Genomic DNA, 71,564 nt, shown 5'->3' with positions numbered 1-71,564 from the left:
AAAATTAAGTTTTGTTCGTTTACATTTTACAAGAGAGAAACAGTTGACTGGCAACTGTGGTAAATATAATGTGTTATTTGCAATGTTTAGCTCTTTTATTGCACAAGTTTTAGCACAATTAAAGTTGTTGCTTACTGAGCTGAGACACTACTACACCCAAACCATACCTGTTTAGTCCTGTTTCATTCTGAAACACGTTGTCACAGTACTGAATCTTGTCTCGGGTCACCATATAAATTTTTGCTTTCAGATACTTGGTGGCCAGCTTCAGGAGCGCATTGAAAGTAACTCCTTTTCCGTCTTGTTTCATATTCTTCTCGGGGCCCCAAATCACGTACGTCGTGTTTGCAGATTGTTTGAAATAATACCGCTCGTTTTTAACCAGCAGGGGAACAGAGGTGTGAGACACGACCCGGACGTCGGTGCGGCTCCCGACGTCCTCCTCGAAACCTCTGGTGGGGGCGTTGTTCATACGGATCACGCATTCTGTTTGGTCGATTTCATCTCCCGTGCCGGCACCAAGCATCTGACCGGAGCTGGAGACCAAGGCACAGTGGTTACAGTGAGTTTCCAGAAACTGCAAGGACAAAACAGATTAGGCTTAAAGATGTGTTATGTCTCAGCCAGAATGAGTAAATCAAATCTAGCATTGATCTAATGCAACTGCGACTCATTTAATCATAATCTTCCTGTCTTAAATGTTCTTTTGTCTTTAACTCATATTATGACTCAGCAACCACTTTTGGGGGCAGGGGGTATGTCTGTGCTTGCTTATCGTCTCAGTGCACTTCTTTGGTCAGGCTACAGCATCACATCGCATTTTAACTCATGGAAAACAGAAAGTCAATAATATATATTTATGTAAACTACTGAATTTGAAGGAAGTTGAATCAATTATCTTTTGCATCATGCCGGAGAAAGCCTGCAATGTTCAAAAGCCATACTTCAAGAATATTCCAGCCTTCCACCTACAAAATAACAGTGGACTTGACTTTTGACCCTGTTTTAGAGCATAACTAAAGAGCATCAACAGCTAAAATATTGTTTTATTTTATCTATTTGAACCGCCTGTTTAAATTTCTTCTCATAAGTATAGCATAAATGTGAATAAATGTTATTTACTTTGATTTCCGGAAAATATCTCAACTGCACACAGCTACTGTTCTCAAGCTTTCCATAATCTAACTTGGGTTAATACTCGTACATTAACTGAAGGCGCGGAGAGGACTATGTTTTTTTTTTTTTTCTTCTTTTGCAATCTAATCCAAATACACTGTTTACAACGGCCTACTTGCAGCATTACATAAAGTAATTTTTTGTTTAAAGTAGTCCTAACTTTTAAGAGTGGCTGACTGTAGCCTTCAATTAAATAAAAGTATATTTACTTACTACACAACATCAAGATATATTGTTTCGCACTTATTTCAGCAGCAGACATGAAAAGTGAAGGAAATGTGGATTATTTAGCCTACAGCATGAATTTAAAGTTGTCAGATTGGTTTTGAGGGACGCTGCTGTCAGGACTCAGCTGGCAGGGCCAGGCAGCCTGTTGCCATCTTTGCTTCGTCCACAGGTGTTCGCGGTTGGCTGGTGGGCGGAGTAGGCGCACCTGCAGCTCGTCAGCAGCACCGGAGCTGCACTATAAGATCTGCACTCGGACAGCGGGTGGATGCCTGAGTGTTACCGTTGTGGTATGCCTACCAGCCTCGACCTCACGCCATTAGACTTTGCTCCCTCGTTAAACCGCTACCCTTTGTGTCTCCCAGGTACCTCCTCGTGCTCCTTCGTCCTCCTTCGAGCTCCTCAGTCCTACTCGTGCTGCCTCTTGGGATTTCCCCGTTCATCTTGAGTGGAGCCTTGCTTCTCGGACGAGACGCACTCCCGACGATTCCCAGGTTCCATCCGCTGTCCTGAATCCTCCGGTGCTGCTCGGACCTCTCGCCCCGCTCCCAGCCGCCCGGACACCTACGACCAACATTCAGCTGAGTCCACACTGCCGTCCTCCCCGGTCGGGTTTCTTGCATCTCGTGGTAAGCTTACGTTCCCCTGAATACTTTCCTTGGGGCTTTCCCTTCCCAGAATTAACGTTCTCCCCTTACCTCTAGATCGACCTGGTCCCCGCCGCCCGAGTTCCTGCCCGAGTATCTTCCAGCCCGCAGATTAGCTTCGCCGCCTAGCATTCTCGCCTGTGTAAACAATAAACCTTTTAAACTTACCTGTCGTTACCGAGTGTGTTTCTGCATGTGGGCCCGACATCTCAAGGCAAACATGACAGAAGAACACTCAGGCCAAAGCGACTCAGCAGGCACACTCGGTGGGGCGCTAGCGGCCCAGCAAGACCAGATCCGTGGGTTAGAATCCACTGTCGTAGGTCTGCAAGGCCAGATACAGAGTTTAGCCGGCCAAATTAACCAACTCACGGCCATGCTAAATGCTAGCCAGCAGGCAGCCGCTCCAGCCCCTCCTACTCCCGCTCCCGAGCCAGTCGTGTTTCCGGTGACGTCACCGCCCGATCCCCAAGCCTCCTCCCCTGCTCCGGAGAAATTCTCCGGAGACAGTGGTGACTGCGGAGGATTTTTGTTCCAATGTGCCCTAGTTTTTAACCGTTCCCCTCGCTTGTTCGACCAGGATGACGTGAAGATTTCTTTTATTTTACGGCTGCTTACCGGCCGAGCCCTTAAGTGGGCAGAGACCCGATTCCCTAATTGCCAGCAGTTTGGTTACTCTTTTAACGAGTTTATTTCCGAGTTTAAGACAGTTTTTGCGGCTGAAGTTGATGAGGTTCAGGACTCTCGGCGACTTTTAGCCCTCCGACAGCGGGGCAGGCGCGTCGCCGACTTCGCTATTGAGTTTCGCACGGTGGCCGCTGCGGCAGGATGGGAGCAGCGCGCGCTAAAATCCGTGTTTTTTCAAGCACTAGACGAGTCCCTCAAGGACGAGTTGATGCGTCAGGAGGAACCTGCCACTCTTAATGAGTTTATCGCTTTAGCTATCCGAATTGATAACCGTCTCCGGGTTCGGTCCAGGAACCGACCCGTGGGTCCGCTCGCTTCCCGGCCGCCTCCTCCCGAGCGAAGCTTTCCTAAACCGGTTGAGTCACCGCTTCCCCCTCCGGAGCCCATGCAGTTGGGCCGGGTTCGGTTAACCCCTGATGAAAGGGAGAAGCGGATGACTTCCAAGCTGTGTTTGTATTGTGCCTCTGCCGCTCATTTTATTAAGAACTGTCCAGAGCGGCCAAAAGAGTAGGTCCGTCGGTCATTCCGGAGGGACCGGCGGACCAGTCCAAACAAACACTAACTTCTCCTCCGCGACTTTGTTTAAGGGCTGCGATTGTCTCTTTCCGAGACACTTTTTCGTTTTCCGCTCTGGTTGATTCAGGGTGCGATTTTAATTTAATTGATCAAGCTTTTGTTCAACGGGCTGGTTTTGAGACCGTCCCACTTACCTCTCCACTCCAAGTTTCAGCACTCTATGTTGGAGTTCTGCCCAAGATTACCCATAGAACCACGCCATTAGAGTTGGTCGTTTCTGGGAACCATAGAGAACGGCTGGTCTTTTTTGTGTTCCCCGTTAAGCACGCGCCCTTGGTTTTAGGTTTCCCCTGGTTACAGCAGCATAACCCACATCTAAATTGGGCAGAGCGGCGAGTTGAGACCTGGTCGTCCAACTGTCACGCCGTCTGCTTACAGTCTGCGGTGCCTTCGTGTCAGACTCCCGCAAAACCACTTAGTCAGGTAGATCCTGAGCTCTTAAAGTTGGTACCCGAGTGTTATCATGACTTAAGGCAGGTCTTCAATAAGACCCAAGCTTGCTCCTTGCCGCCGCATCGGCCATACGACTGCGCTATAGACCTTTTACCAGGTGCCCCGCTGCCGGCTAGTCGCCTTTATAATATCTCCCAGGCCGAGCGCCAGGCCCTGGAGAAATATATTAAAGAGTCGTTAGCAGCCGGGCTGATCAGAACCTCGTCTTCCCCTTTAGGAGCAGGGTTTTTCTTCGTGTCCAAGAAGGACGGTTCCTTACGCCCCTGTATCGATTATCGAGGGTTAAACGCCATCACAGTAAAGAATAAGTATCCTCTCCCACTCCTTTCCTCAGCCCTAGAACCGGTCCAGTCAGCCACGGTCTTTACTAAGTTAGACTTACATAATGCTTACCACCTGGTGCGGATCCGCCGGGGAGATGAATGGAAGACAGCTTTCAAGACTCCACTGGGCCACTTTGAGTACCAAGTCATGCCGTTCGGCCTTTGTAACGCCCCAGCAGTATTCCAGGCTCTGGTCAACGACGTCCTCCGAGACTTCCTCAATGTGTTCGTCTTTGTTTACCTTGACGATATACTCATTTATTCCAACAATCCCACAGAACATCAGCGTCATGTTCGGCTGGTCCTGCAACGCCTGCTCGAGAACAAGCTATTCGTCAAGGCTGAAAAATGTGAGTTCCACAAACCCTCTGTGTCCTTCCTCGGCCTCATTCTGGAGGGGGGAAAAGTTCGATCTGACCCCGAGAAGATCAAGGCGGTCCTCGACTGGCCGGTCCCCGAGACCCGGAAGGAGCTTCAACGTTTCCTGGGCTTCGCCAACTTTTATCGTCGGTTCATCCGGGGTTACAGCCAGATCGCCGCCCCTCTCCACGCCCTCACGTCGGTCAAGATACCTTTCTCCTGGAACCCGCAAGCGAATACGGCATTCATAGACCTCAAGAGAAGGTTCTCCCAAGCACCAATCCTTATCCACCCCGATCCAAAGAAACAGTTTGTGGTCGAGATCGACGCCTCGGACACAGGAGTGGGCGCGGTTCTTTCCCAGAGCTCGGACCAGGATCACAAACTGCACCCCTGTGCTTTCTTCTCTCGACGGCTGTCTCCCGCTGAACGAAATTATGATGTGGGCGACAGAGAGCTGCTCGCAATCAAACTTGCCCTGGAGGAATGGCGCCATTGGCTTGAGGGGTCCGAGCAGCCCGTCCTCATCTGGACTGACCATAAAAATCTGGCTTACATTCAGACAGCTAAAAGACTAAACCCCAGACAAGCCCGTTGGTCCCTTTTTTTCTCCCGGTTTAATTTATCCATCTCCTACCGCCCCGGTTCGAAGAATCAGAAGCCAGACGCTCTGTCCCGCCTCTATTCACCTCCCGACGCAGAAAAGGAACCTGCAACAATAATCCCTCCGTCTTGTGTTTTTGGAGCCCTCCAGTGGGAGATCCAGGACGTAATCTCCCAGGCCCAGTTCACAGATCCAGACCCTGGAACCGGCCCCCCCAACCGAACCTATGTCCCCTCCTCAGCTCGTACCCGAGTACTACAGTGGGCTCATTCAGAGAAATTCTCGGCTCACCCAGGCATTCGTCGAACCCGTTCCTTTTTGTCCCGGCGGTTCTGGTGGCCCTCCATGTCCCAAGACGTCAAGGATTTTGTTCTCTCGTGTCCCGTGTGCGCTCAAAGCAAACCCTCAAACCGGCCACCTGCGGGTCTCCTTCAGCCTCTGCCTGTCCCAGAGCGCCCCTGGTCCCATATCGCCTTGGACTTTGTTACCGGGCTTCCCTCGTCTCAAGGTATGACAGTCATTTTAACAGTAATCGACCGTTTTTCCAAGGCCTGTCATCTCATACCCCTCAGAAAACTACCTTCAAACGGCCCAGCTCCTGGTCAAACATGTATTCCGCCTACACGGAATCCCACAGGAGGTTCTGTCTGACCGTGGTCCCCAATTCATATCGCGGGTATGGAAGGAGTTTGCCGTGGCCCTGGGGGCCCGGTATACCCTAACCTCGGGCTACCACCCGCAGACCAACGGTCAGACAGAACGTTTGAACCAGGAGCTGGAGACCGCCCTACGCTGCCTCACCTCACAGAACCCATCTGACTGGAGCAAATATCTACCCTGGGTAGAATATGCGCACAACAGCCATGTCTCCGCCGCAACCGGAATGTCCCCCTTCGAGGTCTCTCTGGGTTACCAGCCACCACTACTCCCCGATGACAGCAGACAGATCGCCGTACCCTCAGTAAAGGACCACATCGACCGCTGCAAACGTTACTGGTCCCAAACCATCCAGGCCTTAAAGGACACCGCCGAGAATAATCGCAGGTTCGCCGACCGTAAACGCATCCCAGCCCCGAGTTATCAACCAGGTCAACAAGTCTGGCTCTCCACCCGTGACCTCCCCTCCCGAGCAGCCTCACGCAAACTGTCCCCACGATTCACGGGCCCCTACGAGATAACCTCCATACCCAGCCCCACGACTGTCCGTCTCCGCCTCCCATCCCACTCCCGAGTTCATCCCACGTTCCATGTCTCTCAGATCAAGCCAGTCAACTCCAGCCCCTTGTGCCCTCCGGCCGAACCCCCACCACCCTCCCAGGACCATCATGGACGTCAGATCCAACGGATCGTGGCCTCCCGTCGACGAGGTAAGGGGTTCCAGTATCTCGTCGACTGGGTGGGCCGCGGTCCCGAGGATCGGTCCTGGATCCCGGGCTCCGCCATCCCGGACCGCTCATTCATTGACTCATTTCTCTCCTCTCGTCCGTCTACGTCCTCCTCTGGGCCGCCAGGTGGCGACCCTTGAGGGGGGGGTGGTGTCAGGACTCAGCTGGCAGGGCCAGGCAGCCTGTTGCCATCTTTGCTTCGTCCACAGGTGTTCGCGGTTGGCTGGTGGGCGGAGTAGGCGCACCTGCAGCTCGTCAGCAGCACCGGAGCTGCACTATAAGATCTGCACTCGGACAGCGGGTGGATGCCTGAGTGTTACCGTTGTGGTATGCCTACCAGCCTCGACCTCACGCCATTAGACTTTGCTCCCTCGTTAAACCGCTACCCTTTGTGTCTCCCAGGTACCTCCTCGTGCTCCTTCGTCCTCCTTCGAGCTCCTCAGTCCTACTCGTGCTGCCTCTTGGGATTTCCCCGTTCATCTTGAGTGGAGCCTTGCTTCTCGGACGAGACGCACTCCCGACGATTCCCAGGTTCCATCCGCTGTCCTGAATCCTCTGGTGCTGCTCGGACCTCTCGCCCCGCTCCCAGCCGCCCGGACACCTACGACCAACATTCAGCTGAGTCCACACTGCCGTCCTCCCCGGTCGGGTTTCTTGCATCTCGTGGTAAGCTTACGTTCCCCTGAATACTTTCCTTGGGGCTTTCCCTTCCCAGAATTAACGTTCTCCCCTTACCTCTAGATCGACCTGGTCCCCGCCGCCCGAGTTCCTGCCCGAGTATCTTCCAGCCCGCAGATTAGCTTCGCCGCCTAGCATTCTCGCCTGTGTAAACAATAAACCTTTTAAACTTACCTGTCGTTACCGAGTGTGTTTCTGCATGTGGGCCCGACATCTCAAGGCAAACATGACAGCTGCAAATCACAAAAACGTTTTATGTGAGCCTTGGTGTCCTGGATCCTCAGCTCCCTCACCTGACCTGTCCGGTCCGGGCTAATCCTCCTGTAGCCCCAGAGGCTTGAGCCTTTTGTAGCGGGTAAAGGACCGCGTGTGACGAAGAGTCCTAACCAGAAGAGGAACAAAAGGCTCAGGCTGAGCAAGCAGAGCCACCGGCACAACATCTGCTTCGGTGAAACATCGAGAAACAGCAGCGTATGTCTGAAAGCTGCTCCCCCAGTCCTACATCCATCTGTACACATGTCGCAATAACAGAGGGTTCTCATTTGGGATAACTTCAAAGAAGAAGTGATAAATACGTCTTCGAAATATATCGATTAGGCGTTTTATAACAAAAAAAGTTTAGCCCGTGTTGATGAAATACGGGATCCTCCTCCGTTGGTCCTGTTATCTTGCGGCAAAGAACAGATTCATTATTCTTTTCTCGGTGTATTTGTATGCCCACTATTTTGCCTACTTGAGTTGTAACTCAAGTAGGCAAAATACTTGAGTATTTTTAAAGTTGCATCTTGCAACTTTAAAAGAATCCAAATGTGTAACGGTTCAGAGTATGGACCAAATATTCAGCCAGACAAAAGGTGTGCCGATAAAAGATAATTTATTTTCTGACAGACAGGGAAACAGGAACCAGAAAACATGATACTGGCAGAGAATCAAACAAAGGGAAAAAACAAGAATCCATAATCCAAAAACAGTCCAGGGTCAAAAATGAAAAGACTTAAAGGATAAACTAGCAACAGCGAGCTCAACTAGTCCAGGCACAGAATCAGGTCCTGTAAACAGGTAGCAGGAAACAGGATGGCTCAGAACGCTGGAAACAAATCAGAAAATGATCCACAGGCAACTTGAATGCTGGATCAGACTCACCGAGAAACTAGAGCAGATGATCTGGCCCTGATGGCTGGACTGAACCGGGATTATATGGAGGTGGGACCAGGTGAAACCAGTAAGAGATAATTGCAGGCGGGATGGAGCAGAGCAGGTGTTTAAAGAGAGTAATCAAACCAGCCATCAGAGCCGAGATTTCCATGCAAAAGCTTTTTAGCCGAAAGACAGCCAGCTCATTCCAGTACTGTCAGTCACTGTCTGGACTGGCCATTCACTTCTCTCTGCAAATCACAAAAACCCTTGGTGTCCTGGACAGACCTGACCTGTCCGGGGCTAATCCTCCTGTGAGGCTTGAGCCTTTTGTAGCAGGACCGCGTGTGTCCTAACCAGAAGAGGAACAAATCTTGCGGCAAAGAACATGATTCATTAATTCTTTCCTCGGTGTATTTGTAGGCCCACTAATTTGCCTACTTGAGTTGTAACTCAAGTAAGGCAAAAATACTTGAGTATTTTAAAGTGCATCGTGCAACGTTAAAAGAAGTCCAAATGTGTAACGGTTCAGAGTATGGACCAAATATGCAGGCCAGACAAAAGGTGTGCCGATAAAGATAATTTATTTTCTGACAGACAGGGAAACAGGAACCAGAAAAACATGATACTGGCAGAGAATCAAACAAAGGGAAAAAACAAGAATCCATAATCCAAAAACAGTCCAGGGTCAAAAATGAAAAGACTTAAAGGATAAACTAGCAACAGCGAGCTCAACTAGTCCAGGCACAGAATCAGGTCCTGTAAACAGGTAGCAGGAAACAGGATGGCTCAGAACGCTGGAAACAAATCAGAAAATGATCCACAGGCAACTTGAATGCTGGATCAGACTCACCGAGAAACTAGAGCAGATGATCTGGCCCTGATGGCTGGACTGAACCGGGATTATATGGAGGTGGGACCAGGTGAAACCAGTAAGAGATAATTGCAGGCGGGATGGAGCAGAGCAGGTGTTTAAAGAGAGTAATCAAACCAGCCATCAGAGCCGAGATTTCCAAAGTGTTCATGCAAAAGCTTTTTAGCCAGTAGATAACCACTGTCAGGAGTCATATACTGGCAACTCCTCCATCACTAATTCTCTGGGCTGACCCTTTGTGAATTGCTCCAGAAAATACAGAGCATCTGCTTTATTAGCTTTGTATTCCACTCCATGTTCAAAGGCTCTGATGAAGTTTCCATACTGGAGGGGATCCCCATCAAATACTGGAATCTCACGAGTGGGTAAAGACAGTAAAAGTTGCTGTTGTACAAGGGTTGTGATTTCATTTTGTTTATGCATTTCGGTACATACATCTTCTTGTATTTGCACAGGAAGTAGATGTGATTGAACCATTGAGGCAGGCTGCTCATCTTTTTCTGACATATAAGATAAGATAAGATAAGATAAGATAAGATAAGATAGTCTTTATTGATCTCACAATGGAGAAATTCACATCGGCTCATACAAGAAGGTGCAGAGTAGGGAAGGTGCATTCAGTTATATACAGTGAATCTTCATATATACAATGGATCAAAAAGAATACCAAAAAATACAAAAAAGAAAAATAGGAATGGGCATATGATGTCTCATTTACATTCTTAGTGGTCTATATATATATATATATATATATATATATATATATATATATATATATATATATATATATATATATATATATATAAACATATCTATATACTTAAATATATACATATATCTATGCGCCTACATACATACGTACCTACGCGTATTTATGTGCATATACATTGTATACATTTGTACATACACACATACATGTGTGCTGACTTATGTTCAGCTGTTGATAGCAGCAGAAGTCACTACATCAGGATTATTGCACGGGTTGTAGGACAGTGTATTAAATAAATTATTGCACCTTGGTTATTGCACATTTATTATTACAGTTATGGTCATAGTTACAGTGCAGCATTGTAAAATCTGATAGCAGCAGGAATGAATGACCTGCGGTAGCGCTCCTTTTTACAAACAGGATGTCTAAGTCTGTCACTAAAGAAGCTGCTCAGCTCCTCTACAGTCTGGTGCAGGGGGTGGAAGGTGTTGTCCTTGATGGATGTGAACTTGGACAACACCCTCCTCTCAGCCACTTCCTCCACAGAGTCCAGAGTACAGCCCAGGACAGAAGTGGCCTTCCTCACCAGCTTGTTCAGTCTCTTTCTGTCCCGCTCTGCACTGCCAGGAGCCCAGCAGACAACAGCGTAGAGGAGGGCTGAGGCCACCACAGAGTGATAGAAAGTTTTTAGCAGAGGCCGGCTCACTCCAAAGGACCTCAGCCTCCTGAGGAGGTGGAGCCGGCTCTGGCCCTTCTTATACAGAGCGTCGGTGTTGTGAGTCCAGTCCAGCTTATTGTTGACGTGAACACCCAGGTATTTGAAACTCTCCACAGTTTCTATGTCCTGCCCCTGGATGTTCACGGGAGTGTGAGGTGGGGGTCTTCTCCTGAAGTCGATCACCATCTCCTTGGTCTTACTGGTGTTTAAGCACAGATGGTTTTTCTCACACCAGTCCACAAAGTCCATGATGACCGACCGGTACTCCAGCTCGTTCCCCTCAGACACACAGCCCACAATGGCCGAGTCGTCAGAGAACTTCTGAAGGTGGCAGCTGACCGTGTTGTAGGTGAAGTTCGAGGTGTAAAGGGTGAAGAGAAACGGAGACAGAACGGTGCCCTGGGGGGCCCCGGTGCTGCAGAGTGCCGCACGTACTGAGGGCGGTTAGTGAGGTAGTCCATGGTCCAGTCAGCTAGATGTTTGTCCACCCTAGCGTCCTCCAGCTTCCCCCTCAGCAGCACCGGTCTGATGGTGTTGAAAGCGCTGGAGAAGTCAAAGAACATGACTCTCACAGCGCTCCCGGTGGTCTCCAGGTGGGTGAGCGCCCGCTGCAGCAGGTAGATGATGGCATCCTCTTCTCCGATGTTGGGCTGGTAGGCAAACTGCAGCGGGTCCAGGGTGGGGCTCACCACGGTGCGCAGGTGTGCTAGGATGAGGCGCTCCATGGTCTTCATCAGGTGGGAGGTCAGGGTAACTGGTCTGAAGTGGGCCGGTTCCCTGGCGTGCGGCGTTTTGGGAACCGGTACCACACAGGAGGTCTGTTTACCCCATGGGCTGGAAGAGTGGGCACTGATAGGATATGACTGATGAGCACTCACACTTACATGGTTGGCCTGACTTTTGGTGTCCCGTTAATTTGTCAACGGACTTTTTCCAGTTTCTGAAGCCTGAAATAATGAAAGTAATATGAGCTCTTTGTCCAAAAGAGGCCTGGTGTGGAAATCCTTTGCTGCTGTAAAAACACAAGACTCTCCTCCTCCCTGTTGGATTGTAGTGGGAAATCATGGAATGTCAGTTCTTTTTGCAATAGCTTGTGTTATACACTGAGAATGTGGTTGGTATGGCTTTGTCCAATGAATAAGATCTGAACTAAAGTATGGTGTATCCCTTCCCTGCCTTTGGTGCTGGCAGTAAGGTCATCATGGCCTGCTCCATCCTCCTCCCCTGTGTTGGATCTATGCATAAGGAAACATTTGTGACTCCATGTCCAATCAGGCTCTGCGACTGCCTTTCTATTCTGTGCACACACTCAAGCAGTCTTAGCTCCTCCCACACAGTATAAAGACAGGGTGTGGGCTTCAAACTATGCTCTTCTTTCGGCACTGCTTTATGAGAGCACATTGTGACTGGGTTTTGAGACACTTACTGGCAAGTTCTCTCCCCTCCACTCTCCACGCCAATTTGATCCAAATATTGTTTATTTTGCATAATTTGCTGGTGCTGGTTGACAATTAATTACATGCTGGAATGAAAGTTAAGCTTTATGATGGCCTGTTCAATCGAAAAGTGCTGGTCGAAATTTATTTGATTCCCTTGCTTTCTCATACTCATTTCATTTTGTATTTTGTCTTTGATTATTAGTTAGTAAATATGTGTTTCTAGTTAAGGGGTTTGTGACTGAAATAGTTTTGATGTTTCAGGGTGATTTGGTTAATAGACTCTGTGTCTTCTCAACAGCATCGTTACTTTTCAAATATTGGAGCATGAGAACGTAGACATTTTGATATTTCTTTTAAAAAATTATGCCAAAGGAGTGCTGGTTTGATTTTTGGTTCTAACCAATGTTCCATCGAAGCTGCATGTGGAGTCAACGCACACAGCAAATGGGTGCTGCGTAGTAAATAAAATCCAAGCTGAACTGTTAACAACACAACAATAAACAAGTCATTTTGTATAATTCTGGTGAGACGGTGTTCCACGGTCTCACTCTGTGTGTGCCAGGTGCTGATAGGAGCGCACCACTGATTGATGGGTAGGGCAGACGTTTTTATATGAAAATACAGTTTAATCAGGTAAGTTAAGTTTTCTTATGTTTAATGGTACTCAACTAAAACATTAATTGCCTATATTCAACATTTGCAATTAATGATGGGATGGTGATGTCAGGGTGCAATCCTGCCTGCTGCACCCTGAACCTTTCCAGCACCTTCCATCCTCCACCCAGCTCTATCTCCACTCCACTAATCATCCACACCTGTTCAGCCTTCAATCAGCCCAGACTGTTTCCACCTGCCAGCCTCTCTATAAAAGCCTCTCTCAGTCAGTTCCTCACCGCCGGTCCGTCTTCAGTCATCTGATGCCCTCAGTCAGAGATTCTCCCACGGCTGGCTGAGCATCAATTCTCCTTAGCCTGGCAACCAGAGATTTTCCCTACGTGTGGTTACCAGAGCTTCTGGCGCCTGTCTGCACCTCCAAGGGTTCTCTCTGCTGCGTTCCTGGTCCTTCTGCAGCCATCTGTGTTCCAAGAACTCTCTCTGCTGAGCTTCTGATTCTCGGCGCTGCACCCGCAGCTCTCCAGCTCTCTCCAGTCCTCCGGCTCCTGCATTCACCTTCCTCCTGCTCCATTCTGGTATAGACTCTGGTTCTCCTCCCTCCACAATCCATCCGTCCTTCAATAAACACTCTTAAACTAAGCTCCGTGTGTGTGGCATGAGTTCGGGTTCATCAGGACAAATCATGACAGGTGAGAGTTATTGAAATAACTGATCTGTTCATCTTTTTGGCAACATTGTCCACCCATCCTTCTAAAAATGAATTGCCACAGATTTTCTTGTAGATGTATATATACTTACTAATCATATAGGCTATACGTATATTTTCAGCTGAAGTAAAGGTGCCATTATATAAGTGAAGAAATGTGCCGTAGCCTTAATGGTGTTGAGGGAAAAATATATGAATAGAAATTAAAATATATGAATGGAAAATTAGAGCTGGAAGTCTCAAAATTTGATACAGAAAAAAAATATTGCGTTCACTCTATGTAGTTCTTTTATTAATCTTGTAGGTCTCGTAACATTCCTGACAGTGCAACATACAGCTGCCTCAAAGATTTTCTGCATTTCCTACTTTATTAAAAAGCTGCTGTTGGCATAAAAATGACTCAGGGTCAAGGCTTTTGAGCTTTCCTAAATGGACAAGCCAAGGTATGCAGGAATTTACCCCAGAAATTACTCTGAATATTCACTAACCCAGCTTTCTGAAACGGGGCCGTGCTGCATGTCAGCTGTTTGTGGGGCTGTGTGGGATCTGCTTGTCTCAGGCCTTAAGTGCAGTTTTTCAACCAATTTGTACTTTGGCGCTTCATAAATTTGGTTGGTTTTTGAGCGCTACACCTGCTGTTTGTTTCTGGAGCGCTGTTGCTTCTCTGGCGTTATCAGCTGCAGTTGAAGTCCATTGCAGTGCGCGGCTTCTGCTGGTTTCTGACATGCCTTCTTGTTCTACCTCCGTTTTTGATAAGCAGCTCTGTTTATACGTTTCTATCTGAGCGAATGCCTGAGGACTACAGCAATATACTTGTACAGCGCTTTATCAAGTTTGACGACCCCAAAGCGCTTTACACTGGTCAGTTGTTCACGCATTCATGCACACATTCACACCCTGGCAATGGTGAGCTATGTTAGTAGCTACAGATGCCCTGGAGCAGACTGACAGAAGCAAGGCTGCTCTGTACCACATGCTTGTGCTAAATGTCACTGCAGAAAATGTAAATAATTTGATGGAAATAAAACTTTACTGAAAGATGTACATGTCTCTGTTTTTCCTTAGCAGGACCCCTACTCTGAAATAAAACAGAGTAGTACAGCTCTAAAAAAAATCCAAGATTCTTGTCTTTTTCATGTAATTGGGCTAAATCAGTTTTAGCCCAATTACATTTTAGCCCAATAGTTTCTAAACTAAGTCATCTAAAAGAGATGATTGCTGTAATTTGAGTCTTTTAGTAAACCATGTAACCATGATCATAAAAGGCTTTATGATAAACAAGTGTGAAAGAAGTCAAAATGATTAGTTAAGTTTCATGAATGTCTTTTAATTGTTTTGTAATTTCAGCTCTCTTACCGAACAACTACAGTTAGAACAACAAGGATAGAAATACAGATGTTTCTAACAAAGGAAACAATTTGGTCATATGAACAATTTATTTAAAGAAAAGGATAAAAAAATGACATCGGGAACCTAAAATCGTTAAATCTCTTCACATCACTCACCTGTCTAGGATAAATGTTTATATTTCTTGAACTTAAATTCTGAAGTTCGCTGTACACTAAGAACACACCTGTGCTACAGCTCTGTCTGACTTATTAAACAAATTAAACATTTTTAAATGTTTTAACACAGAGCAAAAAAAAGCAACTAGAGAAATGTCTAAACTAGCAAGTGAAGACCGTTACCTTTAATGAAAACAAACATTTGCAACAAACAACAGCTGTGCAGTTTGAGTAAATATTTATAGCAGACTAATTTTCCCTCCTGTATGAATTCCCATGTGTGTTTATAATCTTTGTCCACATAGTTCACAGCAGAAAGATTTCTCTCCTTAGTGGATTCTCATGTGTGTGTTTAAATAAGATTTTTGGCTAAATCTATGTCCACATAGATCACAGCAGAAAGGCTTCTCTTCTGTGTGGATTCTCATGTGTGTGTTTAAAGTTGATTTTCGGCTAAATCTTTGTCCACATAGATCACAGCAGAAAGATTTCTCTCCTGTGTGGATTTTCATGTGTGTGTTTAAATTGGATTTTTGGCTAAATCTATGTCCACATAGTTCACAGCAGAAAGATTTCTCTCCTGTGTGGATTCTCATGTGTGTGTTTAAAGTTGATTTATGGCTAAATCTATGTCCACATAGATCACAGCAGAAAGATTTCTCTCCTGTGTGGATTCTCATGTGTGTGTTTAAATGTGATTTTCGGCTAAATCTATGTCCACATAGATCACAGCAGAAAGGCTTCTCTCCTGTGTGGATTCTCATGTGTGTGTTTAAATGTGATTTTTGGCTAAATCTTTGTCCACATAGTTCACAGCAGAAAGGCTTCTCTCCTGTGTGGATTCTCATGTGTGTGTTTAAATGTGATTTATGGCTAAATCTTTGTCCACATATATCACAGCTGAAAGGCTTCTCTCCTGTGTGGATTCTCATGTGTGTGTTTAAATTTGATTTATGGCTAAATCTTTGTCCACATAGTTCACAGCAGAAAGGCTTCTCTCCTGTGTGGATTCTCATGTGTGTGTTTAAAGCTGATTTTCCAATCAGTATTTTATCACAGTCTTCACAGCTATGCTTCAGTCCTGTCTGGACTTTTCTTCTTGTGTCCACATTTTTGTTTACCATAGAACATTTCTTATATCCAGAGTGTTTCAGGTCAGAGAGAGAGTGCTCTACATCACTGTCCTCTTCAGTCTCTAAAGAAATGGAAGCATGTCCATGATCTGGTATCCTGATGTATTCTTCTCTATCATTCTCTTCTGGAAGCTCTTTGCCTTTAATTTGGTCTGGATAAAGCTGTGAAAGCAGCGGAGACTGTTCATCACCCAGACTCTTTATGGGAGGAGCAGTGACTGGAAATCTGATGGCATTAGTCACCTCCTTCCCATTGAGCTGCTCTCCTGGCAGACTGATGTAGACTCCCTTCTTCTCCTCCTTTATGTGGGGGTGCGTTGGGTCATGCAGGGTCAGCAGAGGTCTGTGGTCTAAAGAAGGTTCTTCTTTAACAATCAGCTTCTGCTTAACATCTGCAGGAAACATTGAAACACATTATGCACATCAGAAAGTATTTTAATTTCAGCCTAAACAGAGGCTTATTTTGATAAAGATATATTTAGGTAATTTTATTAGACTTAATTATTTGATTTAACTACTTTTTACTATTTTTTAGTTTGCATTATTATTTATGTCGTTTTTGTTTACAGTTTCTTGCAAACGTATTCACCCCCTAGCATTGTTCATGTTCTGTTTCCTCACAACCTGCAAAGTAAAATGGATCATTGGATGATTGAGATTGCACCATTTCATTTACAGTAACTGTAAAACAGTAAAACTCCATTAAACAACAGAAAACTTCCGCATTACAACTCCCCCCACCAAAAAAGTCAGTTCTTTGTATGGCTTCCTTTTTTAACCTTAAGTGCTAATGAAAAAATGTTTCATTAGGGAGATAAAAGGGAGAGAATCATAAAACGTCTTCAGTCTGCTTCATCACTTGCAAAGAGAGATGTAAAAAGAACAGCACAACCAACGGACGCAGTATTACACATACAATAAAGTAACACCTTGATAACATCACTGAAGTATATGTAGTATTATTTAATACAACATACATAATGTGGCAGCTGCAGATAAAAATAGAGGTTTTCTGTATGTACAGACAAAAGGTCAGAGCACTTGTGACCAGACTCTCAGACGACGACAACTTCTACCTGGAGCCCTCGAGGAGAAAGGGGGCTGGGTGTTGACGCTGCCATCTTTAAAGGGCTGGAAATGCCGGGTCGTGACGAAGGAAAAACAACATAGCTCTCTGTTTCGTTTGGCCTGAGAGCAGTGCTCACCAGAGCAGCCTGTGGCCCTTTATTAGCAGATTGCGCCCACCTGTGTAAATCTCCGCCCACAACAGGAAGTCAACAAGAACATCAACAATAATATTCAACACCCCCACTTGTTCTTATGTTGACATAATACATTTACATTTCAGTGCTTCACATTTACATACCAAAAACAAAACACGCAAATTTGTCCATTCTCATTTTAGTTACAGGCTTTGTTAAAATATCAGCCACCATTTCTGTTGTTGGACAGTAAGAGAGAGTTATTTTTCCATCACTTAGTGCTGACCGAATGAAGTGATATCGAATGTCAATGTGTGTTTACATCTTTGGCGATGGACCGGACTTTTAGAAAGAGCAATTGCTCCTTGATTGTCCTCATAAACAGTCACAGGTGCATATTCACATCCAAAGTCCAATCCATTCATTAGATTCACAAGATAAATACTTTCCTGTGCAGCAGCAGCCAAAGCAATGTATTCAGCTTCACATGTAGATAAAAAAAACTGTGGACTGCTTTTTAGACTTCCAGGAAATAACAGGTCCAGTTTCAGATAGGCTAAAACAGTAACCCGTCATACTTTGTCTGTCCTCCTGGGGTCCGTTCTTCGTACGTCGCTAACTCAGTTAGCTGGATTTCATTGTTGACGATTTGGCATGATCTTGGATCGTTTGGTTCTTTCGAAACTCATCCCGGACTTGCTGTCATAGCAACATGTGCGCAAAGTTGAGCCTGCTGCCGAGCAGGTTTATTTAATGTAAACAGGATTAGATCGCAGCGGAGGAGATAGGGAAGTCTGTGTCTAGCCAGCGCACTTGGACCACCTAGTGGCAGAGGAAGGGACAGAATTGTGGAACACCATTTTTTTTATGTTCAATAAAAGACGAAACAAATAATGCTTCGTTCCTGTCGTTTTATTTAAACAATTATTTACAAAGAAAAGTCAGCAAGTCATCTTTTGCCTGCAGTAAGAGATAGTTATGATAGTTATGTGTAAAATGGTGTATTAGAATTTACTCTGAAGGTCCTTTTGAAGCAACTCGATCTCTAGTGCAGTTTTTCTCTTTTTCACGTTGTGGAGTTCAATTTCGCCTCTTAATTTGTATTTTTTTTTCAGGTCAAAATACTTTTTCTTTTGTTGAAGATACCGTTAATATAGGGAACAGATGGCACCTTGAGTCATTTTGTGAAAAAAAAAAGAAAACAGAAAAAGCGTTAAACATGTAAAAGTAAAAAGAACCCGATTTTTTTCAGCCTTCTTATCGGTGGCTGTTAAAAACAGACAAACACATAATTTAACAGTGGCTTTTAAAAAAGAGGAAGAAGTTGCTTTTTAAAATACAGTATAATAATTAAAGGCTATCATTTTGTAGAATATTCTTGTACTTCACTTTTTTCCCCATGTTCTAGTGGCTCCCATGGAGGCTCTGACATAAAAGAACAAAGTACTTATGAAATTATTAAAATGCAAAAATACATACTGTAGAAAGTGATAGAAACATCTATCATGGACAATATTTACAATTTAATTTGTCTGCTGCTGTTTGCCAGCCCTCTCTCCTGGTTTTAGCAGACTTTGAGGTGTTACCTGTCCTTTTAATTGACTCAAATTCGGCATAACCTTCCATTAAAAGCTCGTGTTCTGCTGGGAGAAAAACTGTGGGCGTTCTTTGGCCATGCTGAACAGCCAATAGCAGCGTTGCTGATCATTGTTTCTACTATCGATACATTTCCCCTTTTAAACAAACGCAGGAACGCGCAGTTGTCTCAGATAACTCAATCCAGTGATACTAATCGTAAACAACAGGTGTGTTGGAAGAACCCAATTAGCAGGATCATGATTAGCCGGATGAAATCATCTTGGATGTCTCATTTGATCTTGGATGTTTTAAGCAACGTACGAAGAACGGACCCCTGGTCTCCTGCCCAGTCTGCATCACAGTATGCCACAAGTTTAAGGGTTATGTCATTTTTCTTGAAGCATAATTCTTGATTTAGTGTACATTTCAGATACCTCAATACATGCTTTGCTGCAACCCAATGTTGTTCTTTTGGTTCAGACAAATATCGTGACAACTTACTGACAATAAAACTCAAGTCTGGCCTAGTGCTCATCATTACATAGATCAAACTCCCCACTACTTCACGATACTTTTTATGATCAGCTGATTGACCTTCACTGTCAAACTTCATTTTATTTTCACATGGGGTTGACCTTGGCTTGCAGTTAGTCATGTCAAACCTCTCCAAGAGTTTCATGATGTACCTTTTCTGGTTCATTTTTACTTGACCGTGGTTCTGTGTAAAATAAATTCCTAGAAAATGGTTAAGTTTTCCAAAATCTTTAATTTTAAACTTAGCAGCCAACATTTTCTTCACACACTTGAGTATTTGATCATTACTAGCTGCAATAAGAAGATCATCAAACCAAATAATCAAGATCACTCTCTCATGTTCATTTGCTTTACTGTAAACACAATAGTCAGCAGGGTTCTGCACAAAGTCATTTTCAATAAGGAAATCATGTAACATTTTATTCCAATTTCGTCCTGACTGTTTCAGACCATAGAGCGACTTATTGAGCTTACAGACTAATTTTTCTCCTGTCTCTGTTACCACCTCAAATCCTTCAGGTTGTTCTAAAAATATCTCGCAATCGATAGGGGCGTGTAAATATGCCGTTTTCACATCCATTTGGTGCAATTCCAAATCATATTGAGCAGCAAGCTGCATTAGCCTTTTGCTACATACCTCGCCTTATAAAGAGTCTCAACAGGATTTTCGTTAATAGTAAATACCCATCTGCCCCCCACTGCTTGCTTACCCTCAGGTAATGAAGTTAGGCTGTAAGTATTATTCTTCATCAAAGAATCCATTTCATCCTTCATAGCTTTAGCCCATAGTTCTGACTGTGGTGAGTTCATAGCTTCTCCCACTGTCATAGGCACATCACATGCAATCCTTTAACAGTAGTCAATATTCATGTGTGCTTGATCATCCTCACATTTCATTTTGTAATCCTGATCTGTGTAATACTTAGGAGATTTCCTTTCTCTCTTAGGATAACGTGAACCAAGGTTACCTTCACTTTGATCTAAGTTCCCATCTATGTCACAAGTGTCAGTTTTAACCTCCTGTGAGATAATCGTTCTAAAATCTGGTTTTGATTGCTCACTTTCAATTTTTTTTCTTGAGTAAAATATTCTCATTTATGTCTTCATCAGTCGGAGTGTTACATTATTTGGTACGTTTTGTTAGAAACCTTACCAGCCTATTTCTAAGTACTCTACCTGTATCTGGATAAAAGACAAGATATGCAGGACTATTTTTGTCATAACCAACAAAAATTCCCTTTTTACAAAGTGGATCCAACTTTTTCTTGTCATACTTATATGCATAACATTCAGATCCAAAAGTTCTCATTTTTGAAAGGTCAGATTTCTTTCCAGTTAACATGTGCTCAACACGTCTGTTGTAGCATTTGTTACGGATAATAGCAGCCGTCTGAACTGCATATGTCCATAAATCTTTAGGCAGCTTACTCTCAATTTACATACATCTTGCCATTTCAAAAATAGTTCTCCATATTCTCTCAGCTGTCCCATTCTGATGGGGGGAATAAGGTGTGAAGTTTCATGTCTAATGGCATTTTGACTAAGCAGTGATTGGAACTCTTTGGATATAAATTCAGTTCCATTATCAAATCTTATACATCTGATCTTCCAATACGGTGCCACATCTGCAATAAACTTCTCTGTCCCTTTAACAGTATCACTCTTAGCTTTCAGAAAATGGGTAAAAATAGCACCTGAATAATCATCTGTAAAAGCTAAGGTATATCTAAACCCATCTTTAGCAGCTGATATTAGCTTAAGAGCTGATTATCACCAGACAATATATAACAGTTATTTATTAAACAGTGTATAATTGCACAACAGGGGCCAACACAGGAAATCTGCCCCACCCCCCACCAAGGGAAGAGGAGAGACGGCCCCAGGCATGGACTGGTAATCGGGCATACCGGACATTTGCCCGGTGGGCCGACGTGCTTTTTGGGCCGGCAGACCCGACATGTATATTAATAATATGTATTATTATTATTATTATTATTGTATCGGCCTTGTTATATTTGCATAATGCATGAAGAAAAATAAAATCAGCAGCGCAAAAGTCTGTTACGATCATCCGGCCCTTACCACAGGCTACTGCAGCCCATTGGTTATCATCCCTGACAGTCTAAAGGGCTAGGCCAATCATAAAGTAGAAAAACACCTTCACGCTGCATGTAGAACTTTGTGCAGCGGTGTTCACACTAGTAATGGATAAGAAACGCAAGGGAGGCACAGAGAAACAGCGCAAAATAAAGAAACAAGTTCTTCAAACGGACACTGCGAAATATGTCAAACTGACTGACATGTTCCCAACAGCAGGCCCTTCATATGCTCCTGTGTCTGATGTAAAATATGGTGGTGGTGGTGGTTGTAGTGGAGGCGACAGCGAACCGAGCAGTGAACATGTCAGTGCGGCTGCTGCAGTATCAGAACCTGCGGTAAGCCGGACAGTTTTCAGAGCCCCAAACTATGTAATGACGATAGGATAAACCAATCGACCCCTTGATGAATATGGTAAAATAACATAACCCCCCCAAAAAAATTGGGGTTATGTTGAAAAATTGCCCACTGTGCTGCTACCACATTCTACAGTGGCTTACCATGTTCTCAGATGCTTATCATCTCCTTAGGCTTGCTTCTAAGTTCTTGCTGAAACTTTCCCTTACCTTACCCTAGTGGCCTGTGAAAGAACCTTCTCTACGCTCAAGTTCATCAAGTTCAGACTTAGGAGCAAGCTGTCTGTAAGCAAGCTGGAGGCATTTATGTTGATGGCCACTGAAAAAGACATCCTCATTGCACTGGACACAGATACAGTGATAGATAAGGTGGCTGAGAAGAGTGGGTTGCTGACAAAGCTGCTCTTGTAAATTAGTAAGGTGAAAGGAACTTCTTAAATGTATTATGAATGCTAATAATACTATTCTGTGCAACATTTGTCTAATCTTTATTCCTTCTCATCCTCTCTGACAGGATTTCTACACATTTCAAATGGTTCATTTTGTCAATGGCATCCTTTTTTACACAGTGAGTGCACAGTAGTCCAATGTTACCCTACATTATCTGGAAGACTGAATAGATCTGATGAGCAACTTACAATAACTTCTTATGATGATGTAACATGATAATATGTGTGATTGACCGTGACTTTTCTCTCTCTCTCTCTCTCTCTCTCTCTCTCTCTCTCTCTCTCTCTCTCTCTCTCTCTCTCTCTCTCTCTCTCTCTCTCTCTCTCCCTCTCTCTCTCTCTCTCTCTCTCTCTCTCTCTATGATCTAAGAATTGTTGCTGTGCTGTGGTGTTTACATTTTACAGTTTTAATAAATTAAGATTTTGGAAATATTTTAAGTGTCCGCTCTCACTAATTTCCATTAACCTGGCCTCAAGGTATTGCACATTTGGTATTGCACAGTTGGTATACACATTCAGTACACAAAAAAAAAAATGTGGTGGGCCAGTGTAGTCCAAAATGCCAGGGACGATTTTTTTGTCCCAGTCCACCCCTGGACGGCCCCAAGGAAACCCTCCAGCCGGCGCAATGCCCGTGGGCTCCGCCGGCAGGCAGCTGCGCTGAAATGGAATAGGCCATGGGCCCCAGGGTATACAAGTACAAGCTATACAAGTACAAGCCATATACCATTCAATCTAGGTTGCATTGATTTTGGATATAAAATCTAATAGATCAATAATTATTCACCTTTTACAACATACAAAGTGACCTAAGTGCTGTACATGCAATAAAGGATGTCATTGATGAAAACTAGCCCTGACCACACTGTCAGTTTGCTTGTTAAATCTCAAACTGCTGTCAAAGATCACTCTAAGGTTTTTTACAGCAGCTTTAGATTAAGGAGGTAGAACATGAAAATCAGAATGGGCACAACCACCAATTAAAACATATGCTGCTTTATCTTCATTCAAGTGAAGAACATTTTGTCCTAACCGCATCTTCATGTCTGAAATGCAGTCATTTAGGGTTTGGAGAGATCCACTCCTATCCGGAAACACAGGGAGATACATCTGGGGATCATCTGCATAGCAGTGGAAGGCTAGGTTGCACCTGGCTATAATAGATCCCAGTGGCAGCAAGTAAAGTCAGAACAACAATGGACCCGGGATGGAGCAAAGAAAGAGAAACAACAGTAGAGAATAGCACACCCATCATTATTGAAAATCTCCTATTTGACAGGTACGATTCAACTCATTTCAATGCAATACTCCAAAAACCAGCATACTGATTAAGCCGAGACAGAAGAATTGAATGATCCACTGTATAAAATGCAGCAGTTAAGTCAAGCAATACTAAGACGACAGGGCACTTAGCATCAACAGACGGCAATGTCATTGTGAACTTCTAGCAGTGCAGACTTAGTGCTTGGCCTAGACCAGCACCAGAATCAAATTTCTAAAGGACAGGGTTACTCTCTAAGAAAGATTGTAATTGTATAAAAACAATTTTCTCAAGGACATTGGAAATAAAAATAAATCAGAAATAGGTGTCAACAGTTTAGTAGGCAAAATGTCCAAAGGAAAGCTTGTCATTCTCATATGCTTAACAATGTCCGCAAGGGACGAAAGGGAGACCGATTCGCAACAGTCAAACACTGCAGTGGGTCAAACAGAACAGTCTGGTCTGGATTAATCCATCATTCTTCATCTGTGTGTTCACCGCAACGTCAAAAATAAAAGTCATTCTCGTCAATGGGGCACTTACCAAAAGCACGGTGGCGCTACGGTATGACAGAGAACCCTCCTCCGTTGTTCGCCAGAAATACGGATCGAGTCTATTTGTGACAGATGATGGAGCGAAATGCATCAATTTCTGAAAACCAGATGAGCCAGGCAGGTGGCGTAAAGCGGATCCAGTAATATTTCAAAATAAAAGGGGGGAGGGGGCGGGGCTGTATGGACGCATGAACGGCTCCGTTTGGATTGAGCGGACAGAGCGCAAAAAAGGAATGTAGTAAGTGTGAAGCGGCCTTAATACTGCAGCTGTTCAGTGCTCTCACAGACGCCACTTTGTTAATAAAAAGAAAACTTCACAGGTGAAAATGGTGGACTCAGTCAGAGATGGAGAAGTGGGGGTTCACAACAGTGTTAATTGCATCGAATAACACATGAAGGCAGTGACCTTGTTTTCCTGTTCCTGGTTGGCAGTAAGGCGTATTGAGTCACTTCCTGTTTTCTGTTGCTGCAGTGTGGACTATGGTTTGGTGTTCTAGACTCTCTTGTTTTTATCTTTAATCTCTTTGCTGTGACATCTGTTTCTAACACATAAGCACATTTAAAACACATTCTCTGTTGGTGCACTTCACGTTTGGGAACTCCTCGTGTTTCACACGGTTTGCTTTTCTCCGCATGGTAAGAGGTCGCTAGCCTAGCTTTAGCCGAGCAATGACTTCCTCCCCTATCCCTCCATCAGCTTCTCCATCTCTGTCTAAGTCTCCCCCTCTCTCCTGCTCTCAGTGTCTGATGTTTAGTTATTTCTCTGCCTCCACTAGTGAATGTGTGACATTTAATAAATGTGGTGTTTTTGTAGCTTTGGAGGTGAGGGTGTCAGAATTGGAGACCCGGCTCCGTGCTGTTGAAAAACCCTGCTCCATAGCTTGCGCGGAACCACAGAGATTAGCTTCACATAGCGATCCTCCAGTAGCACCCGAGCAGCCGGGTAACCAGGCCGGCTGGGTGACACTTTTTCCGCACTTTTACAGTTTTCTGGAAGTTTGTTCCAGATAAGCGGAGCATAGGAACTAAATGCTGCTTCTCCGTTTTTGGTTCTGGTTCTAGGTATGCAGAGTAGGCTGGAGCCAGAAGACCTGAGTGGTCTGGAGGGTTGATACACTGATAACAAGTCTGTGATGTATTTAGGTGCTAAGCCATTCAGGGATTTATAGACTAACAGAAGTATTTTAAAGTCTATTCTCTGAGATACAGGGAGCCAGTGTAAGGACTTTAGAACTGGGGTTATGTGCTCTACTTTCTTAGTCTTAGTGAGGACGCGGGCAGCAGCGTTCTGGATCAGCTGCAGCTGTCTGATCCACTTTTTAGGAAGACCTGTGAAAACACTGTTGCAGTAATCAATTCGACTAAAAATAAAGGCATGGATTAGTTTTTCCAGATCCTGCTGAGACATCAATCCTTTAATCCTGGAAATGTTCCTCAGGTGATAGAAAGCTGACCTTGTAATTGTCTTTAGATGCTTTTGAAGGTTCAGGTCTGAGTCCATCACTATTCAATTCAATTCAATTCAATTTTATTTATATAGCGCCAAATCATGAAACATGTCATCTCAAGGCACTTTACAAAGTCAAGTTCAATCATATTATACAGATTGGGTCAGATTATACAGATTGGTCAAAAATTTCCTATATAAGGAAACCAGTTGATTGCATCAAAGTCCCGACAAGCAGCATTCACTCCTGGGGAACCGTAGAGCCACAGGAAGAGTCATCTGCATTGTACATGGCTTTGCTGCAATCCCTCATACTGAGCAAGCATGAAGCGACAGTGGGAAGAAAAACCACCCATTAACGGGAAAAAAAACCTCCGGCAGAACCGGGCTCAGTATGAACGGTCATCTGCCTCGACCGACTGGGGTTACAGAAGACAGAACAGAGACACAACAAGAGAAACAAAAAAGCACAGAAGCACACATTGATCTAGTAATCTGTTCTACATTAGATGGTAGTAGCAGGTGAGCCGTCTTCTCTGGATGATGTCACAGTTAACAGAACGCCAGACCAGGTGTACCTACTATGAAGAGAAAAGAGAGAGAACAGAAAGTTAAAGCAGAAATGACAACACATAATGCATAATTGAAGAACAGTAGAACTCAATATAGTGAGAAAATTAGATCCTGATATACTCCAGTAACCTAAGCCTATAGCAGTAAAACTATAAAGGTAGCTGAGAGTAACATGAGTCACTAGTTATAATTTTTGTCAAAAAGAAAAGTTTTAAGCCTAGTCTTAAAAGTAGACAGGGTGTCTGCCTCACGGACCAAAACTGGGAGTTGGTTCCACAGGAGAGGAGCCTGATAGCTAAAGGATCTGCCTCCCATTCTACTTTTAGAGACTCTAGGAACCACCAGCAGACCTGCAGTCTGAGAGCGAAGTGCTCTGTTAGGAACATACGGGGTAATCAGAGCTCTGATATATGATGGAGCTTGATTATTAAGGGCTTTATACGTTAGAAGAAGAATTTTAAATTCTATTCTTGATTTAACAGGAAGCCAATGAAGGGAAGCTAAAATTGGAGAAATATGATCCCTCTTGTTGATTTTCATCAGAACTCTTGCTGCAGCATTTTGGATCAGCTGAAGGCTTTGAACTGCATTTTGTGGACTTCCTGATAGTAAAGAATTACAATAGTCCAGCCTTGAAGTAACAAATGCATGGACCAGTTTTTCAGCATCACTCCTGGACAGAATGTTTCTAATTTTGGCGATATTCCGGAGGTGAAAAAAGGAAACTCTGGAAACCTGTTTAATATGGGATTTAAATGACATGTCTTGGTCAAAAATAACACCAAGATTTTTTACTTTATTACCAGAGGCCAGGTTAATGCCACCCAGATTAAGTGATTGGTTAAGAAGTTTATTTTTTGAGGACTCTGGCCCAAAGATTACAACTTCGGTCTTGTCAGAATTTAGATGCAGGAAATTTAAAGTCATCCAGCTTTTGATGTCATCAAGACATGACTGCAGTCGAAGTAATTGATTGGATTCATCAGGATTTATGGATAAATATAGCTGAGTATCATCAGCATAACAGTGGAAATTAATCCCATGCTGTCTGATAATTTTGCCTATCGGAAGCATATATATAGTAAAGAGAATTGGTCCAAGGACTGAACCCTGTGGTACTCCACAGGTGACCCTAGAGTTTGAGGAAGATTTATTATTAACATGAACAAATTGGAATCTGTCTGACAGATAAGATTTAAACCAGCCTAATGCTTTCCCCTTAATCCCTACAGTATGTTCAAGTCTTTGTAGGAGAATATTGTGATCAACTGTATCAAATGCAGCACTGAGATCTAACAGGACAAGTATAGACACAAGTCCATTATCTGAGGCCATGAGAATATCATTAGTGACCTTCACCAGAGCTGTTTCAGTGCTATGATGAGCTCTGAAGCCTGACTGAAACTCCTCAAGTAGGTCATTACTTTGTAAATGTTCACAAAGTTGATTAGCAACTACTTTCTCAAGAATTTTAGATAAGAAAAGAAGATTAGATATAGGTCTGTAATTTACTAACTCATCTTGATCAAGAGAAGGTTTCTTAAGTAAAGGTTTAATAACAGCTACTTTCAAAACCTGTGGTACATATCCATTTACTAAGGATAGATTAATCATGTCTAAAATAGTGCCACTGATCAAAGGGAATATGTCCTTAAACAACTTGGTTGGGATTGGGTCTAACATACAGGTAGAAGGTTTAGATGAAGCTAAAATTTTAGATAGCTCAGAAAGCTCTACTGCTTCTAAACAGTTCAAACACTGCGCAGATTCTAAAGATTCCTCCAATGCTGCCTCACTTACTGAGGACGAGGTAATCATGTTTGGGAGGATGCCAATTATTTTATTTTTAATGGCATCAATTTTATTTATGAAGAATCCCATAAAATCATTACTACTAAGAGCTAAGGGAATGGATGGATCAACAGAGCTGTGGCTCTGGGTAAGTTTGGCAACTGTACTAAAGAGAAATCTAGGATTATTTTTATTCTCTTCAATTAATGATGAAAAATATGCTACTCTAACTCTGCGGAGGGTCTTGTTATACAACAATAGTCTGTCCCTCCAGATTAAGTAGGATTCCTCTTGGTGTGTAGAGCGCCATTTTCTCTCCAATTTCCTAACATTGTGCTTCAAGGAACGCAGCTCTGAATTAAACCAAGGAGCCAGCTTCCTGTGAATAATCACCTTCTTTTTCAAGGGAGCTACATTGTCTAATGCAGAACGCAATGAGGAAGTCACATTGTTAGCAAAGGTATCGATTTGTGAATGGGAAGAAACAGCAATGCTGCCATCTACAGGGCATTTCTGCAATACTGAGGATATTAAGAAGGGGACAGACTCTTTAAGTTTTGATACAGCATTATCCGATAAAAATCTACTATAATGGAACCCTCTTTTGGGGGTGGAGAATTCAGTTAGATTAAACTCAAATGTTATTAAAAAATGATCAGACAGGACAGGGTTGTGAGAGAATACTGTTAATTCTTCACAATCAATGCCATATGTCAGAACAAGGTCTAAAGTATGGAGCCGAGAGTGCGTCGGTTTATGCACTACACCCAGGTTTCGGGCCAGATTAGTGGTTTTTAGCTGAAGCAGCTGGAGCTGTGTGCTAACTTTTGATCTTTCCTCTATTGGTCCAAATATTATTACTTCAGTTTTGTTTTTATTCAGTTGAAGAAAATTTTGGCACATCCACGTATTGATTTCTTCTAGGCATTTAGAAGCATTGCGTGATACAACTCAAAGAAGAGGCACAGCCCATTATCTAGGTACCGTAGTGTCGGTCAAGCTAATAACAGCTAGCGGCTAGCTTATGTGGACCGGGAGGTTTTCTCCACAGACATATACACGTAGACGCGTCATAGGGCGCAGGTTCGCACGTCAACGTCACCGCCATATTGTATGTGGCAGAAAAAAGTTGAGTTCTGTTATTGTGAACGTGGATCAGAGAAAATGCCTCATTCCTGTGCTGCAATAAATACACACACACACACACACACATATATATATATATATATATATATATATATATATATATATATACACACAGGGTGCGATTTGCTGGGGTGGTTGGGGGGGATTTTCCCCCCCTCTGCTTGTGACGTCCCCCCCTCTGGTCATTCATGTTTTATCCCTGGGGGGGATACATTCCTCCCCCTTCTGATCTGAATAAGTAATATTATCAGGGGTTAATGTTCTCCGTCGCTGTGAGGGACTTTCGTCATTTGGAAGATGAGCGCAAAATGTTCCGGTTAGACTTTTTATTCAAGATTTTAAACAGAAGCTGCGCTTAACCAATGAAATCTGGCAGAGCTAGGACATTAGCCAATCAGAAGGAGAGTAGGGCGGGTCTTTGCAAAGCGGAAATCTACCAGTCTGAGGTTTATCGTGTTCAATCATTTTAACTTTTAAAAGAAAATCTCAAACTGACCACAGATGCATGAATGAAAGTAGCGGTAGTCAAAGGTTTTCTTTGGATTTATGTAAACCAGCAGGTCAGAAAGTTCAGTGGATAAAACAGCTGACAACAACTTCCCTCGGTAAGTGTGTCTGTTGCTGTTATGTTTTATTTAAAACTGAAAGAGTAACGCTGTAGCTCGGCTAATTTAGCATGACGCGCTTTTTTAAGAAGAAGAAGAAGGAGGGTCGGAATGTGAAACAATGTCCCGTTTGACTGGGTCTGATTCGGAAAAAGTAAAAAAAAATCCTAATATTATTCCACCTGCGCTTTTCTGTAACAAAGAAGGTCGTGGAGGGGCTGTTGACCATCTCCAGCAGTCAATGAGTGAGAGGTGGGGACACAGAGTATATAGGATTGATTTATATTGAATGTGACAGTAGAGTTAAGGTACAGGTGTGAAGAAGATGATGTAATGATGCAAGCTGCTGTCTTTTGAATTAGCTGCAGTTTATGGAGGGTTTTGAAATTGTAAAGTGGAAAGGTGAGTGGACTGTGGACCAGTTTGGCAAAAGTGTGAAGAAAGAACTTGCTTGATGCTGCAAATATGAAAGTTAACCAGGTGATGTTATGGATGTGGAAAGTGAAGGAGATTATGCAGAGGGCTGTCCTTGATGGTGCAAAGGCTCTGAAGCTGGAAGGTGGGAGAGATACAGGAATTGTCAATGGAACTGTCAGATTTGGTTAAAGTGGACTTGTTACAATAAGCAAATGAGGTTATTAAGGTGGCATGACGTCCACGGCCCGGGAATATATGGGCTGACTAGAAAATGTTTTCAGTCAAATTGATTGTTTTTGCTTTAACCCCTGAATGATGGATTTTTCAAAATTTATATTAATACATGTCTTGTGTCCTTCACATTTGTAAATTACTTTTGTTGTTTGTATTTAAAGAGTATTATTACATTTTCTGCTCAAAGCGGTTAAAGTAAATTAATACCCACTCCTGAGTCCCGACAGTAGATGGAGCAAGTTTAAAAACAAAAGTCTAACCTACTGGATCTAGCTAGCTACCTGAAAGAGCACCTGCTAGCTAACCATTATTAATAAAACTTTGATTCATTAATACAACTTTTGAAATTATCCCCCCCCCCTCTGGTTTTTTTGCTAATCGCACACTGTATATACACACAATATATACACACTATATATATATCTATATATCTATATATATATATATATATATATCTATATATATATATATATATATATATATATATATATATATATATATATATATATATATATATATATATAGTGTGTGTGTATGTGTTATGAATATAAGGATCAATTTGTTAAATCTAAACATTGTGGTCTTCATTATTTTAGAAAAACCGTGTCACATGTGAACCTTTAGGAGCAGACTTTTTGGGTGAGTATTAAAGAGGTAAAATTAATAATATGAGGGGAAAAAAAGTCCTAGGTCAAACAAGTACAAATAAACAAACAAACACAAAAGTGATAATGTTATGATAAAAACATCATATTATGAGAATTAAGGGGAAACATTTCCAGAATAATCACAGTTTGCAGAATTATTTCACTCCTGGAGTAATAGGGCCAGGTTAGATTATTTTAAATATTTTTATTCTTTAGGAGAATAAATTCAGGAGAATGAAGCTAAAGGGATACGAAAATAAACTTGTAATATTACAAACAAAACACTACGAATACAAAGCATATTCAGAGATTAAAGTCCCTTTGGTACTGTTTAAGTGACTGAGTAACCGCAGATTTGCCACATTTATGATGGCGGACGCTCTGACGTATCGCAGCATAGGCAGAACCCGCCCAATGACGCGTCTACTCTTATATTATATCTATGGTTTTCTCCCAGACGGGAACTTTACTGACCGTCTTATGTTGATCTCAAACATCGAATTTAAAATAAACAAAAACGCTAATCCTGGCGGGGGGTCGAGTAAAGCCTGGTGGCCGGCCAGGCTTGTAACATGGTGAGGGAACCATGCTTGTGTTAGGTGGGCACATGCTTAAAGTTTAGCACTAAGAGCCAAGGAAGATGCTAGTCTCTCTCTGCGCAGAGAGAGAGAGAGCAAAGTATAATGCAAAGCTGCCGGTGATTCCACCCTGGATAACAAAGCAGGATATAAATATAATGTAAATATAGTTTTTAATCGTCTGTTTTTTTCTGAAAAAGGTTGCCTTAAGATAATAACTAGATTATCACACTGTTTAAATCACTTATTCACCTTGTACAATGAGTGAGACTCTGATTACTATCCTTTTGGTAAAATCAGATGTTTGTGGATTCAGGCATAGCATAAAAATGTACATTGTTTCATAAAGTAATCTTAACTTATGTTGCATCTCAATAGTTGCCAATAAATCCAGTGAGTTTTGGCCTTTAGCTGCAACACAGGACACACAAACAAACTAAACAAGTCCTTACTGTTGATAGGAGCTGCAGTTAATGGAAAGCTAGCATCAGTCTCCTCCTTCATAAAGAACTGCTCTCCTTCCTGACAGGCCTGTTCCTCCTGTTCCTCCTTTATTTGGAGGGGCTCTGACTCCTGCTGCTCCACCTCAGGACTCTGTTCTTCAGGAGCCTCTTCTTTAACATCTGATGCCAACGCTGAAACACATTACATGCACTATGAACAACTAGTTTTTCACAATGTAACAAAGATGGGAAAGATTCAATTTGGAGAAAAAGAATTGATCAGCGGTGTACAGAAAACTGAACCTCAGGAACAGTTTAAACCTAAAGATGATCACTGGTATCTTTAGTGTCATTCTGTTGTGGAAATGTAATGTGATTATTCTGTTTAAAACATTTAATATGCGTTTTCATGACTTAACAGGATCTAAGGCAAACACCTCTATGCACTCATTAGGCTACATGCTCTTAACATGCAGCCACCCTAATGGGAACGTTGTGACCAACACAGGGATTTACAGCTGGGATCTTGTGACAGCCCAGGATTTCTGTGGAATGATATTAGATTGATTAATGGAATATGGATGCAAGTAGAGTGGGTTATTGTGGAATAATTGCCGATGATTATTTTTCCTAAGACATGCTGGTAACGAAAAGCTAGCGTCCAGTTCTGTTAAAACTGTTTATGCAACCATGCAATCTTCGTTTTTTTCTGATACACTTAAATGTGAACTGAACGGACGTGAGTAGAGTAGCAGTGTTTCCTCTACCATTCAACAAGGGGGGGGCGCACCACCAACAAAATCGCCAGCCCTCCCTAGAAGGACGGCGGACATGTAGGTGCAGAGCTTAGTTTCACGAGGACGTACGTGAAGCGACTTGCAAGCTCCTGCAGCCTCTCCTCACCACGGACTGACAGGTGTGCGGTGGTTGCTGCAGTCGGAAATGTAGGAATTTGTCTCAAGAAATAGCCAATAAGGGCGTTCAACTATGAAGTTTAAAATGTCTGCGGGGTCGCGGTGCACAGTACGACATGGTGTGCAGGGGCCTATAACGTTTCTCCTAAGCAAGTCATCCCTCCATTACTTTCAGCTCAGAGTCACCTGCGTTCGCACGCAGGTAAACTCACACTCTCGCCCGGGGAGAGAGTGTTCAGAGTCACGATTTTACCTGCCTTGGGAAACGTATCTGTATTTTGTAAATTGACCCAGTTGCTGAAGATGGCTGCACTAAAAACTCCCACCAAGTCAGGAGCACTGAGCGTCTAGCTACTAGCCTTGAAGACGTCGTTGTGGGCCAGAGGTCACGGATTAGCGATCCAGGGTCCGGATCCAGACCCACCTGCTGGCTAATCTCGACCCAACCTGATTTAAAACATTTATAAATTACTGCATGTTGTCCGACGACAGTGTCTAACTTCCCTTGCGCCGCTTCTCCTGTTAATATAGTAAAGCCCTCCGGAGTGCCCGGCTGCATGTGATGCAAATTAGCCAATGAGCTGTGTCAGTCAGGGATGCTGCTGTTATCTAGTTTTAGACACAGCAGGCAAACCTGCGGCAAGCCGAGCGGCGGGAAAGAAGGAAAAGACGAAAAGAAAGAGAGAGCAGAGAAAGGATGGACTGGTGGAAGAAGCGCGGCGAACTGGTGAGAGAAAAGTGAAATGGCGTGCTCAAAGATTAGGAAAGTAGACACAGAAAACAGGTCTTTTAAGGAGAATGGACTGACGTGTACCTGTTCATCTTGCCAGGTGGGAGCACAAAACCTGTCTGTCTCATTTGTTCCGAGACAGTCGCTCTCATCAAAAGCAGCAACATTAAGCGGCACTAAGAAATGAAGCACAGCTCATTTTCCTAAACATATCTGCTTGCTTCAGCCATACGTACGGAGAAAATAGACGATTTAATGGCACAGTATGATCGGTCCTGCAGAATTATGGTTCAGACAGTCACTCCTCAGCAACGTGCTAATGAGTGCTCTCTGAGAATTGCGTGGATATTGGGACAGCATGAAAAGTCATTCAGCGATGCAATGGTTGTCAAAGAAAATTAAAATCCCTGCTGATCAGGAGTTGATCATACTTAAGAACCATCAAAACTCCTAGATGAAATATACTGCTAAAAAAAATAAAGGCAAGACTTTAACAACACAATGTAACTCCAAGTCAATCACACTTCTGTGAAAACAAACTGTCCACTTAAGAAGCAACACTGTTTGAGCATCAATTTCACCTGCTGTTGTTGTGTGGTTCTGCAGGGGGTGACCACAGACCACTTCTCAGTTCCTATGTTGTGGCTGATGTTTTGGTAACTTTTGAATATTGGTGGTGCTTTTACTCTAGTAATAACATGAAACAGAGTCTGCAACCTACACAAGTGGCTTAGGTAGTGAAGCTCATCCAAGATGGTGCATTAATGCCAGCTGTGGCTAGACGGTTTGCTGTGTCTGTCTGTGTAGCGTCCAGAGCATGGAGGCGCTACCAGGAGACAGGCCAGTACATCAGGAGAAGTGGAGGAGGCTGTAGGAGGGCAACAACCCTACAGCAGGACCGCTACCTCCGCCTTTGTGCAAGTAGGAACAGGAGGAGCTCTGTCAGAGCCCTGCAAAACGACCTCCAGGCAAATTCACCACTGGAGTCCTGTGCTCTTCACAGATGAAAGCAGGTTCACACTGAGCACATGTGACAGACGTGACTGAGTGTGGAGACGCCGTGAAGAACGTTCTGCTGCCTGCAACGTCCTCCAGCATGACAGGTTTGGTAGTGGGTCAGTAATGGTGTTGGGTGGCATTTCTTTGGGGGAAATGAGATCCTCAGACCAATTGTGAGACCATATGCTGGTGCGGTTGGCCCTGGGTTCCTCCTAATGCAAGACAATGTGGCTGGAGTGTGTCAGCAGTTCCTGCAAGATGAAGGCATTGATGCTATGGACCGGCTTACCCGTTCCTCAGGCCTGAATACGATTGAGCACACTGGGACATCATGTGGCGCTCCATCCACCAATACCTCGTTGGACCACAGACTGTCCACATCATCAGAAGCGTGCCCAGGAGTTGTAGGGAGGTCATACAGGCACATGGAGGCCACTATTTTGTTATCAGTGTATCAGTATTAAACAAATTTAATAATCATTTTTCATTCATTCAGATCTAGGATGTGTTATTTTAGTGTTCCCTTTATTTTTTTGAGCAGTGAATTTGTTATATTTTGGTCGGGAGTAGACAACAGCACACAGCATTTATCAAGCAAGTTGAATTGTAAACACTTCAAAACTAGAATACTTATTTAAAAATAAAGGTTTGCAGATAAAACTGTCCTTGAAGACCGCTGTGACTCCGCCTCCTCGACCAGATGCTCGTGGTGAACTAAGGTGTAGAGGACAACAGATACAGGTTTTTTAAGACCGATGCCGATTATTTTGTCATCAGGCAAACTGATACCCGATACGTGGCGCAGATTTCTTGGGGCCGATTCTTAAAGCCAATATTGCTTTTTCGTCTTCCATTTACATGATAAAAATGACACAATGGTAACAAATGTTACACTAGTGTTAGTGTTAAACAAAAAAGAAACATTCATTAAAGGAGCATAGCACCAGGCCTGTCGCAATAAGCAATAAATCATTTAATTGCACAATCAATTTTATTCACGAGACTGGATAAAAAAAAAAGGTTTGGGCTCAGTGCATCGCTGTCTACTCACCCATCGCTTCTTGTTTCCTCAATGTAGGAGGAGTTAAATCTTTCCAGAGTTTCCCACAGACAATAGGGTTATCCTGACAGAAGTCGTCTGGTGGGTGCGTGCGGAACGGGGAATTGGAAGTGCAAGAAGCGTTGCGTGATACAACTCAAAGGAGAGGCACAGCCCATTATCTAGGTACCGTAGTGTGGGTCAAGCTAATAACAGCTAGCGGCTAGCTTATGTGGACCGGGAGGTTTTCTCCCAGACGGGAACTTTACTGACCATCCTATGTTGATCTCAAACATCGAATTTAAAATAAACAAAAAACGCTAAGCCTGGCGGGGGGTCGAGTAAAGCCTGGTGGCCGGCCAGGCTTGTAACATGGTGAGGGAACCATGCTTGTGTTAGGTGGGCACATGCTTAAAGTTTAGCACTCAGAGCCAAGGAAGATGCTAGTCTCTCTCTGCGCAGAGAGAGAGAGAGCAAAGTATAATGCAAAGCTGCCGGTGATTCCACCCTGGATAACAAAGCAGGATATAAATATAATGTAAATATAGTTTTTAATCGTCTGTTTTTTTCTGAAAAAGGTTGCATTAAGATAATTACCAGATTATAACACAGCTTAAATCACTTATTCACCTTGTACAATGAGTGAAACTCTGATTACTATCCTTTTGGTAAAATCAGATGTTTGTGAATTCAGGCATAGCATAAAAAATTACATTGTTTCATAAAGTAAGCTTAACTTATGTTGCATCTCAATAGTTGCCAAAAAATCCAGTGAGTTTTGGCCTTTAGCTGCAACACAGGACACACAAACAAACTAAACAAGTCCTTACTGTTGATAGGAGCTGCAGTTAATGGAAAGCTAGCATCAGTCTCCTCCTTCATAAAGAACTGCTCTCCTTCCTGACAGGCCTGTTCCTCCTGTTCCTCCTTTATTTGGAGGGGCTCTGACTCCTGCTGCTCCACCTCAGGACTCTGTTCTTCAGGAGCCTCTTCTTTAACATCTGATGCCAACGCTGAAACACATTACATGCACTATGAACAACTAGTTTTTCACAATGTAACGAAGATGGGAAAGATTCAATTTGGAGAAAAAGATTTGATCAGCGGTGTACAGAAAACTGAATCTCAGGAACAGTTTAAACCTAAAGATGATCACTGGTATCTTTAGTGTCATTCTGTTGTGGAAATGTAATGTGATTATTCTGTTTAAAACATTTAATATGCGTTTTCATGACTTAACAGAATCTAAGGCAAACACCTCTATGCACTCATTAGGCTACATGCTCTTAAGATGCAGCCACCTTAATGGGAACTTTGTGACCAACACAGGGAAGAAGTGCGGCGAACTGGTGAGAGAAAAGTGAAATGGCGTGCTCAAAGATTAGGAAAGTAGACACAGAAAACAGGTCTTTTAAGGAAGAATGGACTGACGTGTACCTGTTCATCTTACCAGGTGGGAGCACAAAACCTGTCTGTCTCATTTATTCCGAGACAGTCGCTCTCATCAAAAGCAGCAACATTAAGCGGCACTAAGAAATGAAGCACAGCTCATTTTCCCAAACATATCCACTTGCTTCAGCCATACGTACGGAGAAAATAGACGATTTAAAGGCACAGTATGATCGGTCCTGCAGAATTATGGTTCAGACATTCACTCCTCAGCAACGTGCTAATGAGTGCTCTCTGAGAATTGCGTGGATATTGGGACAGCATGAAAAGTCATTCAGCGATGCAATGGTTGTCACAGAATGCACGAATGCAGTTGCTGTGACACTGCTCGATGGAAAGCAAAAAGAAGAGCTTTGCCAAAAAATACAGGAAATCCCGTTGTCAGCGACATCAACCATAAGCAAAACAGAAATTGTGACACGTGACGTACTGACACAGCTTGATGAGGCGATTCAAAAGGAAGAGTGCATAGGTTTGGCCACAGATGAGTCCACTGATATAACTGACAATGCCCAGCTTGTAGTTTTTGTGAGATTATTTAACAAAGAGGAAAATCAAATGTTTGAAGACCTGTTAGGTGTAGCACCTCTGGAGAGCAAAACAAGAGGGGAGGATATCTACCAAGCATCAAAGAAGATGCTAACAGAAAGGGGAATAGATGTGAGAAAAGTTGTTTCAGTCACTATAGATGGAGCCCCAGCCATGTTAGGGCGAGAAAAGGGAGCAGTGGCAAGAATGAAAGAGGACCACCCTGACCTAATCTCCTACCATTGTATAATAAACCAATCGGTCCTGTGTTCCATTCTCTCGGATCAGAATGCTGATGTGATGAACACAACGATGAGAATCATTAACTTTCTCTGGGCATCTTCTTCCCTGCAACATTTCCTACTCAGAGAGTTCCTCAAAGAAGTTGAAGCAAATGCAGATGACCTCTTGCTGCACAACAATGTTAGGCGGCTGAGTAAGGGCAGAGTTTTGGAGCGCTTTTGGTCCATTTGAAAAGAAATTAAAATTTCCTTGGGACAGCTGAAGAGCCAAAAGGCAACACAATTTCTTTCATTTCTGACTGATACAGAGAAGTTAGATTATGTAGCATTCTTGGTTGACATGACATCCCACTTAAATCGACTGAATTTAAAGCTACAAGGCAAGGACAATTCAGTCTGTGATCTGATGACATCTGTCCAGGCATTTCAACGCAAACTGGAGATACTCAAAGACCTTCAGGTCATTTTGAGTATGTTTGGCTCAACCTACTGCTGTTGCATTAAGATAATTACCAGATTATAACACAGCTTAAATCACTTATTCACCTTGTACAATGAGTGAAACTCTGATTACTATCCTTTTGGTAAAAGCAGATGTTTGTGAATTCAGGCATAGCATAAAAATGTACATTGTTTCATAAAGTAAGCTTAACTTATGTTGCATCTCAATAGTTGCCAAAAAATCCAGTGAGTTTTGGCCTTTAGCTGCAACACAGGACACACAAACAAACTAAACAAGTCCTTACTGTTGATAGGAGCTGCAGTTAATGGAAAGCTAGCATCAGTCTCCTCCTTCATAAAGAACTGCTCTCCTTCCTGACAGGCCTGTTCCTCCTGTTCCTCCTTTATTTGGAGGGGCTCTGACTCCTGCTGCTCCACCTCAGGACTCTGTTCTTCAGGAGCCTCTTCTTTAACATCTGATGCCAACGCTGAAACACATTACATGCACTATGAACAACTAGTTTTTCACAATGTAACAAAGATGGGAAAGATTCAATTTGGAGAAAAAGATTTGATCAGCGGTGTAGAGAAAACTGAACCTCAGGAACAGTTTAGACCTAAAGATGATCACTGGTATCTTTAGTGTCATTCTGTTGTGGAAATGTAATGTGATTATTCTGTTTAAAACATTTAATATGCGTTTTCATGACTTAACAGGATCTAAGGCAAACACCTCTTTGCACTCATTAGGCTACATGCTCTTAACATGCAGCCACCTTAATGGGAACTTTGTGACCAACACAGGGAAGAAGTGCGGCGAACTGGTGAGAGAAAAGTGAAATGGCGTGCTCAAAGATTAGGAAAGTAGACACAGAAAACAGGTCTTTTAAGGAAGAATGGACTGACGTGTACCTGTTCATCTTGCCAGGTGGGAGCACAAAACCTGTCTGTCTCATTTGTTCCGAGACAGTCGCTCTCATCAAAAGCAGCAACATTAAGCGGCACTAAGAAATGAAGCACAGCTCATTTTCCCAAACATATCCACTTGCTTCAGCCATACGTACGGAGAAAATAGACGATTTAATGGCACAGTATGATCGGTCCTGCAGAATTATGGTCCAGACATTCACTCCTCAGCAACGTGCTAATGAGTGCTCTCTGAGAATTGCGTGGATATTGGGACAGCATGAAAAGTCATTCAGCGATGCAATGGTCGTCAAAGAATGTGCGAATGCAGTTGCTGTGACACTGCTCGATGGAAAGCAAAAAGAAGAGCTTTGCCAAAAAATACAGGAAATCCCGTTGTCAGCGACATCAACCATAAGCAAAACAGAAATTGTGACACGTGACGTACTGACACAGCTTGATGAGGCGATTCAAAAGGAAGAGTGCATAGGTTTGGCCATAGATGAGTCCACTGATATAACTGACAATGCCCAGCTTGTAGTTTTTGTGAGATTCTCTAACAAAGAGGAAAATCAAATGTTTGAAGACCTGTTAGGTGTAGCACCTCTGGAGAGCAAAACAAGAGGGGAGGATATCTACCAAGCATCAAAGAAGATGCTAACAGAAAGGGGAATAGATGTGAGAAAAGTTGTTTCAGTCACTACTGATGGAGCCCCAGCCATGTTAGGGCGAGAAAAGGGAGCAGTGGCAAGAATGAAACAGGACCACCCTGACCTAATCTCCTACCATTGTATAATAAACCAATCGGTCCTGTGTTCCATTCTCTCGGATCAGAATGCTGATGTGATGAACACAACGATGAGAATCATTAACTTTCTCTGGGCATCTTCTTCCCTGCAACATTTCCTACTCAGAGAGTTCCTCAAAGAAGTTGAAGCAAATGCAGATGACCTCTTGCTGCACAACAATGTTAGGTGACTGAGTAAGGGCAGAGTTTTGGAGCGCTTTTGGTCCATTTGAAAAGAAATTAAAATTTCCTTGGGACAGCTGAAGAGCCAAAAGGCAACACAATTTCTTTCATTTCTGACTGATACAGAGAAGTTAGATTATGTAGCGTTCTTGGTTGACATGACATCCCACTTAAATCGACTGAATTTAAAGCTACAAGGCAAGGACAATTCAGTCTGTGATCTGATGACATCTGTCCAGGCATTTCAACGCAAACTGGAGATATTCAAAGACCTTCAGGTCATTTTGAGTATGTTTGGCTCAACCTACTGCTGTGTTGCAGCATTCTCCACTATGAACATAACAAAAATAAATATCCATCCAGGCTCACGAATGAGCATGTCGATATGTGCTTGAGAATGACTTTGTTGCCATTCAAACCTAGGTTTAAAATCCTTGCAGGGCAGCCTAAAGCCCACTTCTCTCATTAAGCCATAAAAAAAGAAAGAAAGAAAAAAACAGTCAGTTCAGGTGTTTTATAAAAGATGTGAAAGTCAGGAAATTGTCTTTATACCAAACTGTGAAAGATTGTTGTTCTCTATTTCAAAAAGCACTTTAGAATTTAAAATGGAAAAACATTCTATTTTTGTTATTGTTTTTATTTAAAAAGTCAGTGTATAACATGGATGCATAAACACCTGACCTGCTTCAGTGTTCAGTGTTAAATGCTGTTTAAGGTAACAGATTATAATTAAAAACAACCTTTACTTGTTGTTGATTTTCTTTATTCGGACCCCGCTGATTTTTAATTAGTGACCTCTGGTGTAGGCTGATCTGATGGGGGGAACGGGGCGTTCATTACAGAGAAATGCATATAAATGATCAAGAATTACCCCGAGTATTAGTTTACTTCAGGTGGTGCCGTGATTATTTCTATACTGAGAACGTTTGCCTCATACAAATATGAGGATGATCACTTCTGTTTAAACTCGATTTACCATTTTATTTCTCTACAGGGCACATCTGCGCTTTAAGCTAATCCACTAGTCACCAAAAATGTCTCTAAAAGTGTAACTGACATGAAAGCAGACAAACCTAATCTGTGCAGCAGAACTTTGGGGTTGAAATCAGCCTGCAGGATGTTGAGATCTTCATCATTTTTAGTTGTTTCTAAGGTCTCGCCCTCTGCTCCTCCTAGCCAGCGCTTAAGCTGCTGTCTCCACATCTCGAGCCGTTGCTGTCTCCACAGGAGCCGTTATTCTGTGAAACCACCCGGTGGCAACGGAAGCTAACGGTGGCACTTTAACTGGCAACGCCAACTGCCACGGCAGTTGCTGCTCTCCCGTAGCTGTTTATGGGCAAAACATTTGTTATAGACGCCTTGTTAGTCTACAACTGCTTCCAAATAATCATGTTTTATTGATATTATTTCCGATAAAAGCCAGTCCAGCTGGCGCAACTAGTGTGGCAGCAGGTCCTCTGGCACCTTGTGACACCTGCAGTGGCATGCAGCCGCCACAAGGTGTCACTAAGCCGGCAGGCCACCTGCCGCTGCCGCACTTCTATTGCTGTTTATGGACAAACGGTTTGTCAATGGAGTTATTTAATGCCCTTTCTATATTTACTTTCAATTAATGATGTGCTAAATTGACATCATTTGATAAAAAAGTGTAAACAATGTAATAAAAACAGTTATAAGGTGACTGTTTTGTGAGTGTGTGAGTGGTTTGACTTGTGATGATAAAAACAAATGTGGTGATAACATCACGTGAAAACACGCTGGCACACTTTGGAAGTCAGTGGCTGTTGGGTGCCATGAAGATGCCACGAGAGTGCCAGAGGATGCCAGGATGCTACCAAGATGTCAGAGCAGCTGTAAAATCTTCCACAGAACAAGAGAGACAGACACTCTTGTTCAGCACCAGTAACCTTCTGAGTACCATCAATAGTAAATGAAAACTCCAAAACGGGAAGAGTCTCAATTTCTTCTGCGATGCTTCGACTTATAATACTGGCCATGATGTTTAGAATTTCATTCGACAATTTGGGGCTTGTGTACCTTGTTTTACGCTGTTAACCACTTCAGCAAAATGGGATCATTCTCTTCTGCCCTAAGTTTCAAGAGCTGGTACAGAACACTTTTGTCACTGTGGCCTCTTACAGCTTGTCATTGTCTTACCACATGCTGCACAGAGCTAACAATTTTCCTAATGCAATGCCTTGCTACCTCCTGCTGTTTACCCCATGGGCTGGAAGAGCCCATCGGGTAAAAGCCTTTAACATGCCATGGCGGCTGCCGCTGCTTTCGTGGAAGTAATGCTGATTATTGACCAACGGAATGTCAGGATAGTTATGAGCTAGTGACTGTTAGTTAATGTCCGATATTTTGAATTATCATTCTGACTGGTCAAAGCTTGCCATTTACGTAGCATTTTTGGCGGAAAGTTTAAGCCGTCTTTCAACCCCTAGTTACTGACAACATATTAAATCAATTTCGTATGATTATATAGGATGGCACAGAAACTGTATCTGAACTTCATGTTTTACCTTTACAGTTTTATTTTAACAATGATTCAATAATTAAGGTGTTGCACTTTTAGCTTCAGCCCTATGAGATAAGATCACAGTTTTCATCTGCTAGATCAGGGGTCTGCAGTCTGCAATCTGCGGTTCCATTGGCTCTGTGAAAACAGAAAATTCAGTTTTGGTTTCACAGGAGCAGAGCAACTTCTTCCACAGGTTGGCTCTGTCCCCTAAATTGTTTGTGAAAATCTTTAAACGGGATTTCTTATGTATTCTTTTTAACTTGATCTTTTATCAACATTAAACTCAAAGTGTACATTGAAGTTTTTACTTTGCATCGTGTATGAAAGAAATAGCAACTGTTAATATTACATGATAAATAAGACACTACCATTAAAATAATTCACAGCACAGGTATATCTTGAAGTGAACTGCATAGACTGCAAACACTGTAACGGCCTTTGGATTTGATCACAAGCAATCTGTGTTAAACTGAGATTTCAGTATCAAAGGTTTTGCTTATTAAACCTCTAAAAAGAAACATTTGAAGAAAAACTAACAGTCTTCTTTTCTTGTAACTTGGATTGTAGTCTGGACTAAATCAGATGGATGAGTTTCATGCTTTTCAGTCTTCTGCAAAAACCTTTCAAAAGTAATTGGACAAAAAAAAATGCAAGATGTATTCCAGCTGCTGCTTTATAGACATTGTTATCCTTGGGTGATAGAGTTGGAGGACCAGCTAGTTGATTCAGGATTTACTGGTACTGGTTGTTCTGAGAGGAACACTTTACAGATTACCTGCCACTCCTGTGTGCTCAGATCAATACTCCCTGTTGTGGTCATCATCTCTGTCTTTGGGGGGATGATGTGGGCCACGATTTTCATTTTCACAACAACCGCTAGAGACGTTCCTTTAGAGAAATGTGATAATTTGTTACTTTCAGAAATTAAAACTGTAGCACAATGTACATATAAGGTGTTTATAGAAGCACCGTGGTGAATGTAAAAATGCATGTCTTTTTTTAAATATAAAAGGAAGATTTGCGTGTCGTCTCCACAGTAATAATAATAATAATAATAATAATAATAATAATAATAATAAGCTTCTCATTGCAAGCACACAACCTGTGGATTTGTTCATGTGATGTCACGTTGACATAAAAATTAATGACCACCAGGAATCAGCTCGATGAACAAGAAGGGGTTGTTTATTTTTCAAAATCCCCAGCCGAACCAGTTTATCGGAACCCGTATGGTGCATTCAAAGACCAACAAGTGTGGGAAATTACACCTACCATTCATTACAGTTCGCTTACTCATAAAACGATCAGAAACATTGCAACCTTGCCCACTCTGTTGCACACATTCAACATGTCATCCAGCATCATCAAAGGCTTCAGTAACAGGCATGTCTATTGCATTTACAGGCTGCAACCAGGCATTTAGATAAATAGATACAATCAGAGCAAAATACCTCAAACAAAAAAAGAAAATTCCTTTCAATGCATCCAACTTTACAAAATAATCTGTTTGAGCATCTATTCTTTTATGTTGTTGTTTTTTAGTAAGAAAAAAATTAACCACAGAGACATTAAAAAAGGCAAGCAATAGACAGAAAATATTTTACATAAACGCTAGTTTATGGAAGCTTTCATTTTCACTAGTCGTATTCTGTAAAACTTTTGAGGCCCATTTTGTTACCTTACAACTTCTAATGACAGTGTATTTTATTAGTATTTTAAGTGACAGACCAACTCAATGCGGTGAATAGATAAAAATGGAATTAAAAAGCATATGTGGGGTTTCAAATTCCTTTTTTTACATATAGAAATCTGAAAGTGTGTTTAGGATTTTTGCTCAACTCGGAGTCCAAGGATTGAGCCAGGCAAGTCTTTTAGGATATGTCTCTACTAGATTTGCACATCAATAAAGTAAGATTTCAGCCTGTTTTTCATTTCAAAACAATTTCAACCTGCAATTTAACTTTTACTTACTATGAACTTTAATTCTATTTTATGAAACTGTTTAAGATGGCAAAGTGAAATGAGAAAAAAATAAATCAACCCCTTTTGCTATGAAGTCTTTAAAAAGTTATGGTGCAAACAATTACCTTAAAAGTCACATATTTATGGAAAGGAAGTCCACCTATGTTCAGTCTATGTGTCACATGACCTGCCAGCATAGACACTTAATCTGAAAGACCCCTGAGGCTGTATTAATATTTTTTCTCTACATACCTCATTTTGTATGTTTTGTATGTTACTTTTCTGGTTGGTATTTGGCAGAATGTGAAACAGATTTATTGGTATGAACACGACGTAAGCCAACGAACATAATCAAGCCTTTTAAATTGCATATTTGTAACATTGATGTCTTGAATATTTATACCTAATATATTCTATCTAACATTGTACAGAAATGTTATTTACAATTGCAGGTTCATGTCTTTAAAAGTACATGTTGTATTTGTCTAAAGAATAAACAGGTAAAAAAAAAATGGGCAGAATAGGTCTTAAAATTTAGACACAAGATGGAAATGAATGAATGATTGGTAGCCAACTGTGACATAAACTGTTTCAGTTTTGTGCTTTGTTGGGCTTTACTGGAATCCATTTAAATATGGGTAAACACAACCTAAATAATCAATGACAGACACTGAACGCTGCCAGTTAAATGCCCTTCATCACATAAAAATAATAAAAAGTAAAAACTGTTTGGTTGAAACAAGAACATAAAGCTTGAGTACAGTAACTTCCACCTGCTTTTGTAACACCATCACCTGTTGACAGGATATTTAGTATATAAGATGCCATTCCTCAGAGCCTCCATGCAGGATGTTTAAACTGTATCTTGTGGCGTGTTGCCCATTTGGCATAGATAGCCTTCTCAGTGATGTAGCGGTGTCCTGCGAGCTTTTTGTTCTGGTGGAACGTGTACATCTTGCATTCACTGATCTTCTTCTGCTCGTAGTAATGGTAAGGAACTACTCTGTGATGTGCTCGGCTGTCAGGATGCAAAAAGCACAAGAATTAGGACAGGGTTTACAGTAGTAACCTCATTTAAAATTGAAAAAAGTACAAGTCCAACCTCAAATTTGAGCACATTTATTCAATAGAAAGAAAGGTAGGGAAATAATTGTTTTTATTTTTTAACATATTCCGTGGAAAAAACCCTAACAGCTCCAGTAAAATAAATGCAGCTACAGAATTTTTAACATCCTTGATCAGAATGGTTAAGAGATTGTCATGAGTAATTAATAAGATTGGGTTTTTCTGGGGTGAAACAACAGAAAAGCCTATTTTTTTCCCTATTCACTCTTCAAACTAGAAAAGGTCATTTGTGTGTTGATCTTTACATATCAGGAAATGGCAACAAGAAAACATCTAGTTTTCTACCGATGAAGGTGTTCATGGACAGAGCATAGTTAAATGGTTCAAAACAACTGTAACAGACACAATCAAGGCTAGATGAGGACAGGTTTAACTTTTCGCTATGATTCGTGAGGAGACTAGTGAAAGAGCTGAAAAAATCTCTGAAGTACAGTTTTAGAGAGGTTCACCAAGGTTGAATACAATTTCGTCATTTCTTAGTTTGAATTGCTCCAAAACATCATTTTGGTCTTGCTATTAATAATGGGCAAAAATATACAACACAAATGCTTTTCCTTAACCACAACCACTGGAATGTGCAGTCTGACAACCCAATATATATTTTAGATTTTATTTTCACCATGCCAAGAACAAAAGGGGTAAAAGAAAAGCATATTATTTATATATTTATTTTGATGTCTGTGTGATGTATTACCTTAGGGAATAATGCAATAACAACTCTAGTCAATTTAAAGATATTTAAGTATAGTCATAGTCAAACTTATTACAAGTACACCTCAAGTAAAGATTAGAATAATTTTAGTTTCCTATTTTAAATGACTGTAAATAGCATATTTTAACTGTATTTTGGCAGAAAATTATAAAACCTGAAAATGCATTTCAATACTTTAAATTGTGTTTATTTTTCACTCTGTTATATTTTCTATGTTTTTACTGTCTTAGGTGTAAAACATTACTATACAGTATATGGCGGTGATGTTGTCAAGCATGTTTACTTAGAAAACAGAGAGAACTCAAAATGAAACACCTTTTTGATGTGGGTTCCCATTGCTCAGAAGGGAATTTTAGTATATGCAATATGACATGAGTGCCCCCGTACAGGGCTAAAATGAGAAGTAACCCAATAATAGGTGATTAAACCCTAGTCTCCATATAACAAAAACATTTTTTAAAACTTTTTTTTTTTTTTTTTTTTTTTTTTTTACAAATCATTAACAGAGGGAAACCATTTTTTGGAGGGAGCTACACTTGAAATGATGGAGCTTTGTTGTAGATCATAAACTCACTTGCAGTAGTTATCATCAATCATTCCATAAACACTGATGCTGTCACACATGTCCATAGCGAGGATCATACTGAAAAATCCAGTGCTGAGAAAGGCACCCGTTTTCATCCTAAGGAAAAGAAACATAAAAATTAATTCTGATAGATGCATAATTTAACAACCCCCTTAGAAAGCCACCAGTTACAATAAATTAGTTTATACATTATTTGAATAGGTGAACAGGAACATGTTTGAGGGTTTATCATGAATTTCCCTTTTACACAAAAATGTTTAATATTAGAAAACTTAGATTTTCATGGAATTTCCTATCAATACTACACTTGTAGTCCTTGATGTTTTTTTAAGACATATTCTTTTTGTGGGATTTTAGAGTGGATAATTTTTCTTAAAGCAGGATGAAAGGAAATGGGGTTTGAGAGAGGGAGGAAGACATGCGGCAAAGCACCTCAGGCTTACAGGCTTCAGTGGCACAATCTCCTAAAAAGTTTCCTAGAATTAGATTTCTTTAGCTGGAAATCTTGCACCACCTAATTCATAGCATATATTAAAAAAAGGGAGATTTCGCTTGTGATGGCGCAATAATGGAGCCCTGATAAAGTTTCCTATTTCCAATGTGTATCCCAGAATTTGTCCCAACAAGAGTTATTTATAAATGTCAATGAACGAAAACCACATTTATTGCTATGCCCTGTCAAGAGTAGGAAGATTGATGAAGCTTGTAGGGGAAAATGGTAGGTCACGTCATGTAAGCAGATATCATGCAAAATTTACTACAATGTCTTGTCAAGAGGAAGAGGATTGAGGAAGCCAGTAGGAGCTTGCGTGTGAGGTCATAATAGAGAGGCTTTGCCTTCTGGCCTGGCTACATCTGTAATAGATTTAGTTGGGCCTCAAAGCCTTGATAACCTGACCTGGACAGTGGGATATGGTAGGTCACGTCACGTATTCAGATATCATAAATAAGCCTGGCAGGCTCCAGTGGCGCAATTGGTCAGCGCACGGTACTTATAAGACAGTAACTTGCCGAGTCATGCCGAGAGTTGTGAATTCAATCCTCACCTGGAGCAATATTTCTTTAAAACAAGAGAAGAATTAGTAATTACATGGACAGAAACATTGTTCAGTAATTGGATCTCTTTAGCTGGAAATCTTGCACCAAGGAGATCATAGCATGTATTCAAAAAAGGCAGATGCAGCTTTTTGTTGACAGGGATTGTTCACTCGTACAAACACTGGACTTTGAAAAACAGAATAGTTCTAGACTTCAGAATGAAGTGAAAAAGATCACTCTCATTATCCATCCAACCAGTGTCTTGTGTCTAGTCAAGATGAGGTGGAGGGAGTAACCTGTCATGGAGGGAAACTCAGAAATCTCTCTCATTATGGGGAATCCAAAAGAAACCCTGGGTCAGAAGATCTAGTTTTGGGTCTGCCTTGCAGTCTCTCTCTGGGAGACATTCAGATCACGTGTCTGAAATCCCAGCTGGCTTCTTCTCAAGCAATAAAAACAGCCCTAATTTGAGCTAATCCTGGGTAATAGGACATCCCTACAATTCTAGGAACAATAGGTTTTCTGAAGATTTAACCCCTGGTAAAGTCTCCAATAACAAATTGATCTGACCAACATGGTCAGACCAAGAGTTATTCAAAGATCTAAATACAGGAAAACACATTGACTGGTATGCTTTTCCAAGAGGAAGGGGATTGAGGAAGCCAGTAGGAGCTTGCGTGTGAGGTCATAATAGAGAGGCTTTGCCTTCTGGCCTGGCTACATCTGTAATAGATTTAGTTGGGCCTCAAAGCCTTGATAACCTGACCTGGACAGTGGGATATGGTAGGTCACGTCACGTATGCAGATATCATAAACAAGCCTGGCAGGCTCCAGTGGTGCAATCGGTCAGCGCGCAGTACTTATAAGACAGTAACCTGCCGAGTCATGCCGAGGTTGTGAGTTCAAGCCTCACCTGGAGCAATATTTCTTTAAAACAAGAGAAGAATTAGTAATTACATGGACAGAAACATTGTTCAGTAATTGGATCTCTTTAGCTGGAAATCTTGCACCAAGGAGATCATAGCACACATTAAAAATAGGCAGATTTTGCTTCTGATGGGGCACTACATGTTCTTCTTTTGATGAAAATAAATCAGTCAATACATTGTTGGCTAAAACATTAGCAACTGCAGCTTTTTGTTGACAGGGATTGTTCAGTCGTACAAACACTGGAGTTTGAAAAAAAGAATAATTCTAGACTTCAGAATGAAGTGAAAAAGATCACTCTCATTATCCATCCAACCAGTGTCTTATGTCTAGTCAAGATGAGGTGGAGGGAGTAACCAGTCATGGAGGGAAACTCAGAAATCCCTCTCATTATGGGGAATCCAAAAGAAACCCTGGGTCAGAAGATCTAGTTTTGGGTCTGCCTTGCAGTCTCTCTCTGGGAGACATTCAGATCACGTGTCTGAAATCCCAGCTGGCTTCTTCTCAACCAATAAAAACAGCCCTAATTTGAGCTAATCCTGGGTAACAGGACATCCCTACAATTCTAGGAACAATAGGTTTTCTGAAGATTTGACCCCTGGTAAAGTCTCCAATAACAAATTGATCTCACCAACATGGTCAGACCAAGAGTTATTCAAAGATCTAAATACAGGAAAACACATTGACTGGTATGCTTTTCCAAGAGGAAGAGGGTTGAGGAAGCCAGTAGGAGCTTGCGTGTGAGGTCATAATAGAGAGGCTTTGCCTTCTGGCCTGGCTACATCTGTAATAGATTTAGTTGGGCCTCAAAGCCTTGATAACCTGACCTGGACAGTGGGATATGGTAGGTCACGTCACATATGCAGATATCATATACAAGCCTGGCAGGCTCCAGTGGCGCAATCGGTCAGCGCGTGGTACTTATAAGACAGTAACCTGCGGAGTCATGCCGAGGCTGTGAGTTCAAGCCTCACCTGGAGCAAGATTTCTTTAATACAAGAGAAGAATTAGTAATTACATGGACAGAAACATTATTCAGTAATTGGATTTCTTTAGCTGGAAATCTTGCACCAAGGAGATCATAGCATGTATTCAAAAAAGGCAGATGCAGCCGCAGCTTTTTGTTGACAGGGATTGTTCACTCGTACAAACACTGGAGTTTGAAAAAAAGAATAGTTCTAGACTTCAGAATGAAGTGAAAAAGATCACTCTCATTATCCATCCAACCAGTGTCTTGTGTCTAGTCAAGATGAGGTGGAGGGAGTAACCTGTCATGGAGGGAAACTCAGAAATCCCTCTCATTATGGGGAATCCAAAAGAAACCCTGGGTCAGAAGATCTAGTTTTGGGTCTGCCTTGCAGTCTCTCTCTGGGAGACATTCAGATCACGTGTCTGAAATCCCAGCTGGCTTCTTCTCAAGCAATAAAAACAGCCCTAATTTGAGCTAATCCTGGGTAACAGGACATCCCTACAATTCTAGGAACAATAGGTTTTCTGAAGATTTGACCCCTGGTAAAGTCTCCAATAACAAATTGATCTGACCAACATGGTCAGACCAAGAGTTATTCAAAGATCTAAATACAGGAAAACACATTGACTGGTATGCTTTTCCAAGAGGAAGAGGGTTGAGGAAGCCAGTAGGAGCTTGCGTGTGAGGTCATAATAGAGAGGCTTTGCCTTCTGGCCTGGCTACATCTGTAATAGATTTAGTTGGGCCTCAAAGCCTTGATAACCTGACCTGGACAGTGGGATATGGTAGGTCACGTCACGTATGCAGATATCATAAACAAGCCTGGCAGGCTCCAGTGGCGCAATCGGTCAGCGCGCGGTACTTATAAGACAGTAACCTGCGGAGTCATGCCGAGGTTGTGAGTTCAAGCCTCACCTGGAGCAAGATTTCTTTAATACAAGAGAAGAATTAGTAATTACATGGACAGAAACATTATTCAGTAATTGGATTTCTTTAGCTGGAAATCTTGCACCAAGGAGATCATAGCATTTAGTCAAAAAAGGCAGAAGCAACCGCAGCTTTTTGTTGACAGGGATTGTTCAGTCGTACAAACACTGGAGTTTGAAAAAAAGAATAGTTCTAGACTTCAGAATGAAGTGAAAAAGATCACTCTCATTATCCATCCAACCAGTGTCTTGTGTCTAGTCAAGATGAGGTGGAGGGAGTAACCAGTCATGGAGGGAAACTCAGAAATCCCTCTCATTATGGGGAATCCAAAAGAAACCCTGGGTCAGAAGATCTAGTTTTGGGTCTGCCTTGCAGTCTCTCTCTGGGAGACATTCAGATCACGTGTCTGAAATCCCAGCTGGCTTCTTCTCAACCAATAAAAACAGCCCTAATTTGAGCTAATCCTGGGTAAATAGGACATCCCTACAATTCTAGGAACAATAGGTTTTCTGAAGATTTGACCCCTGGTAAAGTCTCCAATAACAAATTGATCTGACCAACATGGTCAGACCAAGAGTTATTCAAAGATCTAAATACAGGAAAACACATTGACTGGTATGCTTTTCCAAGAGGAAGAGGGTTGAGGAAGCCAGTAGGAGCTTGCGTGTGAGGTCATAATAGAGAGCCTTTGCCTTCTGGCCTGGCTACATCTGTAATAGATTTAGTTGGGCCTCAAAGCCTTGATAACCTGACCTGGACAGTGGGATATGGTAGGTCACGTCACATATGCAGATATCATATACAAGCCTGGCAGGCTCCAGTGGCGCAATCGGTCAGCGCGCGGTACTTATAAGACAGTAACCTGCGGAGTCATGCCGAGGCTGTGAGTTCAAGCCTCACCTGGAGCAAGATTTCTTTAATACAAGAGAAGAATTAGTAATTACATGGACAGAAACATTATTCAGTAATTGGATTTCTTTAGCTGGAAATCTTGCACCAAGGAGATCATAGCATGTATTCAAAAAAGGCAGATGCAGCCGCAGCTTTTTGTTGACCGGGATTGTTCACTCGTACAAACACTGGAGTTTGAAAAACAGAATAGTTCTAGACTTCAGAATGAAGTGAAAAAGATCACTCTCATTATCCATCCAACCAGTGTCTTGTGTCTAGTCAAGATGAGGTGGAGGGAGTACCATGTCATGGAGGGAAACTCAGAAATCCCTCTCATTATGGGGAATCCAAAAGAAACCCTGGGTCAGAAGATCTAGTTTTGGGTCTGCCTTGCAGTCTCTCTCTGGGAGACATTCAGATCACGTGTCTGAAATCCCAGCTGGCTTCTTCTCAAGCAATAAAAACAGCCCTAATTTGAGCTAATCCTGGGTAACAGGACATCCCTACAATTCTAGGAGCAATAGGTTTTCTGAAGATTTGACCCCTGGTAAAGTCTCCAATAACAAATTGATCTGACCAACATGGTCAGACCAAGAGTTATTCAAAGATCTAAATACAGGAAAGAACATTGACTGGTATGCTTTTCCAAGAGGAAGGGGATTGAGGAAGACAGTAGGAGCTTGCGTGTGAGGTCATAATAGAGAGGCTTTGCCTTCTGGCCTGGCTACATCTGTAATAGATTTAGTTGGGTCTCAAAGCCTTGATAACCTGACCTGGACAGTGGGATATGGTAGGTCACGTCACGTATGCAGATATCATAAACATGGCTGGCAGGCTCCAGTGGTGCAATCGGTCAGCGCGTGGTACTTATAAGACAGTAACCTGCGGAGTCATGCCGAGGTTGTGAGTTCAAGCCTCACCTGGAGCAAAATTTCTTCAAGAGAAGAATTTGTAATTACATGGACAAAAACATTATACAGTAATTGGATCTCTTTAGATGGAAATCATGCACCAAAGAGATCATAGCACACATTAAAAAAAGGCAGATTTTGCTACTGATGGCAAAACACATGTTCTTCTTTTGATGAAAATAAATCAGTCAATACATTGTTGGCAAAAAATGTTAGCAACTGCAGCTTTTTGTTGACAGGGATTGTTCAGTCGTACAAACACTGGAGTTTGAAAAAAATTATAGTTGAAAAAAAAGAACAGTTCAGGGGTCCGAAATACAGATATCACAGAGGTATAGTACTTAAAATAAAAATCTGGATTTTTCATAGTTTAATCATTATAAAATAGGTTCCAGTTTACTTATTTCCTCAAGATAAAACAGTTTCATGCTGGGACTAAACTGCGAACATAAACTGTAGTTTTTTGACTGCACTATTTAGGAAATAATTTGGAAATTTTCAAGTAATTATAAATAAGTAAATTAGGCAGCATAACGTCTAGTGCTTTTTTTGTTTCATTATTAACTTTATCTATAGAATCTCCACACTACTAAAAAAATTAAGTTTTGTTCGTTTACGTTTTACAAGAGAGAAACAGTTGACTGGCAACTGTGGTAAATATAATGTGTTATTTGCAATGTTTAGCTCTTTTATTGCACAAGTTTTAATACAATTAAGGTTGTTGCTTACTGAGCTGAGACACTACTACACCCAAACCATACCTGTTTAGTCCTGTTTCATTCTGAAACACGTTGTCACAGTACTGAATCTTGTCTCGGGTCACCATATAAATTTTTGCTTTCAGATACTTGGTGGCCAGCTTCAGGAGCGCATTGAAAGTAACTCCTTTTCCGTCTTGCTTCATATTCTTCTCGGGGCCCCAAATCACGTACGTCGTGTTTGCAGATTGTTTGAAATAATACCGCTCGTTTTTAACCAGCAGGGGAACAGAGGTGTGAGACACGACCCGGACGTCGGTGCGGCTCCCGACGTCCTCCTCGAAACCTCTGGTGGGGGCGTTGTTCATACGGATCACGCATTCTGTTTGGTCGATTTCATCTGCCGTGCCGGCACCAAGCATCTGACCGTTGTTCTTTTGTCTTTAACTCATATTATGACTCAGCAACCACTTTTGGGGCAGGGGGTATGTCTGTGCTTGCTTATCGTCTCAGTGCACTTCTTTGGTCAGGCTACAGCATCACATCGTATTTTAACTCATGGAAAACAGAAAGTCAATAATATATATGTATGTAAACTACTGAATTTGAAGGAAGTTGAATCAATTATCTTTTGCATCATGCCGGAGAAAGCCTGTAATGTTCAAAAGCCATACTTCAAAAATTTTCCAGCCTTCCACCTACAAAATAACAGTGGACTAGACTTTTGACCCTGTTTTAGAGCATAACTAAAGAGCATCAACAGCTAAAATATTGTTTTATTTTATCTATTTGAACCGCCTGTTTAAATTTCTTCTCATAAGTATAGCATCAATGTGAATAAATGTTATTTACTTTGATTTCTGGAAAATATCTCAACTGCACACAGCTACTGTTCTCAAGCTTTCCATAATCTAACTTGGGTTAATACTCGTACATGAGCTGAAGGCGCGGAGAGGACTTTGTTTTTTTTTTTGTTTTTTTTTGCAATCTAATCCAAATACACTGTTTACAACGGCCTACTTGCAGCATTACATAAAGTAATTTTTTGTTTAAAGTAGTCCTAACTTTTAAGAGTGGCTGACTGTAGCCTTCAATTAAATAAAAGTATATTAACTTACTACACAACATCAAGATATATTGTTTCGCACTTATTTCAGCAGCAGACATGGAAAGTGAAGGAAATGTGGATTATTTAGCCTACAGCATGAGTATAAAGTTGTCAGATTAGTTTTGAGGGACGCTGCAAATCACAAAAACGTTTTATGTGAGCCTTGGTGTCCTGGATCCTCAGCTCCCTCACCTGACCTGTCCGGTCCGGGCTAATCCTCCTGTAGCCCCAGAGGCTTGAGCGTTTTGTAGCGGGTAAAGGACCGCGTGTGACGAAGAGTCCTAACCACAAAAGGAACAAAAGGCTCAGGCTGAGCAAGCAGAGCCACCGGGACAACATCTGCTTCGGTGAAACATCGAGAAACAGCAGCGTATGTCTGAAAGCTGCTCCCCCAGTCCTACATCCATCTGTACACATGTCGCAATAACAGAGGGTTCTCATTTGGGATAACTTCAAAGAAGAAGTGATAAATACGTCTTCGAAATATATCGATTAGGCGTTTTATAACAAAAAAAGTTTAGCCCGTGTTGATGAAATACGGGATCCTCCTCCGTTGGTGCTGTTATCTTGCAGCAAAGAACAGATTCATTATTCTTTTCTCGGTGTATATGCATCCCACTATTTTGCCTACTTGAGTTGTAACTCAAGTAGGCAAAATACTTGAGTATTTTTAAAGTTGCATCTTGCAACTTTAAAAGAATCCAAATGTGTAACGGTTCAGAGTATGGACCAAATATTCAGCCAGACAAAAGGTGTGCCGATAAAAGATAATTTATTTTCTGACAGACCGGGAAACAGGAACCAGAAAACATGATACTGGCAGAGAATCAAACAAAGGGAAAAAACAAGAATCCATAATCCAAAAACAGTCCAGGGTCAAAAATGAAAAGACTTAAAGGATAAACTAGCAACAGCGAGCTCAACTAGTCCAGGCACAGAATCAGGTCCTGTAAACAGGTAGCAGGAAACAGGATGGCTCAGAACGCTGGAAACAAATCAGAAAATGATCCACAGGCAACTTGAATGCTGGATCAGACTCACCGAGAAACTAGAGCAGATGATCTGGCCCTGATGGCTGGACTGAACCGGGATTATATGGAGGTGGGACCAGGTGAAACCAGTAAGAGATAATTGCAGGCGGGATGGAGCAGAGCAGGTGTTTAAAGAGAGTAATCAAACCAGCCATCAGAGCCGAGATTTCCAAAGTGTTCATGCAAAAGCTTTTTAGCCAGTAGATAACCACTGTCAGGAGTCATATACTGGCAACTCCTCCCTCACTAATTCTCTGGGCTGACCCTTTGTGAATTGCTCCAGAAAATACAGAGCGTCTGCTTTATTAGCTTTGTATTCCACTCCATGTTCAAAGGCTCTGATGAAGTTTCCTTACTGGAGGGGATCCCCATCAAATACTGGAATCTCACGAGTGGGTAAAGACAGTAAAAGTTGCTGTTGTACAAGGGTTGTGATTTCATTTTGTTTATGCATTACGGTACATAAATCTTCTTGTATTTGCACAGGAAGTAGATGTGATTGAACCGTTGAGGCAGGCTGCTCATCTTTTTCTGACATATAAGATAAGATAAGATAAGATAAGATAAGATAAGATAGTCTTTATTGATATCACAATGGAGAAATTCACATCGGCTCATACAAGAAGGTGCAGAGTAGGGAAGGTGCATTCAGTTATATACAGTGAATCTTCATATATACAATGGATCAAAAAGAATACCAAAAAATACAAAAAAGGAAATAGGAATGGGCATATGATGTCTCATTTACATTCTTAGTGGTCTATATATATATATATATATATATATATATATATATATATATATATATATATATATAAACATATCTATATACTTAAATATATACATATATCTATGCGCCTACATACATACGTACCTACGCGTATTTATGTCCATCAGGTAACTAAACACAGCGACCAATCAATCCTGAGTTGAACGCGAGCACGAGTGTGAAAACTGTCCTCCTCAATGAAACGCAGACAACGTGATTCACCATGGCAGTGGCAGGAAATAAGCCTGGAAGTGCGCATTTCCCGCAAGTGGAATTAGAAATCTTTAATGAAGGCATATGGAGAATTGGCATGAATGAAAGTCATTTGACAGAGAGTTAAAGCTGCTTTCTCACACATTCAAAACAAGAGGGGGGAGTGGGGGCACATTGACTACGAAAGACATTGAAAGGACATTGAATTGAAAGCCTTTATTGTCATTGTACACAGTACAATGACATAACAGCAAATCCTGATGAAGTATGAAAATACAGTTTAATCAGGTAAGTTAAGTTTTCTTATGTTTAATGGTACTCAACTAAAACATTAATTGCCTATATTCAACATTTGCAATTAATGATGGGATGGTGATGTCAGGGTGCAATCCTGCCTGCTGCACCCTGAACCTTTCCAGCACCTTCCATCCTCCACCCAGCTCTATCTCCACTCCACTAATCATCCACACCTGTTCAGCCTTCAATCAGCCCAGACTGTTTCCACCTGCCAGCCTCTCTATAAAAGCCTCTCTCAGTCAGTTCCTCACCGCCGGTCCATCTTCAGTCATCTGATGCCCTCAGTCAGAGATTCTCCCACGGCTGGCTGAGCATCAATTCTCCTTAGCCTGGCAACCAGAGATTTTCCCTACGTGTGATTACCAGAGCTTCTGGCGCCTGTCTGCACCTCCAAGGGTTCTCTCTGCTGCGTTCCTGGTCCTTCTGCAGCCATCTGTGTTCCAAGAACTCTCTCTGCTGAGCTTCTGATTCTCGGCGCTGCACCCGCAGCTCTCCAGCTCTCTCCAGTCCTCCGGCTCCTGCATTCACCTTCCTCCTGCTCCATTCTGGTATAGACTCTGGTTCTCCTCCCTCCACAACTCATCCGTCCTTCAATAAACACTCTTAAACTAAGCTCCGTGTGTGTGGCATGAGTTCGGGTTCATCAGGACAAATCATGACAGGTGAGAGTTATTGAAATAACTGATCTGTTCATCTTTTTGGCAACATTGTCCACCCATCCTTCTAAAAATGAATTGCCACAGATTTTCTTGTAGATGTATATATACTTACTAATCATATAGGCTATACGTATATTTTCAGCTGAAGTAAAGGTGCCATTATTTAAGTGAAGAAATGTGCCGTAGCCTTAATGGTGTTGAGGGAAAAATATATGAATAGAAATTAAAATATATGAATGGAAAATTAGAGCTGGAAGTCTCAAAATTTGATACAGAAAAAAAATATTGCTTTCACTCTATGTAGTTCTTTTATTAATCTTGTAGGTCTCGTAACATTCCTGACAGTGCAACATACAGCTGCCTCAAAGATTTTCTGCATTTCCTACTTTATTAAAAAGCTGCTGTTGGCATAAAAATGACTCAGGGTCAAGGCTTTTGGGCTTTCCTAAATGGACAAGCCAAAGTATGCAGGAATTTACCCCAGAAATTACTCTAAATATTCACTAACCCAGCTTTCTGAAACGGGGCCGTGCTGCATGTCAGCTGTTTGTGGGGCTGTGTGGGATCTGCTTATCTCAGGCCTTAAGTGCAGTTTTTCAACCAATTTGTACTTTGGCGCTTCATAAATTTGGTTGGTTTTTGAGCGCTACACCTGCTGTTTGTTTCTGGAGCGCTGTTGCTTCTCTGGCGTAATCAGCTGCAGTTGAAGTCCATTGCAGTGCGCGGCTTCTGCTGGTTTCTGACATGCCTTCTTGTTCTACCTCCGTTTTTGATAAGCAGCTCTGTTTATACGTTTCTATCTGAGCGAATGCCTGAGGACTACAGCAATATTCTTGTACAGCGCTTTATCAAGTTTGACGACCCCAAAGCGCTTTACACTGGTCAGTTGTTCACGCATTCATGCACACATTCACATCCTGGCAATGGTGAGCTATGTTAGTAGCTACAGATGCCCTGGAGCAGACTGACAGAAGCAAGGCTGCTCTGTACCACATGCTTGTGCTAAATGTCACTGCAGAAAATGTAAATAATTTGATTGAAATAAAACTTTACTGAAAGATGTACATGTCTGTTTTTCCTTAGCAGGACCCCTACTCTGAAATAAAACAGAGTAGTACAGCTCTAAAAAAAAATCCAAGATTCTTGTCTTTTTCATGTAATTGGGCTAAATCAGTTTTAGCCCAATTACATTTTAGCCCAATAGTTTCTAAACTAAGTCATCTAAAAGAGATGATTGCTGTAATTTGAGTCTTTTAGTAAACCATGTAACCATGATCATAAAAGGCTTTATGATAAACAAGTGTGAAAGAAGTCAAAATGATTAGTTAAGTTTCATGAATGTCTTTTAATTGTTTTGTAATTTCAGCTCTTACCGAACAACTACAGTTAGAACAACAAGGATAGAAATACAGATGTTTCTAACAAAGGAAACAATTTGGTTATATGAACAATTTATTTAAAGAAAAGGATTAAAAAAAATGACATCGGGAACCTAAAATCGTTAAATCTCTTCACATCACTCACCTGTCTAGGATAAATGTTTATATTTCTTGAACTTAAATTCTGAAGTTCGCTGTACACTAAAAACACACCTGTGCTACAGCTCTGTCTGACTTATTAAACAAATTAAACATTTTTAAATGTTTTAACACAGAGCAAAAAAAAACAACTAGAGAAATGTCTAAACTAGCAAGTGAAGACCGTTGCCTTTAATGACAACAAACATTTGCAACAAACAACAGCTGTGCAGTTTGAGTAAATATTTATAGCAGACTAATTTTCCCTCCTGTATGAATTCCCATGCGTGTTTATAATATTTGTCCACATAGATCACAGCAGAAATGATTCTCTCCTTAGTGGATTCTCATGTGTGTGTTTAAATGTGATTTTTGGCTAAATCTTTGTCCACATAGATCACAGCAGAAAGGCTTCTCTCCTGTGTGGATTCTCATGTGTTTGTTTAAATGTGATTTTTGGCTAAATCTTTGTCCACATAGATCACAGCAGAAAGGCTTCTCTCCTGTGTGGATTCTCATGTGTTTGTTTAAATGTGATTTTCGGCTAAATCTATGTCCACATAGATCACAGCAGAAAGGCTTCTCTCCTGTGTGGATTCTCATGTGTGTGTTTAAATGTGATTTTCGGCTAAATCTATGTCCACATAGTTCACAGCAGAAAGATTTCTCTCCTGTGTGGATTCTCATGTGTGTGTTTAAAGTTGATTTATGGCTAAATCTATGTCCACATAGATCACAGCAGAAAGGCTTCTCTTCTGTGTGGATTCTCATGTGTGTGTTTAAATGTGATTTTTGGCTAAATCTTTGTCCACATAGTTCACAGCAGAAAGATTTCTCTCCTGTGTGGATTCTCATGTGTGTGTTTAAATGTGATTTTCGGCTAAATCTATGTCCACATAGATCACAGCAGAAAGGCTTCTCTTCTGTGTGGATTCTCATGTGTGTGTTTAAATGTGATTTTTGGCTAAATCTTTGTCCACATAGTTCACAGCAGAAAGATTTCTCTCCTGTGTGGATTCTCATGTGTGTGTTTAAATGTGATTTTTGGCTAAATCTTTGTCCACATAGTTCACAGCAGAAAGATTTCTCTCCTGTGTGGATTCTCATGTGTCTGTTTAAAGTTGATTTTTGGCTAAATCTATGTCCACATAGTTCACAGCAGAAAGATTTCTCTCCTGTGTGGATTCTCATGTGTGTGTTTAAAGTAGATTTTTGGCTAAATCTATGTCCACATAGTTCACAGCAGAAAGGCTTCTCTCCTGTGTGGATTCTCATGTGTTTGTTTAAAGCTGATTTTCCAATCAGTATTTTATCACAGTCTTCACAGCTATGCTTCAGTCCTGTCTGGACTTTTCTTCTTGTGTCCACATTTTTGTTTACCATAGAACATTTCTTATAACCAGAGTGTTTCAGGTCAGAGAGAGAGTGCTCTACATCACTGTCCTCTTCAGTCTCTAAAGAAATGGAAGCATGTCCATGATCTGGTATCCTGATGTATTCTTCTCTATCATTCTCTTCTGGAAGCTCTTTGCCTTTAATTTGGTCTGGATAAAGCTGTGAAAGCAGCGGAGACTGTTCATCACCCAGACTCTTTATGGGAGGAGCAGTGACTGGAAATCTGATGGCATTAGTCACCTCCTTCCCATTGAGCTGCTCTCCTGGCAGACTGATGTAGACTCCCTTCTTCTCCTCCTTTATGTGGGGGTGCGTTGGGTCATGCAGGTCAGCAGGAGGTCTGTGGTCTAAAGAAGCTTCTTCTTTAACAATCAGCTTCTGCTTAACATCTGCAGGAAACATTGAAACACATTATGCACATCAGAAAGTATTTTAATTTCAGCCTAAACAGAGGCTTATTTTGATAAAGATATATTTAGGTAATTTTATTAGACTTAATTATTTGATTTAACTACTTTTTACTATTTTTTAGTTTGCATTATTATTTATGTCGTTTTTGTTTACAGTTTCTTGCAAACGTATTCACCCCCTAGCATTGTTCATGTTCTGTTTCCTCACAACCTGCAAAGTAAAATGGATCATTGGATGATTGAGATTGCACCATTTCATTTACAGTAACTGTAAAACAGTAAAACTCCATTAAACAACAGAAAACTTCCGCATTACAACTCCCCCCACCAAAAAAGTCAGTTCTTTGTATGGCTTCCTTTTTTAACCTTAAGTGCTAATGAAAAAATGTTTCATTAGGGAGATAAAAGGGAGAGAACCATAAAACGTCTTCAGTCTGCTTCATCACTTGCAAAGAGAGATGTAAAAAGAACAGCACAACCAACGGACGCAGTATTACACATACAATAAAGTAACACCTTGATAACATCACTGAAGTATATGTAGTATTATTTAATACAACATACATAATGTGGCAGCTGCAGATAAAAATAGAGGTTTTCTGTATGTACAGACAAAAGGTCAGAGCACTTGTGACCAGACTCTCAGACGACGACAACTTCTACCTGGAGCCCTCGAGGAGAAAGGGGGCTGGGTGTTGACGCTGCCATCTTTAAAGGGCTGGAAATGCCGGGTCGTGACGAAGGAAAAACAACATAGCTCTCTGTTTCGTTTGGCCTGAGAGCAGTGCTCACCAGAGCAGCCTGTGGCCCTTTATTAGCAGATTGCGCCCACCTGTGTAAATCTCCGCCCACAACAGGAAGTCAACAAGAACATCAACAATAATATTCAACACCCCCACTTGTTCTTATGTTGACATAATACATTTACATTTCAGTGCTTCACATTTACATACCAAAAACAAATTTGTCCATTCTCATTTTAGTTACAGGCTTTGTTAAAATATCAGCCACCATTTCTGTTGTTGGACAGTAAGAGAGAGTTATTTTTCCATCACTTAGTGCTGACCGAATGAAGTGATATCGAATGTCAATGTGTGTTTACATCTTTGGCGATGGACCGGACTTTTAGAAAGAGCAATTGCTCCTTGATTGTCCTCATAAACAGTCACAGGTGCATATTCACATCCAAAGTCCAATCCATTCATTAGATTCACAAGATAAATACTTTCCTGTGCAGCAGCAGCCAAAGCAATGTATTCAGCTTCACATGTAGATAAAAAAACTGTGGACTGCTCTTTAGACTTCCAGGAAATAACAGGTCCAGTTTCAGATAGGCTAAAACAGTAACCCGTCATACTTTGTCTGTCCTCCTGGGGTCCGTTCTTCGTACGTCGCTAACTCAGTTAGCTGGATTTCATTGTTGACGATTTGGCATGATCTTGGATCGTTTGGTTCTGCGAAACTCATCCCGGACTTGCTGTCATAGCAACATGTGCGCAAAGTTGAGCCTGCTGCCGAGCAGGTTTATTTAATGTAAACAGGATTAGATCGCAGCGGAGGAGATAGGGAAGTCTGTGTCTAGCCAGCGCACTTGGACCACCTAGTGGCAGAGGAAGGGACAGAATTGTGGAACACCATTTTTTTTTATGTTCAATAAAAGACGAAACAAATAATGCTTCGTTCCTGTCGTTTTATTTAAACAATTATTTACAAAGAAAAGTCAGCAAGTCATCTTTTGCCTGCAGTAAGAGATAGTTATGATAGTTATGTGTAAAATGGTGTATTAGAATTTACTCTGAAGGTCCTTTTGAAGCAACTCGAACTCTAGTGCAGTTTTTCTCTTTTTCTCACGTTGTGGAGTTCAATTTCGCCTCTTAATTTGTATTTTTTTTTTTTCAGGTCAAAATACTTTTTCTTTTGTTGAAGATACCGTTAATATACGGTACAGATGGCACCTTGAGTCATTTTGTGAAAAAAAAAAAGAAAACAGAAAAAGCGTTAAACATGTAAAAGTAAAAAGAACCCGATTTTTTTCAGCCTTCTTATCGGTGGCTGTTAAAAACAGACAAACACATAATTTAACAGTGGCTTTTAAAAAAGAGGAAGAAGTTGTTTTTTAAAATACAGTATAATAATTAAAGGCTATCATTTTGTAGAATATTCTTGTACTTCACTTTTTTCCCCATGTTCTAGTGGCTCCCATGGAGGCTCTGACATAAAAGAACAAAGTACTTATGAAATTATTAAAATGCAAAAATACATACTGTAGAAAGTGATAGAAACATCTATCATGGACAATATTTACAATTTAATTTGTCTGCTGCTGTTTGCCAGCCCTCTTTCCTGGTTTTAGCAGACTTTGAGGTGTTACCTGTCGTTTTAGTTGACTCAAATTCGGCATAACCTTCCATTAAAAGCTCGTGTTCTGCTGGGAGAAAAACTGTGGGCGTTCTTTGGCCATGCTGAACAGCCAATAGCAGCGTTGCTGATCATTGTTTCTACTATCGATACATTTCCCCTTTTAAACAAACGCATGAACGCACAGTTGTCTCAGATAACTCAATCCAGTGATACTAATCGTAAACAACAGGTGTGTTGGAAGAAACCAATTAGCAGGATCATGATTAGCCGGATGAAATCATCTTGGATGTCTCATTTGATCTTGGATGTTTTAAGCAACGTACGAAGAACGGACCCCTGGTCTCCTGCCCAGTCTGCATCACAGTATGCCACAAGTTTAAGGGTTATGTCATTTTTCTTGAAGCATAATTCTTGATTTAGTGTACATTTCAGATACCTCAATACATGCTTTGATGCAACCCAATGTTGTTCTTTTGGTTCAGACAAATATTGTGACAACTTACTGACAATAAAACTCAAGTCTGGCCTAGTGTTCATCATTACATAGATCAAACTCCCCACTACTTCACGATACTTTTTATGATCAGCTGATTGACCTTCACTGCTATGCCATAAGCTGGTTGAATATGCTTATTATTATTATTAATTATAATTTGGTATTATAATTTAAATAATAAATCATTCAACTCAAAATTTCGCTATAACAAATATAGTTCAAATGGTGGTGATGTTAGCTATAAGCTTATAAGTATTTATACCACTAATGCATTAGTTAACTTGCTGTTATGAACTCATTTATGCTGGAATAAATGATCAGGTCGGACTGTTAACCGACCAGGTTTATCCAGCAGGCTGTGAGAACCCCAATGTAACTGCAATTAGAGTTTAAATCCTTATTCCTTATCACCATCCAATGATATTGTCTCTGTATTAATGTCAGATGTTAACTCCAAAGGAGGTTAGCTCTGATTTCTGAATAACCATGTAACTGTGAATTGGACTGAACACAAAACAATGTCTATTCCGCAGTGGTTGGTTTTATTGAACCAAAAGCAATTCCCTGTTACAGTAATTCTCTGATTCAAACAACTTTGGAATTCTTACTCATTACTAAACTAAAACATGCAAAATATATATGTGGAAATAAAGAACAAAACAAAATAAACAATGGATTAAAATGAGCGGTTAGCAGATCTTAACTTAACTCAAAGTTGTTTAACACCGCCCTCGAAACACCGGCATTTCACGTATCAGCATTGATAGACAGAACAGCTTCGGGAATCTCACTGGACGCTTTGATGTCTTACACAAAGCTAGTTCAGCTAAGCTACCTACAGTTCAGATATACGTCACCCTCCCAAGATGGCTGCTACGATGACGTATGAGGGGAGGTCCTAATGACGTAACCACGCTTACGCTGATGGGACAATGCCTCGTTTCGAGAGGGGGGCAGCTAACTAGGAGTTTAAAGCAAAGCCCGCGACTTGAGCTCGGACAAAGAAATTAAACTGATAAGGAGCGAAAAGAGAGAGAGGGGGGAAGCAGGGAAGAAGATGAAAAGAAATAAATCGGTAACCCATGGCGGGGTTCTTGATGGATCACAAATCAACACAGCAAATCAATTGTAAAATGCATGCACATACAAAGAAAATGTTCAGCAAAATAATTCCAACTTCGTCGTGGAATAAAAGCATTAACCAACACCTACAAAGTTCTACCGCCTGCCCAGGCACTTCTAAACACCCTGTTGGTGAAACAGAAATAAAAAGGGGAAAAACCCCGTTACTTTGAGTTGCCTCGGGGCTGGTCCGGAACGCTCCGAGTGTGCGGCTTTCTGGACGCGCCTTGACGAGCGCAGTTTTCCGCAGGCTGCGGCGGGACGGGGAAAAAGCTCCTTCGTTTCTTCCTCCGGGTTCAGTCGCTTTGTTGGCCAGACAAAAGCGGGGTCCTCTTCGATCAGTGGGAGATACGGCGTCTCTCAGTCTTTTGATCAGAGGGAATTTAAAAGTACTTAAAGTACTTGCGTCGAAAAATCTCGGTCTAGCGAGCAATCGAACACGTGGCGTGGGAATCAGCTGTGTGCGTGTCTTCTCGGGTTGGCTAAAAGCCAGGGAAGAAGAAAGGTTGTCGTGGGTGATCGGCTTTTATAGCCATCACCATAGCAACCTTATCTTGATCGGCGGCCATTTTGCCGTGTTGCGTGATGGGAGTTGGTGGCCATTTTGACCACATGAGTTGGTGGCCATTTTGACCACATTGCATCATGGGTAACGTAGTCCGTTACGTCCCGAATTGATGCTGTTTCCTTGATCGGCGGCCATTTTGCCGTGTTGCGTGATGGGAGTTGGTGGCCATTTTGACCACATGAGTTGGTGGCCATTTTGACCACATTGCATCGTGGGTAACGTAGTCCGTTACCGCTTTCTGTCACGTCTGAACTGGCACAACATACCCCTCTTTAGCTTTGAAGAGTGGGATGCTGGTCACAGTCTTTAAAGCTACAACCAAGTCCATTCTGGCGTGACGAAAATCCGTTGTGCATGAGTGGAACAACCTAATAGTCTTTCTAGTAGTCCATTGGGATTCATGCAGTTCAGTTCATCATCCAAGAGGAGGAAAAACGAAGCATTCATTGTGCCTGGGTCAGTGACCTAGCCTGGGCAGGACTAAGCTATAGCTAGTCATTTCTATTGGCTAATAAGGCAACAATAAAGTAATAATAAAAAAAAAGAAATGCAAACTTCACAATCACCATTGTCAATACATTCATTGGTCATCAGGTTTGAACTTTGAACCAAAGAAAGGAGAGAGGGAAAAAGGGAAAGGAAAGAGACAGCGGTTCGTAGTCTAATCAGCTTATGACCTTCAAGGAGCTGGTGCTACGAACCTGGGAGCGACAAAGGTGAGGGCGTCAATCCTGGTTTGCAACTGTTTGATCTGCTTGTATGCTGCATACGCCATCGCGGGTAGTGATGGCCCATCCAAATACAAGGAGAACCACAATAATGGTCATAATGTGAGTGTCAGTCGACTCTGTAGCTCTGGGGAAGCGAAGCAGAGGGACCGAGCTCAACTCTGATGGAGTGAGACTGAATTTAATCAGCTGGGTGCCTGCAAGTAAAAGCTGTCTTTCAATGCCGACATCAATGCTGAAATTGTATCCCTTAAAGACATCTATTATTTCAATCTCTGAGTCATATTTATCAACGTCAAGGTGATGCAGAACCATGTTTCCAATGTGGACTGGAGCACCTTGAGGTGGGGAACAGAAAATGGTTTGGTTGGGCAGTTTTAGTCTAGTAACTGTGTCATGCTGCTCGTAGGATAACAGGGCTTCTGCCTCTGGGTTGCTAACGAGCCAGCGGTTACCTGCCCGCTCAATTTTGGTTTCCACACCTGCATCTTTAAGGGTCATTCTAGCCTGACAGTTTTGTTCAGGAGATTCATTAGACCACACAGGTAATTGGTAACGTCTCTGATAAATGGGTTGCTTGGGCATACCCAGTGGATGTCTTTGGTTTTGGTACACAAATCCAAATTAGTGACTAAATAAAGTTTGGGGTCAGCATCATGATAGGCCAATATTGAGGGAGTTTGTAGGTGTACGTGGGTCTCACCTTGCCAAAAACCGACATTCAATACTGATTCAAACCTATACACATTAGCTCTTTCAATGATGGGAAGGTTTAGCATAAATCCTATCTCCAAGTTGTCAGGATTTACAAATATTGGAATTGCACTACCTAGGCTGTACGCCAGGTGTATTTGTGGTGGTTGCAGTGTTTCACTAGAGGCAGATTTGAGAACCTTTTCAACCAAATCTACTGGTACCAGGTACGGAGGAATCCGTCCTTCAGCAAGGCAATTTATGGATGAACTAACCTCTCGAGTGAGGTCCTGCATTAAATCTCTAACAACCTGAGTATACATCATGTCATTCTTTACCACTTCCGTGAGCGTTTCCAAAGCAATGCATGGTGTTATGGCTGAGTGTGAAATTATAGACGTGAAGTTATGTATGGACACTTGCTTTATTAGTGCATGTTTAAAGTGTCCTGATTGAACATGCACTTGTCCTATTTAATGCTATGCATTGTTCTCTTCGGCGGGGGCGGAGTTAGGCTCCGTTCCCTGTGAGGAGAGTTTGGTGGACGGTTTAATTTGGTTCGCATGAACCCATTTGTACTCTGGACTTTGCATGCGGGCTTCTAGGTTCTTTCGAGGCCACGCGAAAGTCGTTTGGAGACAGTCTTTTAAGTCAGTGACGCACTGGAGTGCAGTGTAGATGGTTGTCACACTGACGTCTTCGGGTTGGTAGATGAGATTCAGGGGAAGTGTCCTTTGCCTTCCTGTCATCTGGAAAAGTGTCACCCCTGTGGAGCATGGTGAGGTAGAGCGGACTAGCATTAGGACCAGGGGAAGCTTTGTATCCCGGTCCCTGTCATGGCTGCTGGCATGTTCCTTTGACATGCTGACTACGGTGCAGTTCATTCGCTCCACCTGTCCGGATGACTTTGGGCGGTAGGTGATGTGGAATTTAACTTCCACGCCCAACATGTTGAAAAGCACGGTCATAATGTTTGACGTGTAATGCGTTCCTCTGTCCGAGTTGATGGACAGGGGAAGGCCCCACCGGCTGAAGACGTGATTTAGCAGCAGGGCTGCTGTGGTGACAGCGGTGTCATTCGGTGCCGGCAAACATTCGACCCTTTCTGTGAAACTGCCTGTTATTGTCAAAAGATATTTGTTATTTCTTGCCGATTTGGGGACTGGACTGATCCAGTCAGTCTGCAAATGTGACCACGGAAATATAACCCCTCTTCGCTGAAGCAGGGCTTGGTCTAGTGGTCGTGTGGGTTGTAACTGGCTGCAGGTTAAGCAGCCTTGTACATACTCCTGGGTGTCCTGGACCGTTGAAGGCCGGGACGTCACCTGTGGGAGAGTTGTCAGATTAGCTTTGCAGCTTCTGTGTTCTCCTACTGGTGAGTCATGGACGTGTGTCAGTGTGATCCCAAGTTCGTTTGAATCTTTGGGCTGAATGGGCTGAAACTCATAAAACAGCTCCTTAAGTGCTGTTTCCTCTGTTTCAGTGGTCAGTGCATCAGCTTTTTCCAGCTGTTGCATAATTTCTGTTTCGAAACCAGGGTAGGGCTCAGTGGGTGAGTCCCGGTCTCCTGGTTGATTTGGTGCTGGTTCTGTTGGGTCGGTTGCTGTCGCATACACCAACAGATTTCCTTCAGCTTCAAGCGTTGCACCACAAATGGATCCAGTAGGCAGAGCTTCATGTCGCCTGATTTGGATCATGTTGGAAGGAAAAGTAAACACGGTGTCTGGAGAGTCCTGTCTGCCGGTCAAGGATAAGGGCAGGTCTCCGATGACGGGAATGCTCAGCTCAAAGTTGTGGAAAGAGCTTTTGATGAGCACCCCAAGAGGTTTCTTCGCCACCACTTGGATCGGCATGTGGGTTGGATTCTCCACTAACAGGTAAACTGAGCGATTGTTTAGCTCAAGCAGGGGTGTGTCAGAGGATTTGGAAATCGGCTCTGTTGAAGGCAGAATTGGTACCAAGAGTTCTTTGGGCTCTTCTGAGCAGGTCACCTGGTGGATAGGGACGGACAGTCCACTTCCAGAAGTGAGGGGCTTTGGAGTCCCCACTTGGGCCCAAAGATGACCATGATAGCAGTCAATGAGTGGGGCTAACCTGTTCAACAGGTCCTGGCCCACAAGAAAAGGTTCTGTGTCCAAAGTACATATGTAGATGGGGTGCACCAGGGTCATGTCACGGAAAGTGATGTCTAACCACGCCCGTTTGGTGATGCATGACTGATCCTGAGTGTAGCTGGTGATGCCCACGTTGAAGGTCTCCACCTGGAACGGTTTCCCAAGAGACACCATAGCTCTGGTCACCTCATCAAGCAAATCTGAGCGCATTAGACTGATCTCGGAACCCGTGTCTAAAAGAGCATTTGCAGTTACACATCCTCCGATAACTGTTGAGCAGTATAAGCGGTGTGCATTTTCATGATGGTTTAGCTCACCTAAAAACCTTAGAAAAGGGGCTTTCTGATCACCTGCTGATGGGATCTTAAAAGGTTGTCGGTGAATTTTCGGTTGGTCCCCCCCTTTAATCAGATAAACTCTGTTAGAAGGGGAAGCCTGGTTCACGCCTAGTCATGCTGGCGGGGGTTTTGGGCCTGGCTTACCTGGAGGGTCGACAGGATTGGATGATGGCTGGGACGGCTGCGGCGCGATCTGACGCACTGTTTCGGCTAGCAACCTGCGAAAAGTCTCCTCCATCTCCTTTCTCATTGACTCCTCCATGCGCAGGTTGCAGCCTTTGTTGTCATGTGTGCTTTTCGACCTTTCTGGTCTGTCAGTTTGCTTACCGTATCGGGCTGGATCCGGCCTGTGCCATTTTTGAAACCTCTCACCTTCCATGCTGCCATGCTGACCTCTCCTATCCTGGGAAGCTTTCTTCTGCTGCGGCTCAAAACCATGTTGCTTCTTAGGACCAAATCTAGTTTTAGGTGTGAAGGGAGGCATCTCATGTCCCTCCAGACCTAAACTCTTTTCTGGTTCGGCTTGAATCTGCAGAACCTTTTTATCGCTATCGGCTCCTTTGTTGGGCCGGACATGTGTTTCCCATGCCACCTGCGCGTATTTCCTGATTTCCTGCATGGTAAGTTTCTTGGTTCTACAATGCATGGTAACCTCATAACGCACGCTTTCATGAAGATTATGGAGGAACAAAGATTTGAAAGTGTGGTCTTCCTCCAAGCCGGGAGCATTTCGTCCCTGAAAGTAAGCAGCCCGCAAGCGACGGTAGTACTCTTTTGGTGCTTCCGTTCTCTTTTGCTGAATCGCAAAAGCTCCAAGAGTTGCAGAGGCTGGGTCTGTAAACACAGAATATTCTTCTCTTAAAGCCTGACAAAGAGCTGAGTAACGGTCACGTGTAGCTGGGGGAGGCTTTCTATGAAAACATGGACACTTCTGGACGTGGTTTTCCAGATAAGCTTCAACTTTTCTCGAGCTGAGGGGCTATATAAGTCTAGCAGACAGCGCTCTACCTCTCTGAGATAGTCATCAATGGTGGATTCTGTATTGCTAGGATCAAAACGCTCTATGTCTCGGGCCAGGGACTCAAGTTGACGCATCCGCAGTCCCTGTTCAGGGATCGGAGCTGGTCCATCTGAGTCCTCTCCTGACGACTCTTGCCTGCGGTAACCACGATAGGAGGGAGGCTCCAGTTCTGACCACCTACCTGGCATCGGCGGCCGTTCGTGGGATGCAGGGGGACCCCCCCTGTCATGAACTCTTGTCTGTGGACGCAGTTCAGAGGAGTGGGGTTCACCTGTGTTCCAGGAACGGTGCTCTCGTCGCCCTGGTGGGGGGAAAAGATCACAGCGGACCGTGTCAGGGGTCAGGTGGGAAGCAGGTGTTTTCCCATGATTTACATCATGTGGATCAGTCCTGATTGCCACCCTAAGTTGTTTAGGCATTTCTTTCCGTATCACACTGCTATATCTGTCCTGACCTTCGCTTACCCTTCGCTCAGAAGGTGTCTGAGGGCCCAGTTCATCCAATGTCCTCCAGGTGTGATCTCCATGTTTTCCTTTGGAGTTCTCACACTCAGATCCTTCTGTCTGCAAGCTAATGCGATCCTCCTCTCGCTCCTCTGTGGGATGACAGCTACCCTGAACACTTCTCTGTTCTAGCTCCCTAACTCTTTCCTCAGCTGCGATCCGCATCTCAACCTCTCTGTTACGCAGATTGGTCTCTAGCGTTAACCTTCGGTGGTATAACGCAGTTAATTCACCCAAAACATCTGCTACCAATCTATGTTTAGGTTTGCTCTGGACCTCCTCCACCAATTCCTGAATTCTCCTCTCACAGTCTTCTATGCTAAACTGATTCAGACGGGTTTGTTCGTCCGGTGTCATTTTAAGCAGTGAGCTAATGACATCCTGGGCCTCCATTCCAATGGAATGGTTTGGACCTTCAGCTCCTTCAGACCTAAACACTGAGGAATCTTCACTATCCATTCTGTGTCAGCTATGGATAACAACACAACAAGTAACAACACTGTAGTTTAGCTCAGCGCTAAACGACAGACAACAAACAACAACGCTGTATTTTAGCTTAGCACTAAGCAACAACGCATACACTTTAATTTAGCTCAGCGCTAAACAACAAACTGCTAACAACAACTGTTAAGTGGCTTCACTTTAACTGTTAACAGCAAACACGCACTATGACTCACTTTACCGCGGGAAGTGGATTCAAATATGTGCGTTTAATTAGGCTGCGCAAGGGAAAATCAACCCTGCGACTTACAACTCCTTAGTTTTAGGAACGGTTAATATGCTTGTTTAACTTTGAGAATATTAACTTTGAGTGACATGGACCACTAACCTTTCGGCCAGTAATTAATGATAAATCTGTGGCTTTGTTTGTGA

At 42.3% G+C, this 71,564-nt stretch overlaps 4 protein-coding genes and 5 non-coding genes across 11 annotated transcripts in view; 5 read left to right on the top strand and 4 right to left on the bottom strand.

The window, feature by feature from the left end:
* Window positions 1-7,787, bottom strand: part of LOC118565322 (alpha-N-acetylgalactosaminide alpha-2,6-sialyltransferase 3-like) — a 12,375-nt gene extending 4,588 nt beyond the window's left edge. Inside the window, exons 1-2 of one of the 3 annotated variants that reach the window (XM_036145542.1) lie at window positions 7,408-7,787; window positions 168-577 (exon numbers count right to left, since the gene is read on the bottom strand). In XM_036145542.1, the coding sequence (XP_036001435.1) occupies window positions 168-577; window positions 7,408-7,656 (659 nt within the window). In that variant the 5' untranslated portion in view covers window positions 7,657-7,787. The remainder of the gene's footprint in view (window positions 1-167; window positions 578-7,407) is intronic. The other 2 variants (XM_036145543.1, XM_036145544.1) reach the window with 2 other exon arrangements.
* Window positions 7,788-15,197: 7,410 nt separating this feature from the next.
* On the bottom strand, window positions 15,198-16,714 carry LOC118565321 (gastrula zinc finger protein XlCGF8.2DB-like; the record flags this gene model as incomplete). Its single annotated transcript, XM_036145541.1, has 1 exon — window positions 15,198-16,714. A coding segment is annotated over exon 1 (1,155 nt), but the record flags the coding sequence as incomplete, so codon positions are not given.
* Window positions 16,715-43,759: 27,045 nt separating this feature from the next.
* LOC118565320 (alpha-N-acetylgalactosaminide alpha-2,6-sialyltransferase 3-like) lies at window positions 43,760-53,776 on the bottom strand. The gene is made up of 3 exons (XM_036145540.1): window positions 53,412-53,776; window positions 46,975-47,082; window positions 43,760-45,581 (listed from the first exon to the last, which is right to left on the bottom strand). The coding sequence occupies exons 1-3, from the start codon at window positions 53,768-53,770 to the stop codon at window positions 45,395-45,397; spliced, it is 654 nt and encodes a 217-aa protein (XP_036001433.1). The 5' UTR covers window positions 53,771-53,776; the 3' UTR covers window positions 43,760-45,394.
* Window positions 48,852-48,945, top strand: trnai-uau. Its single transcript has 2 exons — window positions 48,852-48,889; window positions 48,910-48,945. It is a non-coding gene; the product is annotated as a tRNA-Ile (tRNA).
* On the top strand, window positions 49,840-49,933 carry trnai-uau. Its single transcript has 2 exons — window positions 49,840-49,877; window positions 49,898-49,933. It is a non-coding gene; the product is annotated as a tRNA-Ile (tRNA).
* trnai-uau lies at window positions 50,751-50,844 on the top strand. Its single transcript has 2 exons — window positions 50,751-50,788; window positions 50,809-50,844. It is a non-coding gene; the product is annotated as a tRNA-Ile (tRNA).
* On the top strand, window positions 51,663-51,756 carry trnai-uau. The gene is made up of 2 exons: window positions 51,663-51,700; window positions 51,721-51,756. It is a non-coding gene; the product is annotated as a tRNA-Ile (tRNA).
* trnai-uau lies at window positions 52,574-52,667 on the top strand. Its single transcript has 2 exons — window positions 52,574-52,611; window positions 52,632-52,667. It is a non-coding gene; the product is annotated as a tRNA-Ile (tRNA).
* A 5,583-nt stretch (window positions 53,777-59,359) lies between the features above and the next one.
* LOC118565541 (gastrula zinc finger protein XlCGF8.2DB-like) lies at window positions 59,360-60,325 on the bottom strand (the record flags this gene model as incomplete). Its single annotated transcript, XM_036145961.1, has 1 exon — window positions 59,360-60,325. A coding segment is annotated over exon 1 (966 nt), but the record flags the coding sequence as incomplete, so codon positions are not given.
* Window positions 60,326-71,564: the final 11,239 nt, after the last annotated feature.

The sequence above is a fragment of the Fundulus heteroclitus genome, chromosome 13, assembly GCF_011125445.2.
Source record: "Fundulus heteroclitus isolate FHET01 chromosome 13, MU-UCD_Fhet_4.1, whole genome shotgun sequence".
NCBI classification, from domain to species: Eukaryota; Metazoa; Chordata; class Actinopteri; order Cyprinodontiformes; family Fundulidae; genus Fundulus; species Fundulus heteroclitus.
The sequence above is the reverse complement of the archived record's forward strand: the minus strand, read 5'-3'. Positions and strand labels throughout refer to the sequence as shown.

Coding starts and splice junctions, on each gene's coding strand:
- LOC118565320 (XM_036145540.1), bottom strand. CDS start 53,770: ATGCTTGGTGCCGGCACGGCAGATGAAATCGACCAAACAGAATGCGTG. Junction 47,083..53,411: donor AATGAAACAGGACTAAACAG/GTATGGTTTGGG, acceptor TCTTTTCCTTAG/GATGAAAACGGGTGCCTTTC. Junction 45,582..46,974: donor ATTGATGATAACTACTGCAA/GTGAGTTTATGA, acceptor GCATCCTGACAG/CCGAGCACATCACAGAGTAG.